At 40.3% G+C, this 72,089-nt stretch overlaps 2 long non-coding RNA genes across 2 annotated transcripts; one reads left to right on the plus strand and one right to left on the minus strand.

Moving 5' to 3' along the window:
* Positions 1-23,776: 23,776 nt before the first annotated feature.
* Positions 23,777-30,481, minus strand: LOC120861888. Its single transcript, XR_005720650.1, has 3 exons — positions 30,380-30,481; positions 27,292-27,507; positions 23,777-24,216 (listed from the first exon to the last, which is right to left on the minus strand). It is a non-coding gene; the product is annotated as an uncharacterized LOC120861888 (long non-coding RNA).
* A 4,938-nt stretch (positions 30,482-35,419) lies between these two features.
* On the plus strand, positions 35,420-36,440 carry LOC120861889. Its single transcript, XR_005720651.1, has 2 exons — positions 35,420-36,019; positions 36,393-36,440. It is a non-coding gene; the product is annotated as an uncharacterized LOC120861889 (long non-coding RNA).
* Positions 36,441-72,089: the final 35,649 nt, after the last annotated feature.

A 72,089-nucleotide genomic window follows, 5' to 3' on the forward strand; every position in this document is an offset into this window, starting at 1 on the left:
TGGAAAGAAGCATGGTTATTAATACATTTTCTTTTTCAAAATCCTGAAAACCCCAGTCATATGTTCTACATTATGAATATGCAGATGGTCTCAATGCAGTTATTTTTCTCTAATTAAAGCCATCAGGGTAAAATAATGCAGTCATTTAGGAAGCTGATTCAGCTGGGTCTTTCTCCGCTTCTCCAGAAGAGCAACAAAACCTTTACATGTTTGTATAATCTGGGGATCCTTGCTGGTAAATGAAAGAGAAGCGAGCAAACCAGCAGGAAGGGTGGCTTTATTCTTCTGTGCTTTGTGGTAGATTGTGTACTTTATGAAGAAAATGCATTTCACAGATGGATTTCTCCTAGATATTTTTGTTCAGACCTTACCTTTGGCATTTTGTGAGCAATAACTTCTCTGAATTCAGCACCCTTGCAGTGTCTGCCCTTGATCCAACAATGATGTTGAAATCAAGCATATCAAGTTAACCTGTCAGCCTTCCTGCTTGTCCCCTTAATGACAGCTCTAAGCTGAGTGCGTCATCTGGGCCTGGCCAAATTGCTCAAGGCAGCAGTTTGACTTCTATTATAAGGTGCCTTCCACTCCTCTCTGATGAATATGGTGGTTGATGATAGATGACACATATAGGAACGAATTCTATCCTTGTTCTTCATTTGCAAGCAACTCTGACAAAACAATTCTATCCCAGACTCTCTCTATCCCTCAAACATTAGTTGTACTTCTGGCCCTTTAGCAACCATAGACTTATCCAGTTTTCAAAGCTGCTGTTAGGAAGGTAGCCTTATGGAGAAACAAGCCTTATGAAGGTACGCTTAAGCTAAAATTCATAGTTACCTTGCTCGACATCATCATTATGATGCAACTCTTTTGCCTTAAAACATATATATGTTGTTTTTAAATAGTGTCTAGGGAAAGGGATGCATGGTGAAGACATCACTCTTATAGAGAGCTATGTGCGTGCTAAGCTGCTTCCGGCATGTGCATCTCTGCGACCCTGTGGACTGTAGTCCTCCAGGTGCCTCTGTCCGTGGGATTCTCCAGGCACGTATACTAGGGTGGGTTGCCCTCCTCCAGGGGATCTTCCAGATTCAGGATCAAACCAATGTCTCCTGTTTCCCCTGCACTGGCAGATGAGTTCTTTACCGCTCGTGCCACCTGGGAAGCCCGTGAAGAGCTATCACAGAACCTAATTTCCTTTCTGCCACCGAACCTATAGAGCTGACCTCCTATTGCTACAGCCTAGACCACCAGAGTAATTTGGGAGGCATAGAACAGCTCAATGAAATGTGGCAAGAAAAAATACATACCCGCTTCTTGGAGGGTGACCTTCTTAAGGGAATTTTGAATCCTTTCATACAAAATATTTTTCATTTAAAATGAAGTAATAGGAATCTCCCTGGTGGTCCAGTGATTAAGACTTCACTTTCTGATGCAGAGGGTGTGGTTTCCATGCCAGGTTGGGGAGCAAAGATCCCACATGCCTCGAGGCCAAAAAACCAAAACATAGAACAGAAGCACTATTGTAACAAATTCAATAAAGAGTTTAAAAATTGGCCCATGTAAAAATCTTTAAAAAAACAAACAAACAAATAAATGAAATGAAATAATAATCCTTACCTTAACTGAGCAAATTTTAAAACTGTACTAAATGTACTAAATGTAAACGTTACCAAATTTTACCCGATCACTGACACAAACACAGCTCCAAACTAGAGAGAAGACAGAGAGAGAAGTCTGACGTCTGGTGTTTACTTAAAAGTCTCCTTCCAGGAAGCACTCATAGGGAAAGTTTATATTCTGCACAGTGAGGTATTCCCTCCCCTTTCTTAACACGTGTGCATCAAAACATTTCACACATCTGAACCAGAATTATGTATCATGTAAATATAAAGTTCACGGGGTAAAATGAAGCTACAAATATTCTAAGTCTACTTGGAAAGGTCATGTTAGCTGAGTCTTCTGACGGTTAGTATGACCATCAGAAGATCTGCCTAAACAGATCCTGTTGGCTACTGCCAACGCCACTGGGAGGACAGAGAGACTTGAGACATGTTGTACATCTCTCCTAGTCTCTGACTGCTCTGCTTGTGAAAGCCACTAAGCTCTCCCACCATGTGCACCTTTTTGTACATCATTCATGACTCTAGAATGAGGATGCTATAGCCCACAGTGGTACTCTGCCAGCTAGATGCCTGGAAATCTGCCACTGGGGAAGATGCCAAGGGGAAGATGGGAAGACTGGGGAAGGGAGAGGGGCTTGCCTCGTTTTGTCTGCTTCCTGAATCTCCTTCTCCTTAAATCCTTGGATTCTTCCTTGAACCCTTCTCCTCTTGGATTTTGGCTTTATTGGCATCACTGAGCAATACTTCTGCAAACCATCAGTAGCAATCCCTTCTAGCAGTAGAAGTCTGATGTTCTAACGTTGACAACAACCAGCTTCATGATGGCACCTCAGAGATTCTGATCCCACCTTGGCATTCCTTCCAAGACTCCGGTGTGAGGCAGCAAGCACCCATTCTCAGAGGTTATGCTCCAGACTCTCAGGGTCTATTCTCTGAACTCAGAGTCACCAGTGCTAAGTGGCATCCACACCTCAAAATTTTTTTATTTCATAATCTCAGCCTCTTCTCTTTGTTTCCCATGACTAAAGGTGGTTGCCTCTTCCTGCAGGTGGGAAGAATTACATAATTTGCCAAGTCCAGTGAAAAATGAAAATTTTATACCCTTGTTTAAAAATTAAGAATTCCAGGATAGCAACAGCAGAGCATTAAACCAAGCATGCGTGCTCTGTGGCTAAGTCACATCCAGCTCTTTGCAACCCCATGGACTGTAGCAAACCAAGCATGGTGCCCTTCTAAATGAAAGACCTCATGGAAATACAGAGGTCACAGCCTTATGGACAGGGACTGCATTAGAGTTCATATGGGGCATTCTTAGTTCATTAATACCAAATTAGCAATTTTTACTTATTTATTTTTGGCTGTGTGGGTCTTCGTTGCTGAGAGGGCTTTACTCTAGTTGCGGAGAGCAAAGGCTACTCTCTAGTTACAGGATGGGGCCTCCTCATTGCAGTGGGTTCTCTTGTTGTAGCTCCCAGGCTCTAGAGCACAGGCTCAATAATTGCAGCCCAAGGGATAAGTTTCTCGGAGGCATATGGGATCTTCCCAAACCAGGGATCAAACCTGTATCCCTGGCATTGGCAGGCAGATTCTTTACCGCTGAGCTACCAGGGAAGCCCAGCAATTCTTCATATTAAGTTTTCACTGTTAAAATAAGCAGTTGAGTTTTGGTCTCGAAACTGGAGCATAGCTAAGATCCTATTCTTCTGCTCTTCGCAGTGAAAGGGTGATGGGAGTAGGTCTCCACAGTGACAATAAGGCCTCTTTTACTGTACTCCTTCCTTACAGGAAAGACAATTTGGAATCCATATTCTAAACTTTATTTTGGGATTCTCCAGAACAACGTTCAGAAGTCCATAGTTCAAACCCTTCCAACACGTTTCATTCATGTCAGTTTCCTAGCAATATATCCACCACTGGTGTGAACATTCCAAGTCCCTGAAACATGGCAGTACATACAGGTACCAGTGACCTACCTACATATGGCATCCATTCCCCCAGTCATTAATTTAAATAGAAAAAAAAATATACTATATGAAACTACTTAGATGTTTAAATTCCTCTAAGTCCTTGGCAAGTTGAAAAATTAAATCATGCAGTGGTGATCATTACCTTCAATTATCATTTCCCACTGTGATAAAACATTGCATCTGCCTCTCTTACCTCTCCTAGGAGCAGAGGGGAAATTCCTTTGGGCAGCAGAGAATAACAGAAGGGCTATCAACTATTAACTTGAGCTCCCTCAAGGAGAGAGCCCTTTAGTGGAGCATTCTCAACAGAAGACTCTGCAGACTGGAGCACCCTCAAGTCCCAGTTATTAAAAATAAAACATACTTGACTCAGTAGTGGGTGAGAATAGCATCAAAGGCTCATGCCACAGCTGGTATGTGATTGAGTGCAGTTATACTACACTAGCCCAAAGCTTTGTCAATAGCCCCGGTATGTGACACCACCCTGCAGCTACCATTATTGAACAATTATTATGTGTCAGATCCAGACACATAATAATGGTCAAAATTATCTCATTTTAACACAGATTCTTGTTTAACCTCATAACAACACCAAAATTGGTATGGTTACACCTACATGACTTAGGAAGGAACCCAGGCTCAGACTGCCTAAGAAACACTCATGGTCAGCTTTCATAGAAAACTCAGGTAACAAAATAAAAATTATCCTTGATTTCTTCTAGAAACAAAACCAAATTTCTGCCAGACATTTTTATATTATTATAATCTCATAAGTATGAAGTGAAGTCACTCAGTCGTGTCCAACTCTTTGTGACTGTAGCCCACCATGCTTCTCTGTCCATGGGATTTTCCAGGCAAGAGTACTGGAGCGGGTTGCCATTTCCTTCTCCAGAGGAACTTCTCTACCCAAGGATCGAACCCAGGTCTCCTGCATTGTAAGCAAGACGCTTTACCCGCTGAGCCACCAGGGAAGTCTCATAAGTATATTATTATATAATAATTTTATATTATATTATTATTATAACATGTTATTAATTGTTAGCAAATTATTTTCTGGGAGCACTTGTTTATCTTTTGAGATGAAATTAACTTAGTAGACCCATTCTTTACAGTGGTAACATCGAGGTGAGTAGATAAGTAGAGACCACCTAGTGCTAAATGCTTTTGGGTCATCTGCTAACCCTCCTATAGCTTCTTGGGTCTCACACACAGAAGACAGCACTAGAGACTTCCAAGAGCTAATTTAATTATTTACAGTCCAGTTTACCCCTAAATGATCTCACATGTCAGATAAAATCTAGAATACTCAGTCCATTATGCAGATATTTTCACCTATTTGGTTATCTGATATTATGGAGACAGGATGTCTGAATATTTATGTGAGGTCTTTGTTTTTCATTCAGGTATTTGGCATTTGCCTATTTTTCCCCTGTGACTACTTGCCAGGCTCCTTAGTCATGGCATGATTTTATGATGCATAAAAGAAAGAAAATTATATATACATATATTATATATATATATATATGAATTCCATTTCTTCTTATTTTTCTCTTGCCTTGACTGACCCTATGCATGAAGGATCCATAATTCTGTTTCTGTAAATATTAATATTAAAAATAAAAGTAAACATATAATTTGGATTTATATCTATGAGTAAGCATAGAAAACATAACTGGAAAGTTTTGGTGGGTGCTAAATTATCTGGTTAAGTGCAGTAGGTAGTCTGCAGACTCCTAAATCTGCAAATCTATTTAAAACCCAAAGTGGAAAAGCCACATGTCCAATCAAGCACAGCAAGCACAATTGGGAGCATTTCTCTACTAAACACACACACTTTAGAAATATAAAAAGGGTAAGGAAAAAACCTGCAGAGTTTCAAAACTTAGGGAAAAGGTCCACGAAGGTGAGTCGTCTTATGCAGACTGATGGCAAGCTATGGGATCATTAAAACTATCTCAGTACATGCAGGAGGCTCGTTGTTTTCCAGAGAGCTGTAAATATGATCAATCAGATGCAACTCAATGTAAGGCTGATTCAGCAAACAATTCTCCCCATCATTCACCCATTAATTGTATATATTTGCACTTCCTTAGCATCAGCAAACCTTGCAATCTAGAATGGCTGTTTGAGATATGCAGTTCTGCTTCTACCTTAATAAAACACCAAAGTTGCCTACAGTAAAGCCCATACTGTGTTATCAGAACATTTCTTTAATGCAGTGACTGCATTTCTAATCACTCCTTCATATATTCTACTCCCAGTTACGAGCAGGGTCATCAACACTTCTATGATACTCTTGATACAAGAACTTTCTCATCAGCATTAACACCTACTCTTGAGAAGTATATATGTAGTGTTCTTTGAGGTGCATATGCCTATATTTACTCATGCTCATCTCAACCATGTAACTGATACTCAAGAACATACCAAAGAGGAGCATATCATGGGGAGAGAGATAGGAAGAGTCAAAAGAGGGTTCTAGAAAAATAACAACTAGCACTTATATGGTATAACTAGTTCCAGGTACTGTTTTAAGCAGTTAAAATATTACCTCATTTCATCTTTACAGCAACCCTAGGAGGTAAGTACTATTGTTATCCCCATTTTACAATCAAGGAAACAGAGAGTTAAAACAACTTGCCCTTGTTCACACAATTGAGAAGTAGTGGAATTGTGATTCAAACTCAGGTAGTCTAACTCCAAAATTCATTCCCTTAATTATAATGCCATACACTTTTTTGTTACAAATTAACATATGCTATTTTGAAAAATTATGCCAGAAGGCCCAACAAGGTGACTATCCTTCTATTAAATTCTATAATCAAGCAAGAACCAAAATGACAGTTTTTTTAAACCTGCTCCTGACTATTTCTCATATAAATGAATGGATAAGAAAGCTATGGTACATATACACAATGGAGTATTACTCAGCCATTAAAAAGAATACATTTGAATCCATTCTAATGGGGTGGATTAAACTGGAGCCGATTATACAGAGTGAAGTAAGCCAGAAAGAAAAACACCAATACAGTATACTAACGCATATATATGGAATTTAGAAAGATGGTAACGATAACCCTGTATGCGAGGCAGCAAAAGAGACACAGATGTATAGAACAGGCTTTTGGACTCTGTGGGAGAGGGAGAGGGTGGGATGATTTGGGAGAATGGCATTGAAACATGTATAATATCATATAAGAAATGAATTGCCAGTCTAGGTTCGATGCAGGATACAGGATGCTTGGGGCTGGTGCACTGGGATGACCCAGAGGGATGGTATGGGGAGGGAGGTGGGAGGGGGGTTCAGGATGGGGAACACGTGTACACCCGTGGCAGATTCATGTTGATGTATGGCAAAACCAATACAATATTGTAAAGTAAAAAAAATAATAATAATAAAAATTTTAAAAAAAGATAGATGATTGACAGGTAGACAGACAGACAGACAGATGACAGTTTTTTAAACCTGCTCCTGACTATTTCTCATATAAATAGAAAGATAGATAGATTGACAGGTAGACAGATAGACAAACAGATGATGCTGTACTAAGTCACTCAGTCATCTCTGACTCTTTGCAATCCCATAGACTATAACCCTACAGCCTTTTCTGTCCATGAGATTCTTCAAGCAAGAATACTGAAGTGGATTGCCATTTCCTTTTCCAAGATAGATGATAGATAGATAGATAGATAGATAAAATATATAATGTGTATATTTAGATACATAAAATAAACTGTCGATACCTTCATAATTCCTAGGAAAATAAAGTCAGAAACAGTAAAACAGTAAATTTTGATAAAATTTTTAAAATTAAAAAAACTCTCTAATCAAGAAATTATATATTAATTGGAGAAGGCAATGCTCAAAAATAATTTCTAAAAATGAAAAATTCAATAAAGAACCACAGAAACAGGCTAAACAACTCAAGTTCTACATACTCAAAATTCAGGCAACATTTTTTATAGGTTCAATTCCTTGAATATCCCCATTATTTACTTGTAAATATAAAATTTCAAAATCTTATTTGTATAACATCCCCATAATTAGGATTGTCTCTACTATCCATCTTATAACCCCATTGTCACTTGTAATCAAAAAAAGACAAAAAGGCTATTTCTATATATTTTGCATAATTATATTTGACTAACCAGTCAGTCCTCAGAGAAGGCAATGGCACCCCACGCCAGTACTCTTGCCTGGAAAATCCCATGGATGGAGGAGTCTGGTGGGCTGCAGTCCATGGGGTCACTAAGAGTCGGACAGGACTGAGCGACTTCACTTTCACTTTTCACTTTCATGCATTGGAGAAGGAAATGGCAACCCACTCAGTGTTCTTGCCTGGAGAATCCCAGGGATGGGGGAGCCTGGTGGGCTGCCATCTATGGGGTCGCACAGTCGGACACGATTGAAGCGACTTAGCAGCAGTAGCAGCAGCAACCAGTCAGTCCTAGAGGAAATCAACCCTGAATATTCACTAGAAGGACTGATGCTGAAGCTCAAGCTCCAATACTTTGGCCATCTGATGTGAAAAGCTGACTCACTGGAAAAGACTCTGATGCTGGGAAAGATTGAAGGCAGGAGGAAAAGGGGACAACAGAGGATGCGATAGCTGGATGCCATCACCGACTCAATGAACATGAGTTTGAGCAAACTCCAGGAAATGGTGAGGGACAAGGAAGCCTGGTGTGCTGCAGTCCATCAGGTCGCAAAGAGTCAGACACAACTTATCAACTGAACAACGATTTGGGAGTCTGTGGTGTGGGCAAGCATTTTGCATGATGTTATGAGTATGACACGTTTCCAGAGCTTTCTTAGCCCTTCACAACTGAGAAGGCAGAAGACGGACATACACTAAAGAACTCTAATGAGAGGCAATCTCCAAGGGCTCGTCTGGAGGAATAGCAGCAGGGACATGAGAGCTGAGAAGAGCATCTGAAAAGCTTTAAGGAAGAGTTGAGATTTGAAATATTAAGATATCAGGGACAAGAGACATAGGAAGAGGGTATCGGGAATAGCCATGTCAGTCCCAGCCAGGACACATGAGGTTCAGGGAGAGGGAGGAGGCCAGCACAGATGCTGAGATGTTGGTGAGCCAGGCGGGTGAATTTTGGAGTTGTCAATAGGGCTGAAGAAATTTTAACACAGTTTCTTGTCTAACCTCATAATTCAGAATCCACTTTCTAACCCTCCTCTTGGGATTCTCTGGAACAATGTTCAAAGGTCCATAGTTCAAACCCTCCTGACACATTTTGTTCATGTCAGTTTCCTATCAATATATCCACCACTGTTCGGAACATTCCAAGTCCCTGAAACATGGCAGTACATACAGGCATAAGTGACTTACTTAACACAAGACTAGAAGAATCTGAGTTCTTAGCTAAGTAAGGTAGACTTCTACCCAAAACCAGAAGAAAAGGCCAAGTTGCAAAAGCATGCGGTCGCTTCTAGCCATTCAACTCCTTCTTGAAACAGAAAGATCTATACAAAAGCAACAGCAATAAGCATGCAATTCTTTCTTCACTGATCCCACATAATTCGACGTGGGAAGAACTGATTCCTAGTATGTGATTTAATGGGCCTGGAGTCAGTAGAACCAAGTTCTAGCTGTAATTCCTTAAACTATGCACAATGTGATCCTGGACTACTCACCCCAGGGCTCCTCTGAGACTCAGCTTCCTAATGCCAGGCAGATGGATTTGCAAATGATCCTGCTAACTGTCTCCAATTCTATGAAGTGACTCAAGGGAGGTTAAGAAGGCAAGGCCTTCCCCTCACCCTCATACGGGAAAGCTTTCCTCTGTATACTGGGCTTCTGCATCAACTTTCAATTGAAAAAAAAAATGTGTTACAGTTTAAAGACATTTGGGAAACATCTGACTGTATCACCTAAAAGGTACCTTTGGCTTCTATGTCCTAACACTCTTTGGTATCATTTAAGATATCTCAATAATATCCAAACTCATCCCATAAATATGTCCACATGCTTTCATGAATGCATTTGGTAAGTTCTGACATGGGTTCCAGTTTTGTTCCTTTGTAGAATGGGCTTTATGATATATTTTCTGACATGTGTTGATAAGCATATATAGTAGGCAGATAAATGCAGAGCACAGTTAGTGATATAAAATAATGCAAACCAAGTAGAACTCTATGGACAATGGGCTTGTCGTTATCCCAGCAGTTTTCCATATCCTGGGAAACGCTGTGCGTTATCCAGCCTGCTAGGTGCCAAATTCCCAAATCTTATGTTTTGCTCCATTAATCCTCGACATCCTGAGGACCATGGTTCATAGAAAGTTGCCTTGTCAATAAAATGGCCAGCATACAGTGAGTGAGCCATAACATTAACTGACAAGGATAAATAATTCTGCTTGACTTCCTGAGCATTTTAGCCACTTGGGTAAGGTCTAAAGGAGGAATCATTGGATTCCCTAATTAGAAGATTTGATGTCAAACAGCAGAGGTGGAGATTGCCTCTCCAGGCACCTTAGACAGTCCTCCTGGGCCCATTGTTTTAGAAGTACTATATACATTTATACATCCCCTCTTCTCAGGGCAAAATCCAGCCAACCCAGGTTCATTTGCTTAGGACTGTTCTCTCCTAGCTTTCAGACAGGAAATGTGACCAATTTATCTGTGCCTAGCTTTAAGGTATTAGTTGAATCTTATAGCATATCCAGGAAGGAATTAACCTGGCTAAGACAGCATCATGTGAAATATTCCACCAACTAGTTCTGCCTACTCTGGAGACATCAGAATCTTAACAGCCAGCATAGCATTGATAAGATCTGGTAATTTTATGTTGGACTTAGTGAGTAAGAAAATCAAAATGGATTAGTCCAAAAAGATGGAACAGAAACTAGAATTAGATATATATGTATCTTATTATACGTTAATTTAGGCATAAATGAATTTAAAAATTACAAAGGATGCACAGTAGGGGTTTTGATGTAAATTTCTAGTTCATCCTCACCACAATATGATGACAATTATTTGCTGGATATAGCTGAGAGAATGGGTTCTGTTCTGATCTGATTTAAATTTACCTTCACCTTGTATTGTCACATTCTATTAATCCTCTGGCCAAAGCCATCTGCTCCTGTCTACACCTCTCTGCCATGGAAAGGGCTGCATTCAGATATCAGTGCTTCCCAGGTGGCGCTAGTGGTAAAGAACCTGCTTGCCGAGACAAGAGACCTTGGTTCGATCCCTGGGTTAGGAAGATACCCTGGAGAAGGAAATGGCAATCCACTCCAGTATGCTTGCTTGGAGAATCCCATGGACAGAGGAGCCTGGCGGGCTACAGCCCATAGGGTTGCAAAGAGTCAGACATGAATGAAGCCATTTAGCACCATCAGCACCATTACTAGACATAGTCTCTGCTGCTGCTGCTGCTGCTGCTGCTGCTGCTAAGTCACTTCAGTCACGTCCGACTCTGTGTGATCCCATAGACGGCGGCAGCCCACCAGGCTCATCCATCCCTGGGATTCTCCAGGCAAGAATACTGGAGTGTGTTGCCATTTCCGTCTCCAATGCATGCATACATGCTAAGTCGCGTCAGTCGTGCCCAACTCTGTGCGACCCCATGGACAGCAGCCCACCAGGCTCCTCTGTCCACGGAATTCTCTAGGCAAGAATATTGGAGTGGGTTGCCATTTCCTTCTCCCGACATAGTTTCTATATTTGTATAAAGTTCCAATTTTAACAGCAGTCTCCTTGGTAAGAGGTTTTGTTGACTCCCAGTGTACAGTGCTTGCTGTTACTTCCCTTTCCCAAGAATGGCATAGTTTGATTACAGTGCATGCACACACATCTGCACGTTTCGTTTCCCAACTGCCTCCAGCCTGCTTACTCTGTGATCTCCCTGGTTAGTATTACTACCACCCTGAGGTGGTGGTGGGAATTAGAATTGACTTGTAATTTGATAAAAGATAAACTTTAGATGTCAAGGCATGCTTTTTGAGAAAATGGATTCTCCTCTAGAGCAGAAACAATGGAACCATAAAAATTTTATTATGATGATGTGAAAACTCACTGTCTAGAAGTTTCTGTTTAACATGGGCGACCCCTGAGCTCCTGACTCCGTGTACAATTGCCTCCTTAAGACTCCAGACGGATATTTAAAGAAGCTCAGAATCACAGTTCAAACAAAAGTTCTAGAATTTCATCTCATTTATCAAGACTGGTTCCTCCCTCAGTCCTTTCTCCATCTCTGCAAAATGACACAAACGTTCAAACGGTGACTACAGTAAAAAAAATCTAGGAATATCTCAGTTCCCTTTCTCTCCCATTTGCCACATCCAATCTATCAGTGAGTTGTAGGCTCAAACTCCAAAATATTTCTCACCCTACTCCTTTCTCTCCATACGGAGCCACCATCCTGGTTCTAGCAGCTGTCACCTCTGACCAGAACTGGGCTATGCCCTCCTGCCTGTTTTCCCTACTCCTACACCTACAACAACTACAAATCATCCTTATTAAAATAGAGTGATGTTTGTAAACCATAAATCCTTTGACTACCCTGTGAAAAACTCTTCCCGCTGCACTTAGAATAAATTCAAACTCTTACTGTTACATGTAAAGCATGGCCTTTCCACTTTTTCAATTGTTTAGCTCTTCCCCAAACTCCAGTCACAAAGAGTAAGCTCTTCCCCATTCCCTGCCCAAGTAATGTTTTTCTTTTTTAACTTGCTGTACTGTGTGCTGTCCTCAGCTGCTCACTCAAGTCCAGCGCTTTGCAACCCCATGGGCTATAGCCCACAAGGCTTCTCTGTCCTTGGAATTTTTCAGGCAAGAATACTGGAGTAGATCGCTGTTTCCTGCTCCAGGGAATATTCCTGACCCAGGGATTGAACCTGTGTCTTTTGCATCTCCTGCATCGGCAGATGGATTCTTTGTGACTGTGCCACCTGGGAAGCCCCCTCCACCTTTTTTTTTAAAAAAACAGTTTATTATAATATTATCTAACTGAGGGACAGCCAGATGGAAGAGACACATAGGGCAAGGCGTAGAGCAAAGTGTGGAGAGAAAGGGGGCAGAGCTTCCATGTACTCTCCAGGGGTCCCCAAAGAACTTCTGCTGGCAGTGCTTTCTCATTCTTTAAATCTCACTTCAACTGTCACTGACTCTCAGCCATGTTATCTAGAAGTAGTCACAGGCCTCCCTTGACCCAGTCAGACTTCATTATATTATACTAGCTGTTAGCTTTCTTGCTTTTATTATTGTCTGATTCAGGATATTTATTTACTGGTGTACAGCCTGTCATCCAGTTCTTGAATAAAAGCTCCAGAAAGACAGAAACTCTTCCAATTCACCCATTTCTCTATCTCCTAACACATGGCATAGACCTGTAATAAGTATTTGATGACATTGGGTGGCTACTGAATTGGGATACTGGCTCTGCCAGTTACTAACTCTGTCATCTTTGTAACATTACTTAATCTACATTTGCCTCCGTTTCTTCATCTATGAAATGAGGAAAACAATAGTTTCTGGAATCTAAAAGTACAGCAAACTAGTGAATATATCAAAAGAGAACGAATGCGTGGTTACCAGTGTGGAGGATGGAGAAGGACACACAGGCGTGAGGGAGTGGGAGGTACAAACAACTAGGTGGAAGGATGTATTGTACAACATGGGAAATACAGCCAATATTTTGTAATAACTAAATGAAAGTAACATGCAAAAATTGTACTAATTAAAAAATTTTTTTAATAAATAAATGGGGAAAACAGAGAATGTCTAACTCAACTCACTTTTCTACCACAAGAGCTGGATGAGATTCACTTCAACCTATATAAAAATACTGCTGCTGCTGCTGCTGCTAAGTCACTTCAGTCATGCCCAACTCTTAGCAACTCCATGGACTGCAGCCTACCAGGCTTCTCCATCCATGGGATTTTCCAGACAAGAGTACTGGAATAGGTTGCCATTGCATTCTCCAATATAAAAATACAGAGCTCCATAAAGACTAGCAGGAAGTTGGCTTGGCAGTGGGTCTTTTCATTTCTACTCAACTAAGTCCCTCCTAAGTTAGGTCCTAGGAAAGTACTAGATGCTGAAGACACCGAGGGACACTGGGAATAAAACATAACATTGCTCTCAGGGACCAGAGCATGCAGGAAAAATGACCCTGTAAACAAAATGAGCAAAGTGATGACTCCAATGAGGGAGGCAAGCAAATGTTGCAGAGGTGGGCAGGCTGGGCTGAAGGCACTAATGAACTCCATCTGGAGTGGGTGGGAGGTTTGTTGAGGAGGGCTTCCTGATCTCATCTGCTCTGACCCACAGACTGATCTTGTGGTCAGGAGCACTTCCAGGAGATCAGGAGAGCTCTGAAACTAATCTAGGGTTTTGGCTCTTTTAGAGGTACACCTAAACTGACCTTGACACACTCAAACCTCAAAGAAACTCAAACCCCATGTGTTATCTTCCAACTTGTAAGTTGACCCTAAGCCTGCCTGTGCTTCTCGGAAGTCATCTAAATTGGAGATCTAGAGCCAGAATAAACCACTAGGTTTTCTTGGAACGTCCATTGCCCTTGCGATCACTTTTTATCTGCCTGCAGAAATACATACCTCATTCAAGGTACAGCCCAAGTCTCCTCTCTCCCAGGGATCCTTCCAGCCCCCGCTGCTAATCACACCCTGCCCAGGATGCATTTTTTTAAAGTCACAAAATCCATCACATTTTTCTCTTACTAATTATTTATGTTGTCACATTTTACTCACTTCTCACAATATAGGCCACTATAATAGAGCTTTGTTCTTTTTAAAAAATGTTTTATTCTGTTTCATTTTCCTTTTGCATAGAGTGGCTCTACTCATTCTACACTTATATTTTGAAGAGAAAAAAAAAGACCCTAAAATGAAATGAAGGCAGTATTTTAAATGGAACAGATTTAGTATTTAGAAGAAAGGACAAAAGTGGACAGGATACAGGTACATCTCTATAGTATGATTATATACCTAGGAAAGGACTTCTCGTGTGCCATGTCAAGGGGCCTGACGGTCTCTGTGCTCCAGACTCTATGTGGAAGGAGTACGCAGAGCTGCTGGAGGCAATGGGTCAGGCATAGGGACAAGATGCATCAAGATGGCAAGTCACAGGAGCAAATGACCACATCCCAACAGGACAATGGATATCTCAAAGCTGCCTAATTGAGGGATGTATACAGGTGACTTAAGCAGCCAGTTGGACACTGAAAACCTGAATAGACTGAGATCAAGTTACAAGACCTTCCTGGAGTGTAATCTAGAGATTAAAATTAGTGGCTGTATAAAAAATGGAAAGCTTTATGGTTGTACACCTTAGCTTGTGACCTGACATTCATATCTACTTTGCTTCACAACCAGTTCTTAGATGCCAGAAGTGCTTTTCCATCATCTGAGCTGTTCCTGACCCCGTTTTTACCAATTTAAATTCCTGTACTTTTGTTAAGCTTCAGTATCACTGCAAAGATTTTTTTTTTAAGGGAAAATCAAATCACTACAAATTTTGCTTTTATTATTTTGAACCTGTGTCCTGCTGTGAAGTGGCCTCCATTTGATAAGCTGCAAAAAAGATTAAAAGGACAGCAATTACGATGCTTCTCAGATGCAGGAACTGAGCTGGGGCCCCAGCAACTAGAAATCTGTGCGTCCTGGTGCTGGCGGAGCTTTTAGCAGTTCTGCCTGGAGTCCCTCTTTGAAGTGTGTCCAAGTGGGACTTTGAATCACAAACACTATCCGCTCCACACTTCTCAACAAAACTGAGAAACATACTTTTGTTTGATGGCATTTCATCTAAGTTGGCTTTTAGCTTTCAAACAAGAGAGATTACTCAAGCTTCAAAGCTAGTTGTTTCTTGGCAAAGGGTAACACAATTCTTGGAGGAAGGGAATGATGAAAATTCAGTTTCTCTCATTCCCTTCTAGGGTCCCCTTTTTAGGTTACTTTCACCAATTAGCTCCTCAAGATCCTCGCTGACAGCAATTTATAGATGAAAATCCAAACCAAATGAGCCCCAGCTGTGGGGCAAAGGCTTCCAGGGTAAAGAAGGGAACAGATTAGAATCTGGCTCAAAGAATACACTAAGTGTGGGAATTTAGCTCAGGAACCCCGAGGAGATTTGGGCTCCAGAGAATAAGTTCTGAGTCAGTCCAGCTATTTCCCGTCTCTATGCGATCAGTCGCTCAGTCGTGACTGACTGTATTTGACCCCATAAACTATAGCCTGCCAGGCTCCTCTGTCATGGAATTTTTCAGGCAAGAATACAAGAGTGGGTTGCCATTTCCTACTCTAGGTCCCATCTTTACACTGTTATTTATTAAGTACTGCATGGCCCCATCCTGGACACTGGCTTCACTTTCTGCATGATACATTGAGTCATCTTGGCCTTGAAGACTGAGTGTGGATTTAAGATTTTAAGGCCCACTTCTGGGTCTGTTTCTACCAACCTCCCACCATCTGGATGGGTACACTACAATTTTGTCCTCATAAAAAGGAGATGGAGAATGTTACAGGCAGAACTTGGAAGGAAAATTCACATAAATAGAACAATAAATGATAATAAATGAAAAGTGCTTTCAGAATGTGTCCTCGGCAAGATTATGCATTGTTTGGGAAGAACAGATTTTTAATAGATAGAATGTTGTACTCTACGTACTTTTCAAAATGACTGGTTAACCCCGTGATAGCCGGCTTTTTGATCAAGAGAGAAACATCATGTTCTTCACATGCATTTGCTAGTACTTAATTCTCATAGAAATAATACTGTGCCCAGGGTATCTGAGAGCAGACCTGAATAATCTCCTTAAACAGCAAAGGGGCTGGAAGGTAACTGCAGTGCCTGCAAAACATTAGGAGACGGGAGAGTTAGGAAAACAAAATAAATGCAATCTTTACACCCAGTCTGTATAAGTCTACTTGGGCTTCCATAGCACAATATCACAGACTGAGTGGCTTAAACAACTGAAACTTTTTTCTTACAACTGTGAAAACCAAAAGTCTAAGATAAAGACATCTAAAGGCTTGGTTTCTTCTGGGGCCCCTTTCCTTAACTAGCAGAGGAACCCCTTCTCCCTGGACCCTCTCTCAGGCTTTTGTCTGTACTCACATTGCTGGTATCTCTTTGTATCAGAATCTCCTTTTGCTATAAGGACACCAATCAGATTGGGTTGGGGCCACTCTGAAGACCCAACTTTAACTTAATCATGCCCTTACAGGCCTTATCTCCAAGTACAGTCACATTCCAAGGTACGGGGGAGGCATGCAGGGGAACGCAGCTTGGCTCATGAAGTGAAGAGAAAGTCGCTCAGTCGTGTCCAACTCTTTGCAACCCCATAGACCATACAGTCCATGGAATTCTCCAGGCCAGAATACTGGAGTGAGTAGCCTTTCCCTTCCCCAGGGGATCTTCCCAACCCAGGGATCCAACCCAGGTCTCCTGCGTGGCAGGCGGACTCTTTACCAGCTGAGCCACAAGAGAAGCCCAAGAATACTGGAGTGAGTAGCCTTTCACTTCTCCAGGGGATCTTCCCGACCCAGGAATCAAACCAGAGTCTCCTGCATTGCAGGCTGATTCTTTAGCAACTGAGCTATCAGGGAAGCCCTGGCTCATAATACACTAATATTTAATACTGCTGAACATTATGGGAGAAATCTGCATGTCTGAGTCTTGAAAGAAAGTGGGACACGTCGGTAACAACATTCATCTAATGAATAACTATAATGTTATTGATGTTATTAAATCTATTTCCCTTGTATACCACAGAGTGTACTTTTATTCACCACCCTCCCCCAACCCACTAAAATGTGTGTCTCCCAGTTAGCAGACTCTCTCTCCCTCTGGTGAAAGTTCTCTGACATCTCTTCTTATAAGGACACTAATCCTATCAGATCAGGGCCTCACCCTGTGACATCAATTAACTTTGCCTCCTTAGAAGCCCTCTCTCCAAACAGAGTAACTTTGGGGGGTTAGGGCTTCAACATGTGAGCTTGGGGTGGACACAAACATTCAGTTAGTAAGAAATACCTTCTAAGCAGAAGAGTTTTTTTTTTTTTTTCCTGAGATAAAAGAAAAAATAGAGAGGTGGATTGCACCTTGGCAAGGCCCAGAGTTACTGCACAACTGAGTACAGTGCCTGGGACACAGGAGGAGCTCCATGAATTTTACTGAGTGAAAGGAAAGTGAATTATTCTATTACATTTAGGTTGAGGTCTCAAAGTACAAAAATAGATGCTTCCAGGACAGTTTATGGGTAATATCCTCTCTCAGGGAAGGATAGATAAGCTGATTCTCTTTGTTTTTTTTTTTTTAATAAACAATAAGAAAAATTATTTTTGTTTTTATTAAATGTTTTACAATCTTACTTGGCCACAAAACACTTTCTGCTCATAAATCACAAAATAATCCAATAGATCAGAGAACACTCTTCACAAAACACGGACTGAAATAGGCCACCTAAAAGTTCATTGAGGAAGTCACCTGTGATTATATGAATGTGCAATTATATAGAAATATGTAAGATGTACATGCATGCATGCTAAGTCATGTCCAACTCTTTGTGACCCCATGAATCATAGCCCATCGGGCTCCTCTGTCCATGAAATTCTCCAAGCAAGAATACTGGAGTGGGTTGCCATTTTCTACTTCAAGGGACCTTCCCAGACCAGGGATCGAACCCACGTCTCCTGTGTCTCCTGCATTAGCAAGCAGATTCTTTACCACTCAGCCAGCTAGGAAGACTCCTTGTAAGACATATACTAGGTGCTAATATGAAGTATCTGGAGCAAAAGTGAATGGACAGTGTGAATGGAGGAGGAGGGATGAGGAAAGAAAAGAGTCAAGCAAACTAGCAAAAGAAAGAGGACATTAAAATCTGTATGATAAGATTTCATAGATGCATTTATAGAAAAGAACATATTAAAATTTAAATGATAAAGACCACTTATCTACAAGAAGTATATGAACATTTCTTTCCACATATAAGTCACAAAATAATAAACAGAGGTAAAATGTCACTGTGATGGAGATGACCAAATCTTCAAATTGGAAATAGCAAACCTGAGTGCAAGACAGAATTAATCAAAGATAATTTGTGAGTTCATATAAAGGGCTCCCCAAAAGCTTACATGGGCTTATCTAACAAAACTATGCCAAACTGGTCTCACTTTCTCTTTTATTCAAAATGCTAGACTGGAAAATCAACAGAATCCTATAGGCATAGTACATTTGATTTTCAGCAAAACATCTGAAAAATTATTCAGTAACAATTTTGTGGGTAAGATTAAGAAATAGCTAGCTTAAACCTATATATCCAGAGTATTAAATAGATCCTATTATTATAGAAATATAGGTTTGTAATAGTTTGGCATAGATTTACTCAAGAACTCTGTCCAGGACATTTTATCAACACCTTAACAACTTTTTTTTAATTGTCAAATTTCCAAAGATGAAAAGTTGGGACCATTCACTAAGATACTGAATTATGATCTTGATAGGTTAGGATAACAACTCTAAACTGAAAAGAGAAATTTAATAGAAAAAAATATGAAAGTCATACACATAGGTTAAGTGAATAGAGTTAAGCAGATTTTGTTGAAGTATGTTTTGTGTGAAAGAATAAACAAAAGTAACGTGTGGGTTTGGTTGACAGCAGGCTCATTCTGAGTCATGTGTGATTCAACCCTGGGAAATTAAAGATCTTTTTGACTACATTGCTGAATGTGTAGGCTCAGACAAGATAATGACCCATGATATTAATGGGATGCTGGTTTCAGTGTATCTGAAATATTGTGTTTCATTTTGGGCATCATGTGTTTAAAAGAGATTCCGACAAACTGAAATGCATGCAAAGAAGAAAATCAAAGTAGTAGAGATTCTGGGAGTCACGGCCCATGGAGAATGGTGAAGAAATTAGGTTTTCAGTGCTGCGTGGTAACTTTCATCAGTCAAACCCACCTCTACAACACAAGACAAAGCCTGCCAGCTTAGGCTTGTCTTGGTCCTCATTCTGTTGTTCACTTTCCCTCCTCCACCTTCTAATTTTCCCAGCTTCTGACCTCATGAGAGCCCTTGTCCTTGGGAAAGGAAATTGCTTATGCGTTCATTAATTTGACATTTTTGATCATCTACTATATGCCAAGCAACTTTTCTAAGAATTTCAAGCATCAGTGAACCAAACAGACAATAATCTGAGCCCTGTGTGGCGCTAATGTTCTAGAAAGTGACAGACAATAAACAACAGATATCATAAGTGAGCAAATTATAAGGTAAACTGAAAGCTGATAAATTCTATGGAAAGAAAAGCAGGAATAGAACAGTGTAAAGGGATTAAGGGTACTGAGAATAGGCGGAAGCAGCTACAGTGCTAAATGGTGTTGTCAGGGGGTTGGGGGCTCATTGAGAATGTGGCCTTTGAATAAATTTTGAAGGAGTGAAGCAGATAGCCACAGGGATTACACCGGGGAAAGAAACGTTCTAGTGCAAAAGCTCTAAGGACGGTTTGCCTAGAAGGGAATAAGACAAGGAGGGGTAGCAGGAAATAAGCTATGAAGGTAATGGTGCAGGTAAAGACTTTAGGTTTTCCTCTAATTAAAATGGGAATCCATCGGAGGGTTTTGAGCAGAGGAGCACCATGATCTGACTTATATTTCTAAAGCATTTCTCTAGCTGCCTTGTGAAGGACAGATTCTAGAGGAAAAACATAGGAGCTGAGATACCAGTTAAAAGTCTATTGCAATCTTCCAGATGAATAATGATTCGGTTACATCAGCATTATGGCAATGTAAGGGGCAAGAAGGTAGGGCAAACAATACGTCTTGCATGTTTAGATGTGAGACGAACAAAAGAGAGGAGTTTAGACTAATTAGGGTTTTCAGCCTGAGTGCCTTGAAGGATGAAGCTGCCATGGACTGAATTAGAGTGGGAGAGAGATGCAGGTAGAATAGCTTTCAGGAGAAAGATCAAAAGTTCAGTTTTTGGATACACAAAGGTGGAGATGTCTATTAGAACTTCACATGTAGTTTTCAAGTAGAAAGTTTAATATAGGAGAGATGGATGTCACATATAAATGCAAAAGTCTTTGGAAGGTAGGAGGCATTTTAGGTCGTGAGCCTAAGTGAGAGCATCAAGGCAGTAAGCATAGACAGAGAAGAGGATCAAGATTGAACTCTGGGGCTCTCTGATTGTGGGAGGTCAAGGACAAGAGGGAAAAGCAAAAAAGCAGGAAAGGAGAGTCTAGCATGTTAGAAAAACTACTAGGAGGGTGTGGCGCCTTAGAAACCAAGTGAAGAAGATGGTTCAGACAGATGAGTGTGATCAACTGTATCAACTGCTCCTGACAGGTTAAAATGAGAGTCCATCCTGGGCATTAGCACCACGAAGGCATTAATGACCTTGACAAGAGCAGTTTCAGTAGCGTGGTCTGGGAAAGTCAGATTGGAGTGGGTTGAAAAAGGAATAGGAAAAAGGGAATTTAAAATGCTTGCTACAAAGGGGCAGTAGCTAAAATAAGAAGTGAAGTCAAGGGGGGATTATTTTTAAAGATGTGGGCAATAACAGAAAATGTGATTGCTGCTAGGAATCAGGGGGCTTCCCTGGTGACTCAGAGGTTAAAGCGTCTGCCTCCAATGCGGGAGACCCGGGTTCGATCCCTGGGTCGGGAAGATCCCCTGGAGAAGGAAATGGCAATCCAGTCCAGTATTCTTGCCTGGAGAATCCCATGGACGGAGAAGCCTGGTAGGTTACAGTCCACGGGGTCTCAAAGAGTCGGACACGACTGAGCGACTTCACCTCACCTTTGCTAGGAATCAGGAGACAGTAAAAACTTGATCACAGTGATAATTAGCAGTGATTTCCTTGGCTAGATAGTTGACAGGATGTCGTAAAAAAGTGGAGAAATTACTTTTAATTTCGGGCACAGAAGTGTATCTATGGAAGAGGTGGGGAGGCAGCCTATGACAGTACAGATACTCTTCATGGTTAGATGGGTCGTGGGAGTCTGAGAAAGTTCTCTTTTGATTGTTTCAATTTTCCTCAGACACCTTTGCTTTATTCCTCGACCATGACACAAATCTCTCAACCTGAATGCTGTTAGCATCACAAGAAAACACCTCACTCAGCAGCTCATCTGCAACTTGAGACCTCCCTGGGTGTGCGGCAACATCCTTGCCCAGTCCACCCCAGCCACCACAAGAGGGACCCAGAACACACACACAGCCAAGAACAGAGGAGACACAGCAGGAGAATCTCTAGCTGCATTTTAGTATTTGCGGCACTGCTATTTTCTGCAATTATAACAAAACGGATTAACTGTGGAAAGCCCCAACTGTGAAGTTTAAAACTACATTGCTCAAACTCTCCTTTCTTTCTGTGAGAATTTGGGTAAATTAACCTATTCAGTACTCTTTTTTCATCTGTGGATAGTAGGAGTCTACACTTCCCTCTATCCATTCTGGCTTCCCAAATGTGGAGATTTGAGCTCCTCTTCTAGTCCATTAGATGTCCAAAGATACGCACGGCCTGGGTATTGCAAGGATGCATGCTCATGGGGGAAACTCATGAGGTCTCAAATCATCAGCAAAGAGCAGATCTCCAGTAGTGAAGCAGCCAGACACAGAGTCACTCAGGGCTCCTGCATCCAGCCCCCATATTGAATGTTTTCACCAGAGCCCATTTCCCAGGCCTTAGCTCCAGCTACCTCCTAGCCCAAAAGCAATTCTTAAATGGTTTCAGGAGGGGCACACCCATTTGATATCTGAACCAAAGCCCCTTCATTTTTCTCTTCCTCATCTCCCTTAGTTTCCCTGGTTTAATTTAAGCACAAGAGTGGTACATCCCTCCACCACTACCCACAAACTTGCCGTATGGTCCCTACTGTGCTGCCAGGGCAGAGAAGCAGAGCAGTGAAAACTAAGCAAATCGCAAAGCTAGAGATTCCACTCTCCTCACCAAGACCTGCCCTGATGCTTCTCCTTGTCCATCTTGATTCAGACATGTGAATTATTTGCTTTCTTCTGAAAGTTTTTTTTAATTAATTTATTTCTTTTAATTAGAGGCTAATTACAATATTATAGTGGTTTTTGCCATACATTGACATGAATCAGCCACGGGTATACATGTGTCCCCCATCTCGAAACCCTGCTCCCACCTCACTCCCCATCCCATCCTTCTGGGTTGTCCCAGTGCACTGGCTTTGAGTGCCCTGTTTCATACTTTGAACTTGGACTGGTGATCTGTTTCACATGTGATACTATACATGTTTCAATGCTATTCTACTGTGAATTATAATGGATCATTTTGAATCTGCTTAAAGCTAAATCATCTGATTACTCTTAATCAATAATTAAAATGCAAGAATGTTAATCACAGGTCCTGGTTTTCTCTCTGCTCAACCCACATCAAAATGGTATTCAGCTATTCTTTACATATACAGAGTGGAGAAGCAAAGTCACTGATCACTAAAGTAGAATGATTAAAAGGAGATCTAAAGGCTTCTCAAAAAATACCTCCTCTGTTTTCCTGAACATTGTTTTGTTAATGAGAGCTCTATGGGTTAAGGCTTTATAGCTCCAGAAAAGCGTTAGTTGCTCAGTCATGTCTGACTCTTTGCAACCCCATGGACTCCTCTGTCCATAGGGACCCTTCAGGCAAGAATATTGGAGTGGATTGCCCTCCTGTATTGCAGGCAGATTCTTTATCATCTGAGCCACCAGCAAAGCCCATATCTCCAGAAGGTCTGTATTAACAGGAAAATGCACAACCCTGGAATAAAGCCCATTTAATTAACCAATCAAATCAAAACTTTCAAAGGGTTGGAAAAGAAAGGTCAGAAACTTGAAATAAAATATGGGTTGTACAGTGGGCACGTGAGGATGCTGGGCTCCTGATAAGGGTTGTATCTTGAGGACCTGGAAACACGAGGCTCCCAAACTTAACTCTATAATTCCAATTCACTGTGCAATGAGAGAGGATGTTTCACTGATGATGATTATGATGATGATGATAAGATAGCTTTAGCACAGAAAGTAGAATCTCAAACAACCTTCTCTGGTGTAAACTACAGAATCCCCAAAGAAGTAGCCTTAATTACTTGCTAAGTGCCTGAAAGAGAACTATGTACTAAACTCTCCATATCTAAGAAAGGCCCTAAACTTTTATCTAGAGTAAACACCAAGTGACAGAATGATTAGGCTGAGAAATGAAAGGAAATTATTATTTATTATTCTGGATGAAATCACTCAGGTTGGTGCTGCTTTCAGAAGAAGGTAGATTCGATCTTCACAGCAGCTTGCTTCACGCTTTTTCTCCCTGGGCAGTCTCATCCATCCCCGTGACTTCTCTCAAGCACTCTGTCTGTAATTCCTGCAGCCACCAGCAGGTTGGTGGTGGACCATTGGGTGAGATTTCTCTGCCATGATGTCCCAGGACCCTAACATACTGAAATGTGAAGCCAGAGGAAAAGAAATAGATGGTGCTCTGGCCTATTCTTAAGAAATGTAGCATAACACCACCTATTTGATCCATCCAGCAAAACTTCAGAACTAAAGAATGCATTGCCTGCGAACTCTGGAGGGAGTGGAGAAGGGCATGTTCAAAAAGCTCAGCCTTTCAGTTGTGAGCCTCTGCTGGTTAGTTTGCCCTGAAACATGAAAACCGAGAAGGAAGATTAATGTGTCATAATCAACTGAAGAATATTTTTACCTAAAAATACAACCAATACCCAAACAAAGAATATAGTAAACTCATTTCTAACTGGTAGGCACAGCAAAGACATAGCAATTAAAGTTTAAAATTATAAATTCCCAATATAAGTCAAGAATTTGTTTTCAGGCAAGTGCTATTGGTATTTCTAGTTTTCATCCTTACACTGAAGAAAACTTCAAACTTCCACATTTTACAAACTTCAAACATTTATTATGAATGTTTATAAATTCCTGGCCTTATAACTGTACTATTTTTTTTCTCCAAAACTTAACTGCTTCAGAATAATAACATAGGCATTTAGCCACTTCTTTGCAGTTAATTGGGCTTCCCAGGTAGCACTAATGGCAAAGAACCCACCTGCCAATGCAGGAGATTGAGACACAGGTTCAGTCCCTGAGTTGGAAAGATTCCCTGGAGGAGGGCATGGAAACCTACGCTGGAGTATGCACTAATTTGCCTCCTTACACTCTTGTTTGCCTCTGCAAGCACCTCACACAGCTCCTTACCAGCCAGCCCTGGCAGCATTTTCTACTTAGATGTCTGACATTCCTCCCATCAGGTTTATTTTTCCCAATCCCCCAACTCCCTTTTCCCTAAGTTCCTCTTTCAGTTCTAGCCACTATCCCTAGACAATATTGTCCAAATTGCATCCTTATACAAGGATGATGCCCAGATATGTAAATCACACCAGGATTCCTAGTGTCCAGACCCTCACCGCCAACTGCCTGTGAACTACTCCCACTAGACAAGCCCATCCCAAGTGCAATAAGCTCTGGTAGGAATTTATCCTATCCATCTTAAAAGGTGTTCTTGTGTGATACCTATTTCCAAAATATCCTCTCAAAATCTTGAAATCATCTTTAAATCATCTTCTCATTGTGCATGGTAAATACATTTTCATGCCCATTAATTTTTTTCCTTCTCAATCACTCTTCATAATCCAACTTTTCATTTACATGAACCCTACCCATATTCAGACTCTTGCTTCTCAACTATAATCATAGTCTAACTGATTTCCTGCCCCCCTGTACGTGTCCCTTTCTGAATGACCTTTCCCTCTGATCTCAAAATTAATTTCCTTTCTCACTCTTACTAAACTTCCCCCCATGCATAAAGTTAAAATCTACCCTTTGTCATCTAGCATACCTTGGCTCCAGTCTTTTATTCTAGGATATTCTCCTACCACAATCCCACATCCCTGTCACTTGTTGAAATAATAACTACATCTGCATGGATGGACAAAATTATGCTACAGTAACAATCTCAAAACCTCACTAGCTTTCAACAAGGGTTTAGGTCTTGCTTATGATTCCAGTCTTTGGAGTCGACTGCATCTTACTCCATGCTGTCTTTATTTAAGTAAGTAAGTGTTAGTCACTCAGTCATGTCCAACTCTTTGTGATCCCATGGACTGTAGCCTGCCAGAATCCTCTGTCCATGGAATTCTCCAGGCAAGAATACTGGAGTGGGTTGCCATTCCATTCTCCAGGGAATCTTCCCAACCCAGGGATGGAATCCAGGTCTCCTGCATTGCAGGCAAATTCTTTACCATCTGGGCTTCCCTCATAGCTTAGTTGGTAAAGAATCTGCCTGCAGAGCAGGAGAACCCCAGTTCAATTCCTGGGTCAGGATGATCCTCTGGAGAAGGGATAGGATACCCACTCCAGATTCTTGGGCTTCCCTTATAGCTCAGCTGGTAAAGATTCCACCTGCAAAGTAAGAGACCTGGGTTCGATCCTTGGGTTGGGAGAATTCCAGAGAATTCCAAGGATTGTATAATCTATGGGGTTGCATAGATCAGACAGGACTTTCACTTTCACTTTTCTTTACCATCTGAGCCACCAGGGAAGCTCTGTTTTATTTAAGGTTCCAAATAAAGAAGGCCTGCCTGGAACTTGACAGTCTTAGGACAGAGGGGAAAGAGGGATGGCTCTTTAAATTTCTCTCCATATTTCATTGGTCAAGGCAAGTCAAACGGCTGTGCCTGGTATTAATGGGGCAAGAGTTATAATTCTCCCGCATGGAAGGTCCCAACAGAGACTGTCAGCAAATATTTTGGAAAATAATACAATCTACCACACCATCATTAAAGTACAACATAAATCCCACCATGTTTTCAGTGTTTTTCTTCTTCTAGACCACAGTATCTCAACAGCAACACTATTAACAATTTGGGCCAGATAACTTAGTTGTGGGATTTGTCTGATCATTGTAGAATGTTTAGCAGCATGCCTAGCCTCAACCTACTCCAAAAGTAAAAGTGTTAGTAGCTCAGTCATGTCCACCAGGCTCCTGTCCATGGGTTTAGCCAGGCAAGAATACTGGAGTAGGTAGTGATTCCCTTCTCCAGGGCATCTTCCCGCATTACCAGCAGAATCTTCACCATTTGAGCCACCGGGGAAGGGAAAGCCCCAACCTACTCCAAACCTAGCTCCAAACATGTTCACCCACCATGCCAATCAAAAATGGCTCCAGACCTTCAGAAATGTTCTCTGGAGGGGTGAAATCACCAGCAGTCAGTAACCACTGGTCTAGTCTATGAGTCCCTAAGGAATAGATTGTATCTTAGCTGTGACTTAGCATCCTCATGGCACTAACTCCTATGGTACATGTTTAATCATTGTCATCAAAATCGAATTACAATTTCAGGACAAGATTTTCTTTATTAAAAAATCAAAAGCAATATTTGTCTCTCAGGTTTCTTTAGGGAAAAAACATAAATTTTAGAGACAGGAAGGCCAAGGCTTCTGGCTTCAACACTCCACAAGATTCTGGGAATGCTGCTTAACCTTAGTTTCTTCATCTTCAAAATGGGCACAGCAACATTCCCCTTGCAGTTTTGTGATGAAGAGTGGATGCAAATTGCTTGGTGTTTGGTGTCTGCTCAGTAAATGGCAGCTATCATCATCATCACCGTCAGCACAGCATCCCTTCCTCCATAACACCCTTGAATATGAGATGTTTAAAAACCCTTTTGCCCTCTTGCATAGAAATGCCAAATGTTACTCACAGAAAGAGAACAGCATGGTCCCACAAAATACCACCTATGTTTGTTTCTCCATAAATAAGACTTGTTGTCAAGAAACTTGAGCTCAGTGCTCGTGGCTCTGCCACGAAACACATAAGCCTGGATATGAGCAACAGGTTTTTTTGCAGCACTTTCCTGGATGTCAGCAGAATCTCACAAATCAGGCAAGAAAAGTCCAAAACATATGCCCTCAGCAACCTGCCAAAAACCAATAAAAGGAACTGAGTAGAGCCAAAATCAAGGAGGCAGGCAGCAGTGTTTGGCTGCAAACCCCAATACATTCACATGGAAATGCATTTCCTGTCAGTGAAAACCATTCCAACTGATGAAAAGAACCTTCATGCAGCTACCTATCATATAGGCAGGAGCTTCAAAATGACAAATGTCCTGGATTTTTTGAAAAAATGCAACCATTTGGAACAAGATATGTTGACAACTAGTGGTTTTGTGGATAGTAAGTATAACTCAGCATGGAAGAACTGGCCTTTTATAATGAAGTAACATATTGTGATGTTATCGAGACTTAGGCATTTTTATATCAAGTGAAAAATATCTCTTGTTTTCTGGTTAAGAAATGAACGCATGGCATGGCAATCAACATAAGTTTAAAATACAGAAAAAAATAGCAGAGATCTCAGTTCATAAAAGATAGGCTGTGTGTTCTTTTTTCAGAAGACTATGATCCCCTGGCTGGCCATACAAAATGTAAAGGGTTTGTGGCTTTGTGTGTTAGATTTTTTTTTTTTTTTTTTAACAATTGTGAGACTTTCAAGCTGGTAGGATTTCAACCGAAGGCCTTGGAGACTTAAACGCTTGAATTCCCAGCATTAGGAGCAAACGCTGTAGCAGCATCAACAGGGAAAGCTCCTGTTCCATCAGAGCTGGGATTTCAATCCAGAGGCTGTTGTGATTCAGCCTGTTTCTTCAGTGAACCTGGGGTCAGCCGGCTTCAAAGATTAAGCTTGTTTGACCCTGCACATCAACACTCAGAACCACGCTGCCTTGGCCACGGGGTCACAGCGTCCTAGTCCCTGCTGGCTGTAAGCGGATCCTAGCCGCCCTCGCCGCCTCGCCCAGCACCGCATCTCCTCCTCCGCCCAGGGGTACCAGACTGCCTTCTGGCCCAAGGTTGCTCTCTCCTCTGGAACAGAGCTGTAGTAACCAAAAGACTTCGGCAACAACGGGCTCCACTCAAAACTGTGTTTCCTTCACTTGCAACACTCAACCTTGATGATTTAATAAGCCCCAAAGGACAGCCTCTGCATAGCTTACTGAATTCTAATTAGATAATTAAACCAGAAAGCAAAAATCTTTACTTTTGTAGGGATGAAACATAGGCTGATGTTTTATTGTGTGCAAGTAACATTCCACAAGCAAAGCATTCCCAAACGTTTTTCAAAATAAATAAACATTCATTTCCAAACTCAGAAATTAATACTTGCTTTCCCCCACGTTCTGGGACTGTCATATGATATATATTTTTTAAAGGATTGAGAAAGAATAAATACAGAGATCTTCATACATGCATGCATTTAGTTGGTAAATATTTATTTATTCAACACCACTCTGTGCCAGCCACTGTTCTGAGCTCCCAATAGCGATAAACTTCTAAAGTCTCCTTTAAGTGCTGATTTAAATATAAAGTAATGATAACCACAGCAAACATTTATGTCCATAATTTAGGCTAAAAATAGAAACATTTCAGCCTTTATTTTTCATGTTCATTTACCTCGACCTCACTATTCCAACATGAGTAACCAGCCACTCACATGTATTGCCTCGTGTACTTTACCCTTTATACCCTTTGTGACTCTTCCAACTGTGGACGATTTGCAAAGTAAATGAAAATTATTTCTCAGGAAGTAGTTTTCACATAAAAGCAAAAGTGAAGGCCTAACAATATGGCTCTTTCTTCAGTGCTAATGCGCTTGCATAAGGAAAGTGGTTTTAACTGAAAGTAAAAATTACTGACAGGAACTCATTGCAATTCTATTCTGGAAGGCTTTGAAGGAGAATGAGACAACTTTCAGTTGTTAAAAACTTGGGAGGGAGTAGAACATTGAGACAAAAAGACTTAAGGAAAACATTTTTAAAGAGGGAAAACCTGGGTTTTTTTTTTTTTTCCTCCTTTCTTCCATCCACCCTAAAAAAAATACAGAACTTTAGTATTCAGTTTTCCATTGCTTTTGTACAATGTTTAAACTATTGCTCGAATTACCCTATATGTTTTTAATTTTCCCTTATTTTCTTTCTTTGCAAATCCATGTTGCTTGTTCTTTTGGGGAAGAGGACTAACAACATTTTTGCTGAGAAAGTAAGTCAGAATTAGATATTACCTTTTTTTTCTTCTTTCTTCATTCCTAATTGATTTCTTCAGGAAATTAGTGGACCCTAGTGATATTCTCAAAGCAAATTTTTGACCAGTCAGTGCTAACCAAAAGTATCACAGAATAACGCTAGGTTGTTCTATACAATGGCAGACACCAGGTGGAAACGCAAAACATTCAAGCTTCTGAAAATTTCCCAAATAATTGTTTCACATGAACAAATTCTATGAATTATTAGATATGAACTTTTCACTTTTAACCTGAAGGTGTGTTTTTATAACAGTTGTGGGGCTAGAAATAAAATTTCGATGATATTACAAAGACTTCTTGAGTTTAGCTTTCTCCAAAAGGAAGACATAAATTAATTACAGTTGACTGAGACAATGATGTCATAACATGGACTATTTTGATGTTTTCCACTGTGGTAGGCTTGAAAGAGAAGTGGGATCCAAGAACAAACGTGATCAAGTCCCCTTTCTGGGCCATTCTTCCACGTTTCCTCTTCTCTAAATATCATTAGCCATTTTAGACTGACACACACACACACACACACACACACACACCCCTCAAAGATGTGTTTAAGTCAGTTGTCAAGAACAGAACATTGTCTTATTTTATTTAGTGACAATTTCCACTATAGAATTTACCAAACTATATATTGGCCTAAGTAGGGCAACTTTTGCTTTCAAATATAAACAATAACTCTCCTTTCAAGGTTTAATTTGATTGACATCAAAACTCACTCTAATGATGATGAGAATCCACGAGAAGCTCTCCACGGAAGACCCTGTATCCAACTCTCAGAAACTGAGTGTCAGAGAGAACACAACACAGGCCTGAGACAGGCCAGGGCTGAAACCTGAGCCCTGAGTCACAGATCTGCACACTGAGCAGAGTCGATGTAAGTGATATAGGAAGCCAGGTGCAGTCCGGGAGAAAGGGGCTGATAGAAACAAAACTCAGGAAAGCCGATTGCAAAGTAGGGTTAAAATTCAGGCTTAGAAGGGAAATGCAGTGAGAATAAGAAACCCAGGCAAAGGCAAATGAGGCCGACACGGTGAACACTGGATAATTAGGCTGCAACAGGAGGCAAATGTCCCACGGGCAGCAGGAGCTGCCTTCAAACCGAACACCAGAAATGTCTGTTTCAAACTATTTCCAGATCCCACTCACTGATGAGAACACAGCCCCTGGGGCCCTGCCGGTCCAACTCATCAATGGTTCAAAGAGCAGGCAGGAGTTTAACTGCAGCAGCAGACTCTCAGTGCAGCCCCACAGCCTCCTATCTAAAACCGCAGGGCTATATGTGTTTTGCAGTTTAGAATTTTTCAGATATTAGAAAGCATGAAACAACTCGTATGGATCGCCAAAGGAATTATGCTGAGTGAACAAAGCCAGTCACCAAAGACCACATAATGTACAATTCTATTTATCTAGCATTTTAGAAATGACAAACTTGTAGAGGTAGAAAACATGCAAGTGGTTGGTTGCTAGGGGCTAGGGAGAGGGCTGGTGAGGGAGCTATCTGTGTCTATAATAGGGTGGCGCAAGAGATCCTTAGGATGAGCTGTATTGCATCTGACTGTGGTGGTAGCCACACAAATCTGTACATAATAGAATTGCAAGGAACTAAAGGGAGTGTATGTAAAACTGATGAAATCCATAGAAAGCCCATATGTGCTCAGTAGCTCAGTCGTGTCTGATTCTTTGCAGCCCCAACTGAGCCTGCCAAGCTCCTCTGTCCATGGAATTTTCCAAGCAAGAATACTGCAGTGAGGCGCCATTTCCTACTCCAGGGGATCTTCCCCACTTAGGGGTCGAACGCGTGTCTCTTGCATTTCCTGCATTGGCAGGTGGATTCTTTACAACCAAAGCCACCTGGGAAGCCCAATAAAGTCCATGGATTGTATCAAAGTCAGTCTCCTGGTTGTGATGTTGTACCACAGTTACAAATATGACCATTGGGGGAAATTAGGTGAAGAGTATACTACATGTATTCTTTCTTACAACTGCAAACAGATATACAAGTCTCAAATTTTTTAAAAAAAAATTAAAGAAACATTAAGAAAGCAATAAAGTACATATTCAGAATATTAGGTAACACTCCAAACAATGTCAAACACATGAATATTTCTGCAGAAAAGCATGTGACTATTCACACCAAGTGAAATGCAGGTTATAAATAGACTTCAGTCAGCTGGGGTCAGGTTTTATGACCACATGAGTTTGGTCAGGTATTGCTGCCAAATCAGCCATGAAAACACTTTGGTTCTTCAGATCTTTTTGGATTTGGAGCTACAGATAAAGAATTATAACTGCAAGTCCCACTCTGGTCTCATGGAGAAAGGCAATGATGGATACCACTGACTGGTCTATTTTTTATGCCCTGTTTCCCTTCCTCATTTCATATTCTGTAGAGAAGAATTGGGGGGATTGAAAATTTTAATATAATACTTCAATCACACAAGGTTTGAGAAAAAGCTACTTTGTTGTATCCTTTTGAGAAGGCAGTCAGCAATTCCCAGAATTGAATATGAGGGATGGGGCTATGTGGGAAAGGCAAGATCAGCATGAAATAGAACATTCCTGAACCTGTCCTAGGGTGTCACCTTAGCACCACTTTGTCATCTGTTTGGTAATGAATGTTCAAGACTTCAGAAGTTTCTAAATTCAAAAATAACATATATAGAATCAATACACATACATGTAGAATTAACTGTTGCTGCTGCTGCTTCGTCACTTCAGTCGTGTCTGACTCTTTGTAACCTCATGGACTGCAGCCCACCAGGCTCCTCTGTCCATGGAATTCTCCAGGCAAGAATACTAGAGTGAGTGGCCATGCCCTCCTCCAGATGATCTTCCCAACCCAGGGATCAAACTCATGTCTCCTGCATTGCAGGCAGATTCTTTATTGCTGAGCCACCAGGGAAGCCTGTAGACTTAACTAATTGACATTATTTACCACTTTGTATTATACGTTTCTCTGCTCCTTCACTAGGTTCCTTCACTCTGTTCACTCACTAGGGTGGAAAAGAGGGATTTGACCGTATCTGAAATGTTTGACCACATGTAGATACCTCATAGGTATGCAGCTTTCCAGCATTCCATAATGATAGGCATTCAAATTTTGCAGTGGATCACATTCCAATTAAATTGGAATTCAAACAGTATGGTAGAAACCTAATTCATTCATCTCAACCCAAGTCTTCAGATGTTCCTCTGCTCTGTGCTATCCTCCACACTATGGTCAATTTATTCTGTGAAAATACAAAGGTAACTACATTGCTGTCTCTTGGGGCCTTTGCTGCTTACAGATTAGGGTCTGAGCTCCCTGGGGGGAAACCAGAAACCCTCGATGACCTGGCGGCAGTGGGTCACAGTCGAGAGTCGCATCCCCCTGTCCTGCTCATTCCAGATTGTACCTCGGCCACATTAAGGACGTCCCGTTTCCTGAATAAGTCAACACTGCCTCACCCTTTTGCTTTTGCACGTGTCCCTCTCTCTTTAAAAGAAAATATTTTAATTGAAGTATAATTACCAATGTTGTGCTAGATTTAAGTGTACAGCAGTGACTCAGTTTATATACATATACATATATATACATATACATATATATTGTTTTTCAGATTCTTTTCCATTACAGATTATTAAAGATATTGAGTATAGTTCCTTGTACTATATGATAGGTCCTTGTTGGTTATCTGTTTTACAGATATATATATATATAGTGTGTCTATGTTAATACCAAACCCCTAACTTATCCCTCCCCCTACTCTTCCTCTTGGGTGACCATAAGATTGTTTTCTATGTCTGTAAGTCTGTTTCTGTGTTGTAAACAACTTCACTTGTATCATTTGTTTTAGATTCCACAAATAAGTAATAGCATATATTTGTCTTTCTCTGGATATTCTTCTCTTGAACACCATTCCTCCCATTTATCTGGCCAACTCTGTCTAGAAAGGTATTTTCTCCTGGAAGCCTGTGAAATATCCCCTTTCCTCTCCATCCAACCTTGTCTGGATGAAGAGCCCAGATGCACCTCTGTATCCAAGCACTCTTCATGCTACATGGATCGTTATGCACCTTAATGTGGGGAACTGAATATTTTTTCTTCCCCAGAACTTAGCCTACTGCCTGACACTGAGTAACTATTCAATCACTCAAGTAAGCAATCAACAAACAGTAATTTTTGTTTACTATTTTTGTTTATCAATTGGCCTGCTAGGCTCCTCTGTCCATGGCATTCCCCAGGCAAGAATAATGGAGTTGCCATTTCCTTCTCCAGGGTATCTTCCTGACTCAGGGATCAAACCTGCTTTTCCTGAACTGGAAGGCAGATTCTTTACTACTGAGCCACCAGGGAAGCCCCTTAGTAAATGTACTCATCACCAAAAAACATCAAATAAAATGCCATATAGCTTGTTTAGCTTTATGACTAGTAAGCTACTTAAGTTTTCTGTAACTCAGTTTCTTCAGCTATACAACAGGAATAACAGGGTTTTCATCTATCAGTTAGATTATATTTGTTAGTGCATATGAAACAATGATAACTCAGCTGATAATGTAGGAAGCACTCAGCAAATATTAAAGTTACGAAGTGCAGGAGTACATTGTGGAAAACTTTAAATATAGTTTCTATTCTCTAAGCCAGGGTGAGTGTGAAATGTTCTTAAACTGTAATACATTAAAGAAGCATTATTATTATAACTATGATATACAAATGTCAGCATCAAATTCCTTACAAATTATTAGATGTCAAAGTACATTGTGTTTTACTGTCAAGTATTATTATTTTCTTATTTTATAAAACCTATAACCCCTATTGTTTTATTGGCCCTCAGGTAAGAAGAATATTCAATTAATCATTGAGAGAATGGCTCTCTGGTAATTGTATCATTGCTTGGCTTCCTCAGTAGCTCAGTGGTAAAGAATCTGCCTGCCAATGCAGGAGCTAGCTGCAGGAGACTCAGGTTCAATTCCTGGGTGGGGAGGATCCCTTGGAGGAGGAAGTGGCAACCCACTCCAGTATTCTTGTCTGAAAAATCCCATGGACAGAGGAACCTGGTGGGCTGCAGTCCATGGGGTCACAAAAAGTTGGACACAACTGAGCATACACACACCAAATTCTTTTTAATATTTTATGCCTTATAGTTGAACAAAGTTTGTGTCATTATTCATTCATTCACACATCGTATTTTTTGATTGAACAGCTAAGTGTCAGGCAATATTCTAGACACTGAGGAGTCACTGGTGAGCTCCAGTCCTCACATCACCTGTCCTCATGGAACTTACAGTCTCAGAGTTGCATGAATATAAGAGTCCTTCCTGGATGAAGAGTGAGGTCTCACCTGGATAAGCATATCAGAAAAGAATCAGGGAGAAATTAGAGCTGAAGAACCCATATTTTGCTAGGAATTGCATTCAGCTGCAAACCATAGAAACCAGACTTCAGTAGCTTAGACATATTAGGGTTTTATTCTTTCACATAAAATGATGCCCAAAAGTAGGAAATCCAGGGATCAAAGGGTGACTCCACTAGGTTCAGCAGGGACCCAGTTTCCATCTATCTTTCTGCTTTGCCATCATGACTTCCAGCCTCAAAGTCACAAGATGATTCCTGAAATTCCAGCCATTGCATCCACTTTCTAGCAAGAAGGCCTGAAAAGGCAAAATGTGTGAAAATCCCTACCCAATAGCCACTTATTCTAGCCAGCCCTGATAAGAAAGAAAGGGAAACGGGTATTGGATAAATAGCTAAAGTACCACAGCTCAAGAACTGAGGGTCAGATTACTCCCTGCCCCTCAATAGGCATCATGATTCTGTCAGTACAATTAGATTGGGATTAAAACATGTATCTCAAAAGAGAAACCAGGAAAGAAAAAAAAAAAAAAAAAGAGGAATGATGGTTTTGGGTGGCTCGAGTCATGAAAATTTGAGGGTTTTACAAGAAAGGGTGTTGATTCCTGTCCAGCAGCAAAGTGAAATTCATTAGTAGACCTGGTTCTAGGGTGAGGAAGTCAAAATGATGATGGAGAACCATGTGGCAGAAGGATAAACTTTCAGATGAGGGAGACTAATCAAGATGCTTACGAGACTGCATCTGCCCTTCTTGTGTAGAGGAAGGCTAGCAAGGTTGCTGACTGTCCTCCCACGCTCCTGGCAGCCTGCTAATTACCTAGCACAGCACTCAGTAAGTATGTGTTGAATGAATTAGTCATGGCGCACTTTCCCTCTGATGCCAGCCATGCCCTCAGAATGCCTCTCACATGTGTCTCTAGGCAGCCACAACCAATGGATCAGAGATGTGATCAGAGACAAACCTGCCATCCTCATGCTGAAGTGAACCTGGGCTCAGCAGCCTGGCTGTTCCTTCTGAACTTCAGTATGTATTTATCTCAGTTCTTACTTTTTCCTTAGAAAATGCTTTTTAGGGGGAAAATGTCAACAAGGCTAACAGTAAATAAAAGAAGGGAATTTTTCCCTCTTGGCATAAAGACGGAGTGTGGGTAGTTAATGCCTCAGAACTAAGTACGGTACAGGAAACAGGTTTCCTTCTGTGAGAAAATCCTAAATTTAATTAAAACTTGAGGAACTATGAAAACATCTGCCTTCCCCATATGTGCTTTCTTCCTGTAGAGTCTGTGTGTATGCATGTGTGTGTGTGTGTGTGTGCATGCATTCATGTGTGTGTGCATGTGTAGTTTGAGATCAAACTTTCTTAACAATCATAAAGCTCCATTTGCCACTTGTTCTAGATAAATGCCAGCCTAATGAAGATGAAGACTGAAGACTCTCTGAGGAGAAAAAAGAACCAAGTCACCCACAAAATCAGCAATACAGGGAGAATATTCATTCAATTAATATTTACTAAGTGCTCACATGCTAGTAAAGTAATGCTCAAAATTCTCCAAGCCAGGCTTCAGCAGTACATGAACCATGAATTTCCTGATGTTCAAGCTGGTTTTAGAAAAGGCAGAGGAACCAGAAATCAAATTGCCAACATCCGCTGGATCATGGGAAAAGCAAGAGAGTTCCAGAAAAACATCTATTTCTGCTTTATTGACTATGCCAAAGCCTTTGACTGTGTGGATCACAATAAACTGTGGAAAATTCTGAAAGAGATGGGAATACCAGACCACCTGACCTGCCTTTTGAGAAATCTGTATGCAGGTCAGGAAGCAACAGAACTGGACATGGAACAACAGACTGGTTCCAAATAGGAAAGGGAGTACCTCAAGGCTGTATATTGTCACCCTGCTTATTTAACTTACATGCAGAGTACATCATGAGAAACACTGGGCTGGAAGAAACACAAGTTAGAATCAAGATTGCTGGGAGAAATATCAATAACCTCAGATATGCAGATGACACCACCCTTATGGCAGAAAGTGAAGAGGAACTAAAAAGCCTCTTGATGAAAGTGAAAGAGGAGAGCGAAAAAGTTGGCTTAAAGCTCAACATTCAGAAAATGAAGATCATGGCATCAGGTCCCATCACTTCATGGGAAATAGATGGGGAAACAGTGGAAACAGTGTCAGACTTTATTTTTGGGGGCTCCAAAATCACTGCAGATGGTGATTGCAGCCATGAAATTAAAAGATGCTTACTCCTTGGAAGGAAAGTTATGACCAACCTAGATAGCATATTCAAAAGCAGAGACATTACTTTGCCAACTGAGGTCCGTCTAGTCAAGGCTATGGTTTTTCCTGTGGTCATGTATGGATGTGAGAGTTGGACTGCGAAGAAGGCTGAGTGCCGAAGAATTGATGCTTTTGAATTGTGGCGTTGGAGAAGACTCTTGAGAGTCCCTTGGACTGCAAGGAGATCCAACCAGTCCATTCTGAAGGAGATCAGCCCTGGGATTTCTTTGGAAGGAATGATGCTAAAGCTGAAACTCCAGTACTTTGGCCACCTCATGCGAAGAGTTGACTCATTGGAAAAGACTCTGATGCTGGGAGGGATTGGGGGCAGGAGAAGAAGGGGATGACCGAGGATGAGATGGCTGGATGGCATCATGGACTCGATGGACGTGAGTCTGAGTGAACTCTGGGAGATGGTGATGAACAGGGAGGCCTGGCGTGCTGCGATTCATGGGGTCGCAAAGAGTCGGACACGACTGAGTGACTGAACTGAACTGAACTGAAATGCCTCATATATGTGCAATGCGAGTGTGCAGTTGCTGTGATAAACAGAGCTGTCATGGCCTTTACTCCACAGCAAAATAGGAAAGAGGCCATTAATCAAATTACCATATTTATGATTATATAATTATAAACTGAATTAAGTATCCTGAAGGTACCATGAGATCCTGGAATAACAACAGTAATAAAACCAACTTTATGTGAATAGAACATTCATTTGGAGGTACACATGAAAGGTGTCCCAGGAAGGGAGGAAGAGATGTGAGCTATCTAATGTGGGAGTAGCATGTTCAAGGGCCCTGAGGCAGGAAGCAGCGTAGCAGCTCCCACAGACTGGAATGCCTGTGTGGCTGGAGTGAGGACAGAGGGCAAGCAGTTCTAAATGAGGCCGAGAAGCAAGCAGAGGGCACTAGCAGGGACTTGAAAGCCATGAAAAGAATTAAATTTCCATCCTAACTGCCCTGCATATGCTCTAAGTCACTTCACTTGTGTCCAACTCTGTGTGGACCCTGTTAACTGTAGCCCACCAGGCTCTTCTGTCCATAGGATTCTCCAGGCAAGCATACTGGAGTGAGTTGCCATGCCCTTCTCCTTAACTGCCATAGGAATCCATTAAATCATTGTAAGAAGTGAAGTAATTATGATTATGCTTCCCAGATTGCTCAATGGTAAAGAATCTGCCTGCAAATTTAAAGAGATGGGACCTCCCTGTTGGTCCAGTGGTTAGCACTCTGTGCTTACAATGCAGGGAGCCTGGGTCCAATCCCTAGTCATGGAACTAAGATCCCACATGCCTGTGGCACAGCCAAAAAAAATACAGGGCTTTTCTTGTATCAGTAAAGAATCTGCCTGCAGTGCCAGAGACCCAGGTTTGATCCCTGGGTTGGGAAGATCGTCTGGAGAAGGAAACGGTAACCCACTCCAGTATTCTTGCCTGGAGAATCCCATGGACAGAGGAGCCTGGCAGACTATAGTACATGGGGTCCCAAGAGTTGGAAATGACTTAATGTCTAAACCACCAGGAGATTCCAGTTCAGTACCTGGGTCAGGAAGATTCCCTGGAGATGGAAATGACAACCCACTCCAGCATTCTTGCCTGGGGAAATTCCATGGACAGAAGAGCCTGGTGGGCTCCATTCCATAGGATTGCAAAGAGTTGTACACAGCTGAGCACACACAATTTTGTTTCTGCTGCATAGCGACCTGTGTGGCTTGATGCTAAAAGGACACTAGAGCATTAATGTGGCAAACTGGGGTTTCTGTTGTTTGCCTAAGTCATGCCTGACTCTTTGTGACACCGTGGACTATAGCACACCAGGCTCTTCTGTCCTCCACTGTCTCCCAGAGTTTATTCAAATTCATGTCTATTGAGTCAGTGATGCTATCTAACCATCTCGTCTTCTGCCACCCCCTTCTCCATATGCCTTCACTCTTTCCCAGTATCAGGGTCTTTTCCAATGAGTTGGCTCTTCACATCAGGTGGTCAAAGTATTAAACTTTCAACTTGAGCATCAGCCCTTCCAATGAATATTCAGGATTGATTTCCTTTAGGATTGATTGGTTGATCTCCCTGGAGTCCAAGGATTTCTTCAACACCACAGTTTGAAACCATCAATTCTTTGGCACTCAGCTTTCTTTATGGTCCAACTCTTACATTTGTACATGACTACTGGAAAAACCATAGCTTTAACTATACAGTTCTTTGTCAGCAAAGTAATGTTTCTGTTTTTAAACATGCTTTCTAGGTTTGTCATACCTTTCCTTCCAAGGAGCAAGTGTCTTTAATTTCATGGCTGCAGTTACCGTCTGCAGTGATTCTGGAGTTCAAGAAAATAAAATCTGTCACTGCTTCCACTTTTCCCCCATCTATTTTCCATGAAGTGATAAGACCAGATGCTATGATTGTAGGTTTTTGAATGTTGAGTTTTAAACCAGCTTTTTCTCTCTCCCTTTCACCCCCATCAAGAGGCTCTTTAGTTCCTCTTTACTTTCTCCACTAGAGTGATATTATCTGCATATCTGAGGTGGTTGATATTTCTTCTGGCAACCTTGATTCCAGCTTGTGATTCATCCAGCCTAACGTTTCACATGATGTACTCTGCATATAAGTTAAATAAGCAGGGTCACAGTATACAGTCTTGACATACTCCTTTCCCAATTTTGAACCAGTTCATTCATCGTTCCATGTCCGGTTCTAACTTGCTTCTTGACCCTCATACAGGTTTCTCAGGAGACAGTTCTGGTATTCCCATCTGTTCAAGTATTTTCCATAATTTGTTGTAACCTCAAAGGCTTTAGCACAGTCAGTGAAGCAGACATTGATGTTTTTCTGGAACTCCCTTGCTTTCTCTATGATCCAAAGAATGTTAGTAATTTGGTCTTTGGTTCCTCTGCCTTTTCCCCATTACTGTGATTGGCTACCTTGACTTTGGCCCCAGGATGTTCTAGTTAGCCAAACCCCTCAGGCACAGCATATGAACACATCTGGAGTTCACTCCGCCTTTGAGTGAAATCCCTCTCCTTTTAGGTAATTTTGAATGATTTCATATCACCTTGTTCCTCTGATCCTATTTAAAATGAAAACATGATTAGGTGTCAGTGTCTGTATGTCTTAACTTCTGAATAATTTTCAATCTTCAAAAAATTTTCTTGGCTTCAATTCAGTTCAGTTCAATTCAGTCGCTCAGTCGTGTCCGACTCTTTGCGACCCCATGAATTGCAGCACGCCAGGCCGCCCTGTCCGTCACCAACTCCAGGAGTTCACTCAGACTCGCGTCCATCGAGTCCGTGATGCCATCCAGCCATCTCATCCTCTGTCATCCCCTTCTCCTCCTGCCCCCAATCCCTCCCAGCATCAGAGTCTTTTCCAATGAGTCAACTCTTCGCATGAGGTGGCCAAAGTACTAGAGTTTCAGCTTCAGCATCATTCCCTCCAAAGAAATTTCTTGGTTTAAATACCACCAAATAAAATCTTGGCTCATGCATTTTCAAGTCAATTAAGGCCTAGGGTGGATTTAAGGTTAATATACATCACATTTCTCTAAACTTTCAACTTGAATAAAAGTAAATGAAAAAAGAAGACTTCTTTGCAATCTGGTAAAGCATCCATGGTGAACCACCCGGAATAATAATGGATGAACCCAGTTATAAGAATTATATGAAATTACTTGGTGCTTTAAGGACTAGGTAAGCTCAAAGTAGACAGTATTTAGAAGGCTCTTTTCATTCCCACTGAGAGTCCAAAGGAGATCTTAAAACAGAGGGGGAAAAAACACTTCGTGCAAGAAAAGGCAAGACTGCTTTTAAAGGTTCAAATCATTTAATTTCATTTCTATTCTCTCCTTTCCCCTACCACCCATATGCAGACTGCAGCAAATAAGGTATCATTTGCCTTTTTAATAATCTGAATCTTAACAATGAACACACTGAAGAAATGACCACATGGTCTTCTCTGTATTCAGTTAATTAAGAGTAAGTATTCTGCTGATTTGCAATTTTGCAGAACAACCAACCAGCTGTTTGACCGCATTTTTCATTAACAGACAGTGAATCTGGAGTTGTAAAAACACATCTTAAGGCTGCATTCAGTGAAGTAATTATCTAAGGCAACATGGCTATTCAGAGGTGAAAATAGTAACAAACCATGCTTGGAATTTGGGTTTAAAACCTTAATTAATTTTAAATTATTCTAATTTATATTATATTAATTTATTTTATATTCTTTATTATATTAATTATTAATTTATATTATATTCTATAATAATTTCATAGATGAAAATAGACCTAAAGAAAAATGTTTTAAATATTAAAAATATTTAGAACCTGAAAATAAATACCTGAAAATAAAGATGAGAAATTGAATAGGCAAGAAGAAAATTTCTGGCTTAGCAGAAAGTTCCTCCACATTTCCCTGTAAATCAAGATTGAAAAGCAAGGTATACTATCTACAGCAATAAATGCCAGATAATTGCTCCTGAGGCCATATTTTCTCCAACAGAAAGATCCTCTCAGTAAATAAATGTCCAAAGTTGTGGGTTTTTTAAACTAGCATTTATCTTTCTACAAACAGCAAGCTAGTTGCAAGGAATTCAGAGTTCCCTGGCTCAGTGTAACCTTCTAAATGGAAGGCCTTTCTGGGCCAGAATTAAGACTCTCTACTGCCAAGATAGCTTGCTACTTTCAAAAGGGAAGGATGTCATACTCCCCATGATCCCAACTCTTAAGAAGAAAGATACATGGACTTCTTATCTCTCTTGCATTATTAGTACAAATTCTGACCTTCCCTAAACTGAATTTTCCAAAGTGAATGGTGGAACTGGGAAAACAGAAAGTCAAGCTATGAACATCCTATCAAAGGAGCTCCTAAACGAGGAGGACTTCAGGGTAAAGAGGAAGGCTTCCCTTGTGGTTCAGCTGGTAAAGAATCTGCCTGCAATGCAGGAAACCAGGGTTCGATCCCTGGTTTGAGAAGATTCCCTGGAGAAGGGAAAGCTACCCACTCCGGTATTCTGGCCTGGAGAATTCCAAGGGCTCTACAGTCCATGGGGTGGCAAAGAGCTGGACATGACTGAGCAACTTTCACTTTCTGGGAAAGGGAAGGGGTGCTGTGTGCTAAGTCCCTTCAGTAGTGTCCAGCTCTTTGCAACCCTATGGACTGTAGCCTTGCCAGGCTTCTCTGTCCATGGGATTCTCCAGGCAATACTGAAGTGGGTTGCCATGCCCTCCTCCAGGGGACCTTCCCGACCCAGGGATCGAATCCGTATCTCCTGCAAATCCTGCGCTGTAGGGGAATTCTTTACTGCTGAGCCACCAGGGAAGCCCAAAGTGCAGGGGGACGGAAGGAGCTGGGAAACTGGGATTAACACATAAGTACTATTGACAATATGCATACAATAGATAACTAGATATCTTATAGATAATAAGATAATATTATAATATAATAATAATATTATAGATAATAAGAACTTATTGTATAGCGTAGGGAACTCTACTTAATGGACTGTGGCAACCTGAATGGGGAGGAAGTCCAAAAGAGAGAGGGGATATATGTATATGTATAGCTGATTCATTTTGCTGCACAGTAGAAAGTAACACAACATTAAAAAGCAATGATACTCCAATAAAAATTAATTTTGAAAACAAAGAAAGGCTTCTGACTGGTGTTCTCCTTCACATTCTAAATCTGAATATTTGAGGATTGTATATGCAAAGTTTGCCTTTGAAAATTTTCTAAGTTCCTAATTTTTCTTTCAAGTCACCAGGTCTGTGTCATCCACTAATTCAAATAAATGTTGACAACCAAAATGCCTGAGGTCCTCAATGATCATTCTTTCAGACTCCCTCCTCTCAGAGGTGAACTATAAGCCCCGAGTCATATAGGGAGTTTGTTGGTGACATATCCAAAACCAGAGTTGGGGCTCAGTAAGTGATTTTGATCATTCCTCCCAGTTCTTTCAAAAAGCAGTTTTTCCTCCCCAGCGTGTTGAAAGCATAGGAGCCACGAGAGGAATTAGTTCTTCATCTCCAAATCCTTCCAGACCAGTTCGGCTGGCTAGTTCCGCCCCCCGCTTCCTTAACCTAACTTTTCCTTCCCTCGTCTGTTTCCTAAGAATGCTCTTTCATCGGGGCCTTTGCATCTTTTCCAGGACGTGATTGTTCTGTTTTGCTCCCTCTGGCCCACCACACACACTGTGGTGGTGTGTCAGAACCACCCCCATACTTACAAAGTCCCAACGGGGCTCTGTTCCAGAAGGGCTGTGACCCCCTGCCCCCGCTTCATCTTGCTCCTCTCTGCTTCCCGTTAAAATACTTGTAACTGAACATAGCCAGATATGAGGCTTTAGTTTTACCACACGGTTTTGACAAAAATACTGGATACGTTTCATGTTTTCATACCAGAAAATTGAAATTATCAGCCATTGTGCTCTAAGCTGTGTGCCCTCGACTTTGCAGACATTTTGCCTGTAAAACAGGAGTTCTCTTTGGGCTTCCTGTGTGTGAATGAAATGCCAGTGAGGTCATGATAGAAGCCAGAAAGGACTCTTAGAAACCAGGGCCAGTGCATCAATAACACCACTGCTGAAGTGAGTGGGGCAATTACACAGAATCCAATAAAAAAAAATAACCCAGATGGACTGTCATGCCTCTAAAGAGGAATGCCTCAGGGGAAAAATAGCACACGCGTGCGCGCGCACACACACACACACACACTCTCACACTCACACACACACTCACACACAGTCACATACACACACTCACACACTCACATGAACAATCCAGGCTTAATTGAAGTTCATGCTTTGTCTGCATTGTGCCTCTAAAGTTTCCACTTCAAACAGAGCAGAATGACCTGAAGTGTCTTTTCTCATTTTCATGTAATTTCTTTCAGCTCTTCTGTCAATAAGAAAACTGGGTTTTCAGTTTGTTCACCCTCCCACAGCCTGACCAACTGAAGTCAAAACCACCCCTACCATTTTCCTCCTCTGTGCAATGAACCTCACATTGCTTCTTGTCTTGACAAATGTCCCTCAACAGCCTACATACCAACCTTTAGAACAATTCAGTCATTCTGTCCTTTAGGCACCCTAAGTTATTCACACTTTGTTCATTTCCAAGTGGTTCCCAAACACTTTGCTCTCATATTCATCCTTCCCCAAACTAAAAACTCAAGATTATTACAAAATATACACAAATGCTCTTACTAAATGTGACAACAAATCTTAACGGCTCTAGAAAGAATAGCCATGTTCATCGACAGATATAGAACACAGAATCATAATGTGTTGTGTTAAATAGCCTTTATTTAGTGACTAGGGTAAATATTACTAATAACAATGCTTTAAGAACAACTAAAATGGCTCTAAAATGTTTTATTTATGAAAGTGAAAGTTGCTCAGTCGTGTCCGACTCTTTGCAACCCCATGGACTATACAGTCCATGAAATTCTCCAGGCCAGAATACTGGAGTGGGTAGCTGTTCCCCTCTCCAGGGGTCTTCCCAACCCAGGAATCGCACCCAGATCTCCCTCATCGCATGCGGATTCTTTACCAGCTGAGCCACAAGGGAAGCCCAAGAATACTGAAGTGGGTAGCCTATCCCTTCTTCAGCAGATCTTCCTGACCCAGGAAGCAAACCAGGGTCTCCTGCATTGCAGGCAGGTTCTTTACCAACTGAGCTATGAGGGAAGCCCAAAGTCACACAGTGCTGTCTGACTCTTTGCGACCCCGTGGACTATACAGTCCATGGAATTCTCCAGGCCAGAATACTGGAGTGGGTAGCTGTTCCCTTCTCCAGGGGATCTTCCCAACCCAGTGATCAAGCCCAGGTCTCCCACATTGCAGATGGATTCTTTACCAGCTGAGCCACCAGGGAAGCCCTTTTATTTATAAAGCCTGCTATAAATTACAATAAGCTTTTTTTGGTTTGGTCAACTAAAACATCATCTACTATAGAGAATCCCCCGTGTGAAATACTAAAATTTTACCCAAAACTGTGGTAAATAAACAGCTACCATTTACTTTGCTCCTGCTGTATATAAAAACCAAGCAACATAAACTCATTTTTTTCCTTACATTCATCCAATAAAACAGGGGTTATTGGCTGTATTTTGTATGACTCAGATAAAGATGTGACCAAAGGTCACAAAGCTAGTAAATGACAAGATGGAGACATGACTCTGGTTCTCTCAGATGTTAAGTTCAGGTTTTTTAACTAAGCTTACTACTTCTCAAGGGTGCCTGGCATCATCAAACAGAAGAAGAGGAAGTTTTAAAGGAGAAATGACATTAAGATATTGGTATGTGCTTAATCACTCAGTCACGTCCGACTTTTTGTGACCCCACGGTCTGTAGCCCACCAGGCTCCTCTGTCCATGGGATTCTCCAGGCAAGAATACTAGAGTGGGTTACCATTTCCTTCTCCAGGGGATTTTCCCAACCCAGGATCGAACAGCGGTCTCCTGCATTGTAGGTGGATTTTTTTGCCACTGAGCCACCAGTGAAGCCCTTAGGATATCTGCCTCTTCCTTATGCTGCTGCTGCTAAGTCGCTTCAGTCGTGTCCGACTCTGTGCGACCTCATAGTCGGCAGCCCACTAGTCTCCTCCGTCCCTGGGATTCTCCAGGCAAGAACACTGGAGTTGGTTGCCATGTCCTTCTCCAATGCATGAAAGTGAAGAGTGAAAGTGAAGTTGCTGAGTCGTGTCTGACTCTTAGTGACCCCATGGACTGCAGCCCACCAGGCTCCTCCGTCCATGGGATTTTCCAGGCAAAAGTACTGGAGTGGGTCACCACTGCCTTCTCCAGCCTCTTCCTTATAAGTAGCATTAAATCCTACATCAGAGTCCTGAAATCCTAAAAGTTTACAAATTCAAGTATGATTTAACCTACCTGTTCATACTGCTTTAGAAATTTGCTGTGTAAAGATTTAGTGTGCATCTCTGCCAAACCCCAAAATATGTGTTGCATGGCTTTAAAAAAGTTATCATACTTCAACTACGGTAGCTATAAATGATTGATACAGAACTCAGGGTATTCAGTCTGGTAGATGAAATAAATGTGACTCAGTTAAAGCCCAAGATGTTTCAATTCTACAGAGTCCATTTTCTTGACTGTATGTAGACGTTTTTGGCTAAGAAAGATGTACACGTTTATCAAGCCCTGGAGAAAAGCAACACTTGCTCTGGAAAATGTGTATAGGGGCATTTGAGGGATGAGCTGGATGGATGGAAGGAAGAGTCAGGCAATCAGTGTGTAAAGCAAGTTAACTCAGAGGAGTTGCCACTTTATGTATAGCACCGATTTCTGGAACAGAGACAAGAAAGCCCTGACTGATAGAAAAGTATCTGGCCTAATAGACCGTGAAGAGGAGCTGAATTTTGTCTCCGTGGAGCTCTGTGTTTTTTGTTGATATATCTTGCACTCTTAGGAGTGAGACTACCAAATTTCAAAGACTAATTTTGTCTTCAGTCTCTAGGAACTCACTATAGACACACTTTTTTTTCTCTCCTTGAATTCTGAATTTGTATTTAGAGGTAGAATTGTTACCACAGCCTTATAAAAATGTCCCATCCAGGGAAAACAAAAACATGTTTATACAATGGCTTCCTCTGGATTTTAAAAAATTAAAGGTGATTTGATACCGAACATCTTTAGTAAGAATTAGAATTTCTCTCATGAAATTACTTACCATTTTCTTAATTGGATGTATTTACCCTAGGATGTCAAGTCCTGTGTTTGAATGGTTTCCTGTGACTCTTCAGAGGAAACGCTTTAATAACAAGACCCTGTGTGTGTCACTTTATATTTGGTGAGAGGATTGCACTGGCTCTAATTATATTATAAATGGGACAGCTTCATTAACCAAAGTGGCAGAAATAACAAAAGCATCTAATACTTATTCCACCTGGACATTTCACAAAGCTGAATGACGCTTCCCTATTCAAAAATGCCTCTCTAGTGCATTTATTAAAATGAGCTTTCAACAAAACCATTGACTAGAGAGAGAAGATAGCCTCAGCTGTGCTAAAACTTGATTTCCTCTGAGTACCAAAAAGCTTCATAAATATTTCAGTACAGAGAGCAGGGGAACGCATTTAGAACTTAGAAAGTATGGCAGTGTTTGCAGATTTAGGAATAGCCACAAATGATTCCTGTCAGTTCCAGCTTAAAGACCACCTACTATATACTAGGCCATGATCGATGCCAGTGATGCCAAAACAAATGAGAATGGTTTAAGGAGTCCATGGAGCTTAAGGGTGAAATAAACATTTAAATAAAAATTTAAAGATAGGATGGCAGGTATTCTGAGAGAAACAAGGAAACAAAAGCAGCCTCAGCATCCCTCTTCTGAGCCTCCGCCTTCTGTCCCTGTGCTGTGTTGTCGTCCATGTTATCTCATTTAGTCCTCACAACTAATGATGTGATCAGGTGTTATGAGGTACTATGGATTTATTCACTCAACAAGGATTTATTGAGTACTTACTTTGGGCTGAGCACTATTCTATGCACCGGATAACAGGGAACAAGACAAAAATCCCTACTTTCATGGAGTTTCCATTGTCTTTTTTTTTTTTAATATAATTTTTTTTTTTTTTTACTTTACAATTCTGTATTGGTTTTGGCATACATTGACATGAATCCACCACGGGTGTACATGCGTTCCCAAACATGAACCCCCCTCCCACCCCCCTCCCCACAACATCTCTCTGGGTCATCCCCACGTACCAGCCCCAAGCGTGCCATGTCCTGCATCGGACATAGACTGGCAATTCGATTCTTACATGATATTATACATGTTTCAACGTCATTCTCCCAAATCATCTCACCCTTTCCCTCTCCCACTGAGTCCAAAAGTCCGCTATACCCATCTGTGTCTTTTTTGCTGTCCTGCATACAGGGTCATCATTGCCATCTTTCTAAATTCCATATATATGTGTTAGTATGCTGTATTGGTGTTTTTCTTTCTGGCTTACTTCACTCTGTATAATCGGCTCCAGTTTCATCCATCTCATCAGAACTGATTCAAATGTATTCTTTTTAACGGCTGAGTAATACTCCATTGTGTATATGTACCACAGCTTTCTTATCCATTCATCTGCTGATGGACATCTAGGTTGTTTCCATGTCCTGGCTATTATAAACAGTGCTGCGATGAACATTGGGGTACATGTGTCTCTTTCAATTCTGGTTTCCTCAGTGTGTATGCCCAGCAGTGGGATTGCTGGGTCATAACACAGTTCTAGTTGCAATTTTTTAAGGAATCTCCACACTGTTCTCCATAGTGGCTGTACTAGTTTGCATTCCCACCAACAGTGTAGGAGGGTTCCCTTCTCTCCACACCCTCTCCAGCATTTATTGCTTGCAGATTTTTGGATCGCAGACATTCTAACTGGTGTGAAGTGATACCTCATTGTGGTTTTGATTTGCATTTCTCTAATAATGAGTGATGTTGAGCATCTTTTCATGTGTTTGTTAGCCATCCGTATGTCTTCTTTGGAGAAATGTCTATTTAGTTCTTTGGCCCATTTTTTGATTGGGTCGTTTATTTTTCTGGAATTGAGCTGCAGGAGTTGCTTGTATATTTTTGAGATTAGTTGTTTGTCAGTTGCTTCATTTGCTATTATTTTCTCCCATTCGGAAGGCTGTCTTTTCACTTTGCTTATATTTTCCTTTGTTGTGCAGAAGCTTTTAATTTTAATTAGGTCCCATTTGTTTATTTTTGCTTTTATTTCCAGAATTCTGGGAGGTGGATCATAGAGGATCCTGCTGTGGTTTATGTCGGAGAGTGTTTTGCCTATGTTCTCCTCTAGGAGTTTTATAGTTTCTAGTCTTACATTTAGATCTTTAATCCATTTTGAGTTTATCTTTGTGTGCGGTGTTAGAAAGTGATCTAGTTTCATTCTTTTACAGGTGGTTGACCAGTTTTCCCAGCACCACTTGTTAAAGAGATTGTCTTTATTCCATTGTATATTCTTGCCTCCTTTGTCAAAGATAAGGTGTCCATATGTGTGTGGATTTATCTCTGGGCTTTCTATTTTGTTCCATTGATCTATATTTCTGTCTTTGTGCCAATACCATACTGTCTTGATGACTGTGGCTTTGTAGTAGAGCCTGAAGTCAGGCAAGTTGATTCCTCCAGTTCCATTCTTCTTTCTCAAGATTGCTTTTCCATTGTCTTGGGAAGAAACGGAAAACAGAAAAATCACTAAATGTATATAACATTTTAAAAGGTGATAAGTTCTATGGAGAAAATTAAAATAAAATATGAAAAGGAGGGTGATGAATATAGTTATAAATGGAGTGGATTTCAGGAGGCTTCACTGAGAAAAACACATTTGAGCAAAACCCTAAAGAAAGTGAGCTAGCGAGCCATAGTGAGAAGCAGGAAGGAAGGAAGTTAACCACACCAATGGAGCAAAGAACTGGCTACGCTGAGAAAGGGAGGAAGATAGCCTTACTTACCTCTGAAGAAAGGGCATTGCAGACAATTGTAACGTACGTGTAAATACCTTAAGGAAATACAAGCCACTCAGCAGATTTAGCGAAAGCAAGGAATTCATGAAATAATGCCATTTCTGTAAAATTATGTGGTATATATTCAAGGAGATATATGGAAAAATGTTCAGAGACAGCAATGGAAATTTATCTGAGTGGTAGAGTGTCAGTTACTTGTCTTTAAATTTTCTGATTTGTGTGAATGGTTTCCAATAGAAGTATATTATTCTGTCATCAGGGGGAAAAAATTTAATTGGCCTACATTCACTCTTGAATTTAGAGGATTTGAATGGTTTCCTGGTTAAATCCATCTCTACCTACTTTTTCTAAGTAATAAACATTCTGATTTCAGGGCTCATTAACACTAGTTTAGCCACAACCATTTTCCCCAGACTTTTCTCTGGCTAGCCATGGCCATATGGGCAGGTTTACCCTATGGGTTGTACATGAAAGAAGTTGGGATGATGCTAAAGAAGTGGCCTTAAAAGAAGGGGGATCATGGACTTCTTCAGCTCTTCTTCCTCCTGCCAGCCTGAAATCAGACGTAATTTCTGACGCACATTTTCTTAGAATGTAGGAACAATTTTCTTAATGTCACAGATGACTTCATAAACCACACAACCAGCCCTTGACTCCCACCTTCAGATTTCATAGCAAGAATAAAATTAGGAGTTTGGGATTAACACACTGCAATATATAAAGTAGATAACCAATAAGGACCTACTGCACAGCACAGCACATTATACTCATTATTTTGCAATAATGTAAAAGGGAAAAGAATCTAAAAAAGATTCTTTTCGGATGTAAAACGGAATCACTTTGCTGTGTACGTCTGAAACTAGCACAATGTTGTAAATCAACTATATTTTAATGAAAAAGTCATCTTGTAATGTTTAAACGACTCCACGTTTTCTGATATGTGGACCTGAGCCCAATCCTAGCTGATACGGCATATAAAGCAGAGTTCAGTTCCTGCGTGCTCAGTGTACCTTCAGTGCTCATTTTGTTATAACACAGCTGCCCCCTTGCACAAGGGAAGGAGTTTTGCAGACAACTGAGCCGAGTCTTGCGGGCTGAATCAGAACTTGAGGCAGTCATATACTGCCATGAGCTAGAAGAAATTTTCAAAAGAGTATGGATAAATTAGAAGCAATTGGATCTAATAGAGTTTATTAACAAGCTAAATTAAACTAAAATATCACAAAACCAAAGCTTTCCTTTATACCAAGAATACCTAATTAGGAAAAAAAAAAACAAAACACCTCAGTAATAAGAGCAACAAAATGGATTTAAAAACACATAAAAATAAATAAGAGGGGGACTTCCTTGGTGGTCCAGTGGTTAAAACTTCACCATCCAATGTAGAGGGTTCAGATTTGATCCCTAGTCAGGAAGCTAAGATCCCACATGCTTAAGGGCCAAAAAACCACAACACAAAACAGAAGCAATATTGTAACAAATTCAGTAAAATCTTTAAAAATGGTCCATATCAAAAAATCTTTTAAAATAAATAAGCAAACTCTAGGAGTATTAAGTAAATAATAAAGAAATAGGACTTAATAAATAAATAACAAATTTGATTTCTTATAAGTCAAATTTATAAGAAAAGACACAACTGTAAAAGATGACTTAAACAGATGTTCTAAATAAATGCCCCTTGCTTGAAAAATAATCACCATAGAAAACACTTGAAGTTATAAAAAATAAGAATAATAAAAATTATTTTTATTAGTTATATTAAATATACTTTATTTATTAATAATAAAATATAACTTTATTATTCTTCCCTAGAGTAACAAAAGATACATACAGGTTACAGTACTATTGATGCACAATTCTGATGCAGAAATTAACAAGAAAATACAGTCTTGAAACTTGTCCCTAAATACATGGATATTTAGTATATAATAAAAGCAGAATTTCAAATTAGTGGGAAAAGAATGGATTATTCAATGATATTTAGTGGCAATAGGAAAAATATCTAAATGGAAGAAAATAAAACTAGATACTCACCTCACTCCAAATAGTCAGATAAACTTCATATTGCTTAAAGTTCTAAGTGTTAAAAAAAAAAAAAGAACATTAGAAATAGATACAGGGAAAAAAATTACAGCTAGAGGACTTTCCAAGTAAAATGGATTTCCAAACAAGACAATAAAAGGAATACAAGGAAAGCCATTAATGAAAAAATTGCAAACAAGACTATATAATCCTTAATTCTCTGTGCCAAAGTTGTCAAAAATATAGTTTAAAAAAATCAAACTGATGAAAATATTTTAAAACTGAAATTGACAAAAGCTAATTTCTCTAATATATACAGAGTTTCTTCAAATCATTATGGAAAAAATAAAAGTAAAGAATGTAAACGTAATTTTCTCAGAAACAAAAATTATCAAACTTACTAGTAAATACACAAGACATGAAAATTAAAACAATACAACAATGTTTACCTATCAAACAGGCAAAACGTGAAATTGCAGGAGCTGTATTCGTCCCATTTCAGATTCCTTTCCAAGGGAATTATTCCCTGTGCCATTGTAGACTTATTGTGCCTGTGGAAAGAGGTGAGTTTAGGACCTTCCTCCATCTTCAACCCTCTCATTAAAAAAAAAAAAAAACTTTTTAATTGCTAATATTGGTGTTGTATAAGCTTGGTTTCAAGCCAACCTAACTCTCAATGTCACTTCTAAACTCGTCCTCCAACCACAAAGGATCCCATACAACTGGCATTTCACTGACAGATTATAAAAATGCAGTCCCGACTAAAGTAAGAACAGCATAGGTGCTTCTGCCTGGCTCTCAAATTCAGACCCTAGTCATGTATGCTTGTTAAACTTTCCTAAAACCCATTTTTCCTTTATGTATAATAGGGATTTATTCATTCTTGACTGTGTATTTCTATTTTACTATTCCCACTCTTGCTTTAATCAACTTCAAATCCCTGTGGAATTATTGATGAATAAAGAGAGAGGCATAGAAATAGAGGTGATAAGTAGAAGATAGGGGACAACAAAGAAAATGGATGTTTAAATCAAACTTTCTTGATTTCTTCTGAGATACTAACCTAAGGAATTAAATATTAAATGATAAGAACAATTTTGTTATCAACTTATGACCTCTTTCCAAAAGTGTGCTCATGTGAATCAGGAACACATCCACAATTTAGGGCTTAAAAATAACCACTTTCTGGAGTCAAAGATGGAAAACCATTTGTCTTCTATAGAAACTATTCTAAGTTAATACTTTTGACTTGAAGCATCTCCTATAAAATATTTTTTGCAAAATAAATACATACATTTTATTGATGTTGATGCTAAGACCTTTGGCTATTGTAGGCGTCAAAAGCAAGAAAATGTATATACATCTATACACACACATATTTATAATCAATTATACTGCATCAAGGAGAAGGAAATGGCACCCCACTCCAGTACTCTTGCCTGGAAAATCCTGTGGACGGAGGAGCCTGGTGGGCTGCTGTCCATGTGGTCGCTAAGAGTCGGATACAACTGAGCGACTTCACTTTCACTTTTCACTTTCATGCATTGGAGAGGGAAATGGCAACCCACTCCAGTGGTCTTGCCTGGAGAATCCCAGGGATGGGGGAGCCTGGTGGGCTGTCGTCTATGAGGTCGCACAGAGTCGGACCCGACTGAAGCGACTTAGCAGCACACCGCATCAATAACTAAAAAGCCAAAGAACCCGTCTTCTTTTCCCACTCTGAATATGTGTAACCAAACTCTGGCTTTGACTGAAGTCATTGTTCCGTGATTTTATATTATTCAGTTTCTATCTAAGTCTGTCTCAGAATCTTGAACTACACAACAACTTTGGCAAAAAGAAATAAAAAGGCCTGTTCTACCATTCCTCATGCAAGCAATAAGGATCTGCTTCTGTTGTGCACTGCTTGAGGTTTTTGCTTAAGGAAGAAAGCCCTTGTAGTGCCCTTTTTATGTAATTCATCCTGGGGATAATCCCCCAGGAAATGTCTGGATAGCTTCACTGGGTTATGGGAAATGAAAATCCTATGTTGTTTTAGCTGAGTATGTCTTAGACCTTATTGTTGGAAGTGAGCCTTACTTGACATTTGATATTAATCACAGACATTGGAGAAACACCTCAGGGAGCTGGAATTGTCATCTGCGACCAATCAAGTCTCACTGGACAACACTCACTGCTCAGTGTTGCTTTAACTTACTGTGCTGAGATGTCACACCTGTCAGCCAGCTTGCACATCTTCCCAAGGATTTGCTAGGCTTAGTTTTCTCCCTGTCTGTAAATGCAACATAAGTTAGCAACATTTATTGACAGATTTCAGCAGTATTTTTCCCCTAGTTGAGCTGTTAGCTCAATTGTGAAGTAAAGGAATTTCTTTTCAGTCTTCAAAGAATTCAGAACCACAATCAGAACTAGGGGGAAATAGCAAAGCAGATTGACAGCATATCCATCAAGATAGTCTAGCAGTTGCTTAGCTGTTCGCCAACACTGCCAGCCCTCCTCTCATCTCTCCAGCAAGTGGAATGCTGAAGAAATATACCTGGAATTTTCAGATATAGGCAACTGGAAAACACCAACACAGATGTGGTGCAGTGGTAAAAAAAAAAAAAAAAAATTCCACTTGCAATGCAGGAGACGCAAGAGATGAGAGTTTGATACCTGGGTAAGGAAGATCCCCCCACAGTAGGAAATAGCAATCCACTCCAGTATTCTTGCCTGGGAAAATTCCCTGGACAGAAGAGCCTGCTGGGCTAGAGTCCATGAGGTTACAAAGAGCTCGACGCGACTGAGCACGGACGCACATTCATTCAATACACATGAAGTAGTGGTTAAATCAAAGTTAATTTTAAATTGCTCAAATAATCGGGGCTTGTAATACTTATGGTTTATACATATCCTCTTCATGACCCCCACCACATGCCTGGGCTCTTTCTAAGAGACCACAAAGATTGGTTGGTGAGCAGAGGCAGCATAAAACTAAGAACCACATGGAGTTTGGAGGTGCTCCCTAAGAAGCCTTCTTCAATTTATTAAAGCCACGTAGAGCAATATAAGCAATGGTACAGAAAACTGTACTCAAGCATAGATAGAAAATTTTAAAGTTCAAGAGGTTTTTATTTTTGAAGAAAATTGTGAAAAAAATGGAGTGAGAGAAATTAGGGGTTGGATAAAATTTAGTTGTTAAATATTTAAAGTAAAAAATGCAGGACATGAGGCTGAGTATTATTTTTAAGTGTTTCCTAAGACATTTCCTTGAAACAGTTTCTTCAATCTACTTCAATCTAGATGTATACAGTGTTCGAAATAATTACAGCTATGGAAAAGGAAAGGAGATAAATTATTCAGGGGCTCCAGCAGAAATACTGTCCAAAATGGATAATTTTAATTACAAGCTCTTTACTAAAGAGGCATTTCTATATTTATGAGAAAATGAGACCATGTCTGGTGAAGTCAAGGTCTCTAATTATCCAGAGCAGTGTTGACTTCTGTAGTCCGGGCCGTGACTGTGACCAAATGGGAATGAAATTCAAACCTTTTGTCCATCAGGATCTGCTTCGGCCTTCCCTCTGAGGCTGCAATTCACACTTAAAAAAAATAACACTAATCATGTTGAAGACCTTTTGAGGTTCCACCTGTGTTAAATCAAGAACAAGGAAAAGATTTAACACTTTCTTCCCCAACTCAAGCAAGCCAGAAATGCTCACTACATACTGCTACCTATTGCTAATCACTTCATGTCCTGTATGTGGCAGATTTATTCACAATGGAAAATTTTGACATTTTTTTTCTTTTTTATAAAAATATTAAAGTAAAATAGATAAGATTAATAAAAAGGAATTTTTAATATAAGCAACATTTTTATGTATTTACCTCTTAGTTTAAACCAAGGGATAAAATCCTTGATGCAACATCATTTTAAGTAAAATTGTTATTGATTCATATAGCTGACAAAAAACTGGACATGAATTACAGCACATTATGCTGGGTCTTTCGAGGAGTATAGTAACTTCATAAACCTCTGCTGCCACATTTGCCTCATGTCCCTTGTATTTTGTACACTCATCTACTATTAACACCTACCTGAAATAGAAGGAGTAAAGTTGATCTCTTGGTGAATGACTGCATTGGCCCAAATTCCCTGGGATCCTGTATCTGGCCAGTTCTTGAGGCCACATGGCCTCAGTCTAGTCATACCAGGCAGGCTAACAGAACATATTTCTTTTGCACAGGGCATAACTATAAACTCTCAAGGACAGCAAAACCCACTCCAGTTTCAGCCTTCCCTCTGAAATGTATCCATCACTGGAGAATGAGTGCAGCATGACTAATGGTGATTAGGAGGCCACATGGTATGATGGAAAAAGAACTGAGCTTGGAATCAGGAGGCAATTGCTCCTGTTTCAGTGCTAACCCTTACTAACTGGGTGACTTATGGCAAATCTTTTTAAATCTCTGTCCTCAGTTTCTCCTTTGTAAACATGGGCAGTGATAATTTAATATATCAAGTTGTTTGTAAATAACATGTGAAAACATTTTGTAAATATTATACATGCAAAAAATTACATGTATTAGTTCAGTTCAGTCACTCAGTCGTGTCCGACTCTTTGCGACCCCATGAATCGCAGCACGCCAGGCCTCCCTGTCCATCACCAACTCCCGGAGTTCACTCAAACTCATGTCCATCCAGTCGGTGATGCCATCCAGCCATCTCATCCTCTGTTGTCCCCTTCTCCTCCTGTCCCCAATCCCTCCCAGCATCAGGGTCTTTTCCAATGAGTCAACTCTTTGCATGAGGTGGCCAAAGTATTGGAGTTTCAGCTTCAGCATCAGTCCTTCCAATGAACACCCAGGACTGGTCTCCTTTAGGATGGACTGGTTGGATCTCCTTGCAGTCCAAGGGACTCTCAAGAGTCTTCTCCAACACTACAGTTCAAAAGGATCAATTCTTCGGCGCTCAGCTTTCTTCACAGTCCAACTCTCACACCCATACATGACCACTGGAAAGAGTGCCTCTACATTAATTTATCTATATTTGCACATTTCTCACAACCAGGTAAGAATAAATAATGAAAAATTAAATGCTGCTTCCTTCACACTTTCTGGTTTCGGAAGCATCTTTCAGGCCACATTTAATTATAGGCAATGAATCTCAGAACAAAGAACTTTTACTCACCTTCCCTTGTAAAATATGTGAGAAATCATGATAGTTAAGGCTCAAATATAAACTTGGCTAAAGCTAATGTGGGAAGATTTTAGACAAGGAGTCAGCAGACTGGTGTGCTGAACTAAGCTCTGCTAAAAGCAGATGTCACATCAACATGACACATAACCTCTGTGTAATTTATCCTTCAATTAAATAGAGGAAAGAGGGGGGTTAGAGTTAAGTTGTTCTTCACTCTTTTGTGTTGTGGGTCTCTTTAAATATTTTTATATATTTTAATATTTAAATACCAAAAATCACAACCATCATAATAAGGTGGTATTAATATTATCTTCACCTTATCATTAGGTCACTGAAGTTAGAGTACCTAAATGACACAAATAACATTTGCATCTAAGTCTAGGGAATTCAAGGACCCACATAAATGATCTACAGAAGACTCCAGATTAAAAGTCTCAGAATTAGAGCATATTCTCCAGGGAATTTTCCCAACCCAGGGACTGAACCCAGGTCTCCTGCATTGCAGGCAGATTCTTTAGCATCTGAGCCACCAAGGAAGCCCAGTCTTTCTACCTGAGCATCTCTTCTTAAGTGAAAGGCCCATATTTTATTTGGGTAACACTCAAAACCTTGGCCTGATGTGGCCCATTTCCTTCTAATAAAAGATGGATAGTTACCTCAGATGGACAGTTACCTACCAGTGGATATGCAACACTATTACCCAGTGAGATAATAGCACTCTGGCATCTTTAAAAATAAAGCCAATGACTCTAAGAAATAAAAATGAATTCACTTTGTCCTGGTGACATTCAGAGAAGCTGCTGCCAATAGACCCTGGGTTTGTCCTCGGGCCACTTTCTTCCTAAATACACACTAGATTGCACAGTTTTATCAAGGATCATGGATTCTTACCATTTGAATCCTCCTTTAGAGAGACTATAATTTTTTCAGATCCAATTCAATACTCAACAAACATTAGAATGGAGTAAGTAAGCACATTTTCAGATACCCAGGTTTTCCAAAAATCTTGCTTCTATACACCCTTTTTGTTTTTTAAAGGAGATTGATAGATATTATGCTCCATTGGAACAAAGAATTAAACCAAAAAGATCAAGGCATGATATCCAAAAAATGGAAGCTACACCACATGAGATCTCCTTGCATGACAGCAAAGACAAGTGCCAGGACTGTAGCTAAGCAGGAAGGAAAATGTGTAGAAAGAGAATTGAAAGCTATTTTTCAGAGCTTCTGTTAAAGGATGTAGGGAATCTTAATCATAAACTTGAAGAAAGCTGAGTAAAAGAAAAAAAAGCAATTAATTCACAGCAAAAATGAAAGTTTGTAGAAGTATACTTAGCAGTGAACACTTACAAATACAAAATAATGAAAACCCTGAATATGGACTTACCCATAAAGCTATTCTGCAGGCTTCCAAAAAGAATAAATATGTCTGCATGAAGAGGGGTATAAGAAAAATTTTCATCTTCTATAGTCAATAGTTCAGTTCTGTTCAATCGCTCAGTCGTGTCCGACTCTTTGTGACCCCATGAATCGCAGCACGCCAGGCCTCCCTGTCCATCACCAACTCCCGGAGTTCACTCAAACTCATGTCCATCAAGTCAGTGATGCCATCCAGCCATCTCATCCTCTTTCATCCCCTTCTCCTCCTGCCCCCAATCCCTCCCAGCATCAGAGTCTATTCCAATGAGTCAACTCTTCGCATGAGGTGGCCAAAGTACTGGAGTTTCAGCTTTAGCATCATTCCTTCCAAAGAAATCCCAGGGCTGATCTCCTTCAGAATGGACTGGTTGGATCTCCTTGCAGTCCAAGGGACTCTCAAGAGTCTTCTCCAACACCACAGCTCAAAAGCATCAATTCTTCGGCGCTCAGCTTTCTTCACAATCCAACTCTCACATCCATACATGACCACTGGAAAAACCTTGACAAAATGGACCTTTGTTGGCAAAGTAATATCTCAGCTTTTCAATATGCTGTCTAGGTTGGGCATAACTTTCCTTCCAAGGAGTAGGCGTCTTTTAATTTCATTGGCTGCAGTCACCATCTGCAGTGATTTTGGAGACCAAAAAGATAAAGTCTGACACTGTTTCCACTGTTTCCCCATCTATTTCCCATGAAATGATAGGACCAGATGCCATGATCTTCGTTTTCTGAATGTTGAGCTTTAAGCCAACTTTCACACTCTCCTCTTTCACTTTCATCAAGAGGCTCTTTAGTTCTTCTTTGCTTTCTGCCATAAGGGTGGTGTCATCTGCATATCTGAGGTTATTGATATTTCTCCCGACAATTGTGATTCCAGCTTGCTTCTTCCAGCCCAGTGTTTCTCATGATGTACTCTACATAGAAGTTAAATAAGCAGGGTGACAATATACAGCCTTGATGTACTCCTTTTCCTATTTGGAACCAGTCTGTTCCATGTCCAGTTCTAACTGTTGCTTCCTGACCTGCATATAGGTTTCTCAAGAGGCAGGTCAGGTGGTCTGGTATTCCCATCTCTTTAAGAATTTTCCACAGTTTATTGTGATCTACACAGTCAAAGGCTTTGGCATTGTCGATAAAGCAGAAGTAGATGTTCTTCTGGAACTCTCTTGCTTTTTCCATGATCCAGAGGATGTTGGAAATATGATCTCTGGTTCCTCTGCCTTTCCTAACATCTAAAACATAAAGTATGATAGACTAGTAATGGAATCATGCCACTGAAGATACATGGGTGATTATTGGACACAATAGCTGAACAAGTTGAGAATGATCAGACTGAAAGAGTGGAAAGTGAGATGGTGAGAAGGAAAACAAGCTTTAATATTATTTGACTTTAAAGACTGTGTATAATAAATACCTCAATATAAATAAAAATTAAACATTAACAAGATACTAGAGGAGACTATATAATAGACTAAAGTCACACCACTTTGGTGACAAAGGTCCATATAATCAATGCTATGGTTTTTCCAGTAGCCATGTATGGATGTGAGAGTTGGACCACAAAGAAGGATGAATGTCAAAGAATTGATGCTTTCGAGCTTTGGTGTTGGAGAAGACTCTTGAGAGTCCCTTGAACAGCAAGGAGATCAAATTCGTCAATCCTAAAGGAAATCAACCCTGAATATTCATTGGAAGGACTGATGCTGAAGCTGAAGCTCCAATACTTTGGCCACCTGATGGGAAGAACTGACTCATTGGAAAAGACCCTGATGCTGGAAAAGATTGAGGGCAGGTGGAAAAAAGGAGGGAACAGAGGATGAGATGGTTGGATGGCATCACTGACTCAATGGACATGAGTTTGAGCAAACTCTGGGAGATGGTGAACGATAGGAAAACCTGGCATGCTGCAGTCTCTGGGGTTGCAAGAGGTGGACACTACTTAGTGACTGAACTACAGCACAAACCTGCCTTGATCTGAAAGGAGTTAAATGCTGCCCCTGCTCTTCCCTTGGGATTCTGAGGAAGCACGGCCCCACCCAAAGTCATCTTCACATAACCTTTTTCTCAATCCCATAGTACATTCCAGACAGTACTGAAACTTAAACAGCTTCAAGATCTTCTTATTTCTTTTTAGTCATGATTAAGAAGTGACATGGAAGTTTCTGATGAAAAGATAATATCATTGTATTTTAGGGGTCATTTTGAGTAAACAATTCAGAGCAATGTTACTACAATGTTGCTGATCAAGATCAGCTGTGGGAAGCCCTGCTTTTACCTTCTCAAGTTCAATGTGGTCAGTTTCAAAAGCCATCACCTCTTGTGATACTGCTATGTTACCTGGTGAGCAATTCACACAACTTCTGAATTTATACACTCTAAAGAAAAAGCAAAATGGCATACCAGTCTTGAAATCCTGCCTGGAGATGCATAGAAAATGTGGAGTATCCCCAAGGTATTTGGTTGCTAAAAGGAAATGTCCTGAGTCACTACTGCCTACTCAGGGTTTGAAAGCACCACAGATGTGCCAACAATTTCTTCTTTCACCTTTGCCATCCTGATGGAAGATTTCCACTCCAGAAAGGATAATGAAGAGCCAGCATTCACAGTGGGTCACTTAGTATGAACACAGATTTTGCCCACTCTGTCATCCAGCAACTGCAATAGAAAATGGACTTGGGCATGTAACACATGAAATTAGAGTAACAGACTTTGTTCTAGGAGATATCACTTAGGTTTCTCCAACCACAGACCCCCAACCACCATGGCAAACATCTCAAAAGTTCACACCTCTGAACACTCAGGAAACTGAGAAGACAATATCTGTGGTTTGCTCTCATTGTTATTAGGAAAATGGCTTCCAGTGTAAATTCTATTAAAATGGAAGAGTTTCCAGATCAATTTTCTCTAGTCTACAGAGTGTGTTTATATACATATTTCACTGCTGAACAGAATTTTTAAAGATAGCCCGTCGTGTACATAATGCATATTTCCCACTCGATCTCTGCCAATTATGCAACACCTCTAGAGGCAGGATCTTGCTCCTTCCAAAAGCAAGTCTCCTCTGTGTACCACTGAGAGCTAAGGAGATCTTTCTTTGTTCTATGGCTCAGTGACTGCCACCCCAGAAGCCTTTTATTCCTCTGGAGTCATAAAACAAGAAACAAATGGAAGCTCTTTTCCACATTATAACCCTTAAAATGTTTGATGGCAGCTTCCATTTCTCCCACCACAAGTTTTCTTCTTCCCTCTACTCTTTCTGCCACATCTGCCCAACAGCTTCTATAGCCTTTTCTCATATACCACAGCCCCAATTCCTTTCAATGGGCAGGGTACTCTGTAGAGCAGTGTCACATGGGGCTTTGAGCAGGGGCATCAGACTCAGAAAAACTAGGGTTTTAATCTTGCATTGCAAAAGGGTCAGTCATTACTTAGCAACTAAACGACAATAATCTTTCATCTACTCTATATGTCCAGGACTTGGACCAAGTAAGGTATCTAAACCTCAGTCTCTTAATCCATAAAAAAGTGGCAAGAATAATACTTATCTCTTAATGACATAATATAGGTAAAGTTTCATCAAGTTGCTGAAACACAGTAGATTTCAAGAAAATACTACATTAGCATTGTTTGGTCCAGGGTGCAAGTGTTGTGATCTGTCCATCCTCTGTAAAGGGACATGCTCACGTCTCAACAGATTATTCTGAGCAGGATCCAGCCAGCATTGAGCAGGGTCATAATCTTGGACCACTGGGCACAGCTTTCATGATTGACAAGTTGCTGTCACTTTTTTACTCACCACTGCATCTTTAAAAAGATATTAATTTCAACTAAGACCACAGAGCAACCTCATCCTCTGCAACTCTCCATGTCTGGCACCAAACAATATAAAGGAAATGCTGGAGTGTGTGTGTTTTCCATTCTAAAGGATCTCTCCTTAGAGTACAAAGGGAAAAATGGCAGTGCAAGAAGGTAGAAGGGAATAATAAAAACTGTTAGAATCCCTTTTGGGGTCCAATTCTAGCAATTTAGGATGCCAAAATAACCGTGAAAATAAAACTCTGGATATCCAAGATTGAGCAATTATAGATTAGACAGCAATGATAATAACAACTGGACATCAGAGGAAATCTGTAAAAAGAATTCCTGGCTATCTTGGAAAAATAAACAGTTTGAACTGAGTTCCATTCAATTTTAGGAAAAAAGTTTCAATAACTACATAAGACCAAACAAATAAATCAAAGAATGTGTCCATGGGTTCTTTTGCATTCTATGGAAATAGCTCTCAGGGAAGAGAAATTCATGAGGTTCTTGAGTTTAGGAAGGAAGAAACCACAGTAGAAGAGAGCAGGGCTAAAAGCATGATTGTTTGATAAGGACAAACATTAGTGATATATAAATTGTGTGAAATGCATATGCATTGTTTTTTTGTAAAACAGAGACTGTTGAATTTTTAATTTTTTCTTTTGCACAACAATCAAAAAACACAGAGGCAAAAATAAAAATAAAAAATAAAAAACATGAAAAAAATCTCCCATAATGCTATACCAGTGAAAAGTGAAATTTGCTCAGTTGTGTCCGACTCTTTGCGACTTCATGGACTGTCCACGGAATTCTCTAGGCCAAAAATACTGGAGTGGGTAGCCTTTCTCTTCTCCGGGGGATCTTCCCAACCCAGGGATCGAACCCAGGTCTCCCATATTGCATGCATATTCTTTACCAGCTGAGCCATAAGGGAAACCCAAGAACACTGGAATGAGTAGCCTCTCTGTTCTGAGATACTTAATATTTTAAAACTGTGTATTCAAAGTATTTTTATACCATTTTCAAAAGGGAGCATTTTGAAAAATTGAATCTACTAAGGCTAGCCTCTTTCTGACCGTCACTAAGGAAGTATAGATACAGCAGAAAAGTCACCTCTAGAATCTAGTAGCTAGAGCACTAAACACGGACTTATTGGAAAAGATCCTGATGTTGGGAAGTATTGAAGGAGAAAGGAGAAGAGGGCGGCAGAGGATGAGATGGTTAGATAGCTCACCAACTCAATAGACATGAATTTGAGCAAATTCCAGGAGGTAGGGGAAGACTGGAATGCTGCAGTTCACGGGGTCACAAAGAGGTGAACACAACTTAGTGACTGAACAACAACAATAATTGCATAATGTCAATGATCCAGAAAAAAAGAACAACAAATTTTGTCAGGATATTTCCAGGCACAACTATAATAAGCATAGCTTTGTAGAAATCAGGCAAACCCATTTTAGTCTTCCCTTTGTGTTTTAATAGAAGAGTCATGAGATTAACCTGAGAGTAAAATTCTAATTATTGAATAGTGGAATGGTTCTGGAGAAAGGCAGAAAGGAAGTGCCCAGTGAATCCAGTTTCTTGCAAAAGAAGCTTTCCGGTAAACTCAAGTTTTAAAAGGGTTTCCCTGCTAGCTCAGTTGGTAAAGAATCCACTTGCAATGCAGGAGAATCCGGTTCGATTCCTGGGTCAGGAAGATTTGCTGGAGAATGGATAGGCTACCCACTCCAGTATTCTTGAGCTTCTCTGTGGCTCAGCTGGTAAAGAATCTGCATGCAATGCAGGAGACCTGGGTTCAGTCCCTGGGTTGGGAAGATCCCCTGGAGAAGGGAACAGCTACCCACTCCAGTATTCTGGCCTGGAGAATCCCACGGACTGTATAGCCCATGGGGTCACAAAGAGTCAGACATGACTAAGCAACTTTAACTTTCAAGTTTTTAAAATAATGAAAAGATAAATGTGTACCCAAAGAAAAATACAATGAAAAAACAATGGATTATCAACATACAATAGATGCAGACAAATACTGTTTTATTCCACTTATACAAGGTATCTAGAATAGTCAAATTCATAGAGTCAGAAAGTACATTAGCAGATGGGGTGGGGGTGCAAGAAGGGAGGACAGGGGGACTTAGTGTTTAATGGGGACAGAGTTTCAGTTTAGAAAAGAGAAAAATTCTGGAAATGGATGATGGTGAGGATCAAATAACGCTGTGAATGTACCACTGAACTGTACAGTTTGTGTGTTCTCCGTTCCTCAGTCGTGTCTGACTCTTTGCACCCAATGGACTGTAGCCTGCCAGACTCCTCTGTCCATGGAATTTTCCAGGCAGAAACACTGGAGTGGGTTGCCATTTCCTTCTCCAGGGGATCTTCCCAACCCAGGGATCAAAGCCACATCTCCAATCTCCTGCATTGGCAGACAGATTCTTTTACCACTGTGTCACATATGTGATTTTTATTGCAATAAAAAAAGATAATAATAGAAGCAAAATAATGTCAGAAAAGCTAAAATTCTAAAGTCAAAAGAACTAAAATAAAAGGGACCTTGTAAGTTAGATTTAAAGCAGATAAAATCAGGAAGATAAATATCCCCGATTGTAGAAGATGGTGTTATGTTAACAGATGCTTGAATGAAGATAGAAGTCTTCCTTTTACAATCTTTTTCACCCAAGGAGAAGAGAATGCTCTTTATATTAGAAAGTGTAGATGATCACTCAACTCCCTTCTAAGTTGAACAGAAGTGTTTTAGGGATGTTTCACTTTTTAGCAGATTGCTGGAATTTTGGGTAAATACCACCAGACGTATGATTTCAGATCCAAAAAACCTCTGTAAGTTTCATAACTAAAAGGCAACTTTTCACAGAAAAAATGTATTTGATATCAAAAGATTGAAAACATTATATTAGGAATATGGATATGTGTACTTATAATATGACACACATATGCAAAGAATTACAGTGCTACCTACAGCTGAAAACAAAACCTTATATTTGGAAGGTTAATATTAAGGAGCATAACCTTTGAAAGCATTTCAACAGCAGTCATTCTTGTTTCTCAGATTTCTAAAATCAGATTGCTTAAATACATATCACTGATTTCCTTTTTCAGAATATTAACATAAAAGTAAAGAAATTCAGATAATGTTTTGAGTTGCACTCAGATTATGTTCTGAGTTGCATTCAGAAGGGTAAGTTAAATTTCTTTTCCACTCAAAATATTATCAATGATTTCCCATATAAATCAACATGCTATGATCACTCCCTTACTGTTTCCCTAGAATTAAATGACAAGCAAACATTGAATTTGTGAAGGACACCAAGACAAGTGTAAAGATAATTTAACTCACATTACGGGGAAACAGCTTATACCATTCAAACAATATGTTAATGGCTGTATTCATGGCTTCATGAAGTTGCTTTTAAATTGGCTATTTCTTATACAATTCTCAGAGCTGTAAATGGAATATGACATCCATGCTCTTTTTACATCAATCAAGTAAAGAACAAATAATAAAAGAAAACCTTTTAAAATAAATAATTAAAAACTAAATATATGAGTGCGCCCATTTATCAGTTCAGTTCAGTCGCTCAGTTGTGTCCAACTCTCTACAGCCCCATGGACTGCAGCATGCCAGGCCTCCCTGTCCATCACCAGCTCCCAGAGCTTGCTCAAACTCATGTCCATCGAGTCAGTGATGCCATCCAACCATCTTATCCTCTGTCGTCCCCTTCTCCTCCTGCCTTCAATCTTTTCCAGCATCAGGGTCTTTTCTAATGAGTCAGTTCTTTGCATCAGGTGGCCAAAGTATTGGAGTTTCAGCATCAGTCCTTCCAATGAATATTCAGGACTGATTTCCTTTATGATGACTGGTTGGACCTCCCTCCTTGCATTCCAAGGGACTCTCAAGAGTCTTCTCCAATATCACAATTCAAAAACATCAATTCTAGTCCAACTCTTACATCCATACGTGCCTACTGGAAAAACCATAGCCTTAACTAGATGGACCTTTGTTGGCAAAGTAATGTCTCAACTTTTGAATATGCTATCTAGGTTGATCATAACTTTTCTTCCAAGGAGTAGGTGTCTTTTAATTTCATGGCTGCAGTCACCATCTTGAGTGATTTTGGAGCCCAAAAAAATGAAGTCTGCCACTGTTTCCACTGTTTCCCCATCTATTTCCCATGAAGTGATGGGACCAGATGCCATGATCTGTTTGCTGAATGTTGAGCTTTAAGCCAACTTTTTCACTCTCCTCTTTCACTTTCATCAAGAGGCTCTTTAGTTCTTTGCTTTCTGCCATAAGGGTGGTGTCATCTGCATATCTGAGGCTATTGATATTTCTCCAGGCAATCTTGATTCCAGCTTGTGCTTCATCCAGCCCACCATTTCTCATGATGTACTCTGCATATAAGTTAAATAAGCAGGGTGACAATATACAGCCTTGCCATACTCCTTTCCTGATTTGGAACCAGTCTGTTGTTCCACGTCCAGTTGTAACTGTTGCTTCCTGACCTGCATACAGATTTCTCAGGAGACAGGTAAGGTGGTCTGGTATTCTAATCTCTTTCAGAATTTTCCACAGTTTGTTGTGATCCACACCATCAAAGGCTTTGGTGTAGTCAATAAAGCAGAAATAGATGTTTTTCTGGAACTCTCTTACTTTTTGATGATCCAATGGATGTTGGCAATTTGACTTCTGGTTCCTTTGCCTTTTCTAAATCCAGCTTGAACATCTGGAAGGTCACAGTTCATGTACTGTTGAAGCGTGGCTTGGAGAATTTTGAGCATTACTTTGCTAGCATGTAAGATGAGTTCAATTGTGTGGTAGTTTGAACATTCTTTGGCATTGCCTTTCTTTGGGATTGGAATGAAAACTGACCTGGTCCAGTCCTGTGGAATTTGCCCCAGATGGGAGAAGAGCTTTCTAACACTGAGGCAAACCGAGGTCAAAGACAGGCTATCCCCACTCCCTCTGAGGATGTGGGTTAGAAATGACCTGTTGCAACATCTAATGGGTGTGTGGCCACTTCAAATTGTGAGGAAAGTGTAGACAGTGGGAATGGAGAGCTGAAAATTCTCCTTTTCCAAATCATCCTTGGTGACCACAGGGCACATTCAGCTGTTGAGAGTCTGGGGAGAGGGGAATGGTAGGTGCTTGACAGCAGACTCCTCACAAAGGATTCCATAGAAAGAACTGTTGAGCAGACCCCCAAATTCAAGGCCAAATGTGACTTGTCATCAGATCTGAGAGCTAGGTGATTGACAACAAGCCAGCCTCGTCTTCAAGGCTGCAGGAACCCAAGCCATGTGAGAGTTACACTGGTCACCCAGGAACATCGAGTATGAGGTTCCTGAATCTTCCCCACCTCCCCAAAACCATGGAAGCCACAACCCTTCCATGCACCTTAGAAACAAAGCAGAATAAAAGGAGTGAGGGATGCTTCCATCGTTAATGGGCATTTTTATCCAAGACTATTTTCTAAATGGACTATTTAAATTCTCAGATCCAATGCAGCTTTAAACCACGTAGAACATTTGAATGTTTTTCTTGGTAATTAGTAAATAGGGATTTTGGAGGAAGGCCAATTAGTTATGACTATAATGAACAAATTACACTTATACTGTACATTTTAATTGTGAGGTGAATTAGATTTGTGAATCTGCTACCTCTAGGTCTGCCCACTCATGAAAATCTTAATTCAAATCGTCAGCAAGTTCCATCCCCACAGTGGGTTCTTTATATTGAGATTTTGTGGTTACAACCTAAGAAGTGCTGAAAAAAGAGTAAATCTATGCACTGCAAAAATAACAGCAGAATTTCCTTAGATATAAATGTATAAAAACATCTACAGAGAATACAGAATTAAGTTCTCACACTTCCTTTTCTCCTCCAAACGAAGCAGGGAAAAACCTCTAGCTACAGCTCTTGGGCTTATCTCTCTTCTCTAGTCTCACTTCTTTTTATGTTGCCTGAGCTTCTCCTCTGCACCATCCAGGTTGTCTTGTCTCATGTCCTAGGTTTTGCTTTTTCAGGACCTTTTTTTATTGTTTCTCTAACATATTTGCTCTAAGTACCCCATGTGAAAGTGGAAGTGTTAGTCATGTCCAATTCTTTGTGAGCCCATATACTATAGCCCTCAGGGCTCCTCTGTCCATGAAATCCTCCAGGCAAGAATACTGGACTGGGTAACCATTCCCTTCTGCAGAGGATCTTCCTGACCCAGGGATCGAATCTGGGTCTCCAGTACTGCAGGCAGATTCTTCCCCAGGGAAGCCCCACGCCCCCCAAGTACCCTCACGAGTACACTCTATTCATTAAATCTTGGTAGAATGATCTCTACTAAGGAATCTCTACCAAGGTTTTCTGCTTCACACATGTATCAACACATTGGGCCTTCCTGCTTTATAATCCTGAGTTTGCCTTGAGTCCCTTGCCAAGCCCTAGAAGTTCTCTTTCTAGCAGTAATGCTCTCTGTCCCAGCCTCTGCATGAGTGAACTGGGCCTGAAAAACATCTTCAAGAGTTACTGAAAATGGTTTTCGTCAGACTCAAGCCCAAGGATGCTATGAGAATTTCTCTGCAACATCATTAATCACCCCAGACTCAGTAGTGTATAGTGTATAGACTTTACCATTAAAAAGTATTTTAAACATTGCATCGTTCCTGCACATTTTCCTCTGGATTTATGCTTACAGTTACAGTTTTGGCAGCAGTAGTTTTCGCATTTATCACTTGCTGCTTTGGATGAATTGCTTGAAGTTTTAGTATTTTTTTTTTTTTACTACTCTTCTGAATGTCTTAAACTTTTATAGTTACATGAGTACATTGCCTTTGGTTAGTCAAACTAGAGTTTAGAACTTAAAGAAATTATATTTAATGAGATTGTAAGAAAATTTTGCTTGGGGACATTCCACAGTCTAGTAATTAAAATACGTATTCCTCTGTGAAATCAAATGATGAGCTCCCTCTAATGCAGTCAAATTGTCATTTAAAAAAATAGAAGGAGCATCTTCTTTTCTGTTCTGCTCATATATAAACACATTTTTAAAGTGCAGGTATTAAATGGAAAATAGGAAAATAAATATTTCATTTCCATGAGATGGGCACTGAAACCAACAAGCAGCGTATTGAGGAGATCAAAATGAACTGTGTTTTCTTGTCTCATGTCCTAGATGTGGCTTCCTTTTAACAGGACCCTTATTGGCAAGCTCTGGTCAGCTTAACATAGACACAGGAGTGAGAGAGAGCCCAAAACTTGCCCCTCCATGTGGGACCTGCTACTTCTGGAATCTGGGGTGAAAGAAAGCAATGCAAAATGGAGGGGATGCAATTGGCTAATGTGAGAGCATATTCCCTAAGATATTATCTGTAGGCATGCACTCCAGAAATCATTGAGCTCCTATTTAATACCAGGTATTGAACTGTGTTTTCTAGAGTAAATAAGGACACAGTTTCCACTTTCCAGGAGTTCATGGCCTAGTAGGGGAGATAAGATACACACAAATGATCCTAGTAATCAGGAAGAGAGTAATGGCTGCAATAGGTACAGTACCAACCAGAATGCTGAAGAAGTGCAGAGGGAGAAAGAGACTGAGGTGTTTGGGAAAGGGTTCAAGCAGAAGATGGCATTCAAGCTTAGCCTTGAAGTTCACGAGTACGATTTCCCAGGGTAGGCATGAGGACTGCGGCTTTTCCAGGGGTGGAGCGGTAAGATTAAAATGTAGAGAGAGAGAAACCACAGGTCTATTCATGGCATAGAGGTGAACAAAAGAGCAGAAATAGGACCAGAAGGACAGAGGAAAGGGCAGCCACTGAGAGAAGAAAGCAAATTTGCTTCATAAAAGAGGAAAGGCAGGAGATTCTTAAGCCTTTCCTCCAAGCCCCCGCAGTACGCTCCCAAGGCGCTGACAGAAAATCAGAACCATTTTCAAAGGCTGCATAACTCAGGGAGAGAGGTTAGTTTAACAAACAGTAAAGTAGGCTACTGGAGTGCGTAATCCCCTAGAACAGGGAGGGTTGACTGTATTAGGGAGCATCGCCTTTCTGCTGGATTATTAGTTCCACTTGGCTGATTTAAGAATTGGTGCCTCATTAGAAGTAAAAATATAAACCAGATCAAACAAAATTTACATGAAATGTTTTATTCAGCTGAGTTTTCCCTGAAATTCAAATTAACTGGATAAAAACAAAAACAGTGGAAGACAGTTAACGAAGTCAAATTTTCCTAAGATCTCTGTATATTTCAGGCATAATTTTGCAGTAAGGCTGGCACTAGAATAGGGGACCATTTGCTTATATTCCATCAAAACTACTCCGTCTAGAACAGAGATATTCTGTGACCCATTAGACTTCTAACAGGATTATTCCTAGAAATTTGGAGAATTCCATACATAATCATCTAGAAGTCTGTGATTAATGTGAAAGCAAAAGGAAATCTTCTGTCAAATAAAGGGAATACAGAATTTTCATTTATTAAGAATGAACTCACTCTACGATCCTATTTTATGTTTCTGAAGACACAACTCTCAAAGAAACAATTGAGGGCATTAGACATGCAATTTCAAACTGTCCAGTGTCAAGCAACATGATGATTCTAGAATCATCACCATTTAATATGAATTAAGAGGCTTTCAAAGGAAGACACTGCTTGATGGGACCATCTATATGAAACAGTTAATCATATATAGCCAATAAAGGAAAGGGGCAGAATCAAAGACAGCAAAGGGGAGAAAGGGGCCACATAGCTTACCTGGACTTTGCAAATCTTCCTCATTTTTCTGTGTTATCTGACTTAATGCAAGACTGAACCAGCCATTTGCCTCAATAAATCTAGTTTAAACAGCTGCTTAGAAAGAAAATGTAACTAGGTCAATGCACATTAAAAAGATGACCTAAATTTTTCTCCTAATGATTTAATAAATGCTTGACTAGAAACAGGAAAAAAAGAGATTTTTAAGGGAAAAGATGAAGTAACAGCTTATCATACTTCAGCAAATTTACACCCTGAAGGAAAACACCTATCTTATTTTCTATTAAGGTGCTTAGTCAAATACAAAATTACTATACAGACAATCTAAGTAGAGACTGAGAAAATGAACATTTTACCAAAATGATGCCAATTTTAAAAGCCCACATCTCCACCTGCCTTTAGAAAAACTAATGACTGATTAAAAAGCGCTCTAACCGTTAATCCTACATCCTAACTTAAAATAACACAGGTCAGCATGGAACAGCAGGAGAAGGAATCCTTGTGGTTTTAGGTGACGGTAGTAAAGTTTGCTAATAATTCAACTGCCAAAAATCGCAAATTTGGAAAGGCTGGGAAATCTGTTTTAAAGACAAAATAATCAATTGTTCCGATTGACACAACCAATCAGGTCAACCATCAATTTTTGGGGTGTTTGGATTATTGGGCTTATCTCTCTTCTCTAGTCTTGCTTCTTCTTTTCATGTTGTCTGAACTTGTCTGCACCATACAGGTTTTCTTCTCTCATGTCCTAAGTGTTACCGAAAACTCAGGATTACTGAACACTTACTACTTCCCAGACATTGTATAACCACATAGTTTGGTGAAACAAAATTGAGGAAGATATAGTCTCTATCCTTAGTTCAGTTCAGTCGCTAAGTCATGTCCGACTCCTTGCTACCCCATGGACTGCAGCACGCCAGACCTCCCTGTCCATCACCAACACCCAGAGTTTATTCAAACTCATGTCCATTGAATTGGTGATGCCATCCAACCATCTCATCTTCTGTCATTCCCTTCTCCTCCCATCTTCAATCTTTCCCAGCATCAGGGTCTTTTCCAATGAGTCACTTCTTCACATCAGGTGACCAAAATATTGGAGTATTGGAGTCTCAGCTTCAGCATCAGTCCTTCCAATGAATATTCAGGACTGATTTCCTTTAGGATGAC

The sequence above is a fragment of the Oryx dammah genome, unplaced genomic scaffold (assembly GCF_014754425.2).
Source record: "Oryx dammah isolate SB20612 unplaced genomic scaffold, SCBI_Odam_1.1 HiC_scaffold_3, whole genome shotgun sequence".
In the NCBI taxonomy this organism is placed as follows: domain Eukaryota; kingdom Metazoa; phylum Chordata; class Mammalia; order Artiodactyla; family Bovidae; genus Oryx; species Oryx dammah.